The following is a 72,089-nucleotide window of genomic DNA, read 5'->3' on the forward strand; positions in this document are numbered from 1 at the left end:
GGGTACAGTAAAGCCTAGCTAGTGTCAAATTACAAAACAATTTAAGTTAATTTTGGTGGAAAATAATGTAAAGTGCAACATAAAAATAGTTTAGATTTCAAATCATAAAATGTGTAAGTATTTTTTAGAAGAAAGAAACTTTTAGTAATAATATTAAATAAAATAGCAATAAAATAACTTGTACTTGCGACTATCATTCAAAGGGTTTGACCAATAAATGTACTATTGAACCACAATTTGATAGTGAATTTATTTAACAGTGCATTCACTACAATCGAGTCTCCACTGTTGCGAGTGAGCCTGTCCATGTCCATGTCCATTTCCATGTCCGAGTGCGTGCCCCGTTTTGCAACGCCTGCAGATGTGGATATATGCGGCTATATGTATGTGGCCATCTGTGGATATATGTGGCTATATGTGGCGAGCACGAAATTCGTCATGGCCAAAGTTTCTTGTTGTTGTTGCTGCTGTTGTTGTTGCTGTTGTTGTTGTTGCTGCTGTTGTTGTTGCTGCTGCTGCTGCCGTTGCATGCCTCTCTGGCAGCAACAACAGTGTGGCATTGTTTTGCATTAAATGCTATCTACGTTGCCGTGTCCACTCCCCCCTGAAAGAGCCCCTCTATCCCCTTTGTACCCCCTCTAGAACCCCCTTGAAATCCCCTGCAGGACGCCCCTTTCATTGTTCGTGGCCGTGTTTTCGGTCGTAGGTGTGAATGCGCGCACATGTGTCGAACAAAAGGCACTGACTTGCAACCAACCCCCCTTTTCTCCTTCTCTTCTCTTCTCTCTTTCCTATCCCCATCCCCCTGGGCACACCACCCATGTCCACGTCGCTGGGATGTTCATGTCCTGGGCATCAATAATGTGTTGTCCCGATATTAGCCACGCATATTAACTTGGCCGGACGGCGAGAGGCGATTAAAGACCCTGCCGCACAGATGAGCTCCCTGCTAATGGTCACGAAATCCCACAATCACATTAGGAATGCTTAAGAACAAAAAATAGGAAAGCAAATACACCATTTAAAGAAGGAAAGACCATTAGAACTTACCTTTTAATCTTAAAGTTTATTTCAATTTACAAATAAATTGTTTGAACAGCTTATCCCATTCGATTCAAATCTGAGATTCTTTTGTATCTGCAAGGTTTAGTACGAACTTTTGTTTTTGCAATAGTCTTAACATTCCTGACGTTCAAAGGAACTACCCGAGGGCTGTGAGTTTACATCTTTAATATACTTTGGGCAGTTATTTTACTATCCTAATTTGATTATAGAAAGCGACAATCTCAGCGACATTAGCTAAGGATAGATAATTTTTTTTTTATTGATTTAAGCTTCCCTAAAATTAACAGTTGCAACTTGCTATATTTCCTGCTTGCCTGGTATCCCCAATCTAGAAATTTAAACATTTTTCCTGAAAAGCAAAATTAGGTGTATATTGTTTTTAGTTTACTTAAATTTACAATTCCAACATGTTATTAGTTCTGCTTGCCTGGTATCCCAAATTGTGAACATCATAAAAATGACAAAAAATGTGAAGAACAATATCTTATCTCCGTGTACAAATACTTACAACTCTCTTTCCCTGTAAATGAGCGAAGAAAACTCACCGATTTGTTTTGTCCAGTTTTAAAGTCAAAGACATGATTTTGTTTAATTTTTTTATTTTATATATATTTTTTCTCATCAAATGTTTCTTTCATTTCCGTTTTTGTTTGTTGCTCTTCATCGTCTTGCTTTTTATTTAGGGTTTGTTAACAATTTGTGTTTATTTATTATTGATTTTCCCGCTTTTTTCTGCGTTCATTCCTCTGCGAATTTCTCTGCTACACTTTATCGCTTTCCCACATTATTTTAGCCATTATCATAATTCGCCTTTGTTGCTGTTTCTTTTGCACATTTTATTTTTAATCGCTTGATGAATATAAGGATTTAGTTGTCTGTGTTGTGGTTGTTGTTTCGGTTCTTTAATAAACTTACGCATTATGCTAACACTAAATACTTTTTACAATAATAATAATAATTCGCATCGTCATAATAATAATCAAAATTGTTAGCTGGGGGATTTTTCTCTCGCTTTTTTCGCTGCTATATCATTATAATTGGAAATTCATATATTTATGCTCATATATTTTTATATATATGTGTAATTTTGTTTAGGTGTCATCCTTTTCTAGGTTTACATTTAGTTATAGCATTTCCGCTGCCTCCTTCTCTCTGTTTTTTTTATCCATTTGTTTATAATAAATTACGTTCGCTTAAGTTCTAAGACCACAAAAAAAAAAAAAATAGTTTAGTTTAGTTTGCTATGTGTTGTTTTTCTCTTGCCGTGTACGTGTGTGCTGCCGTATATAGCTCTGTATATATAATATCTGGTTTATGTAGACTTAGGACCTAGTACATGCCTAGTTACGTTTATGTTGTTAGACAACGATTATAATATATCCATATGTTACGTGTAATAATATTAAAAAAAGTTTTTCTTCAAAAAATGCAGGCAAAAATAAACGATTTTAGAGTTACGAATAAAATGTGCTAATTTACAAAAAAATTCTTTATATGCAGATCTTTCTTTTTCTTTAGACTACAGATTTTTGCATTTTGTTTTTATACACTGATACACATAAATAGTATTCTTTTTTTTTTTTTAATTACAGACAAGACGTTTAGTGTTTGCATTTAATTAATTTTTTTTAGAGTTTTTCTTATGATTTTTTTATTAAAAAAAAAGGTTTACTATGTGCAGCGCCCATTATTTGTTTGTTTTTTATACATTTAAGAGAGATTTTCTTTGTCTATTTTGTTGTTTTTTGTTTAGTTTTAGTTTTATAATTTACAAATATTTTGGCGCCGAATTGAAATACAAAAAAAAATAGCACAGTTATAATAATAATAATAATAATAAAAGTATAACAAAAACAAAACGCAGCAGAGGGGGTGGGGCTTAGCCTTTGGCCAGAACGAGACGGCGTTAGAGCGAGAGAGTGAATTTTCAACGGTATACGAACGAAAAAATGCTCCCTCTCTCTCGCTCTCACTCGCGCTCTCGCTCGCTCGCCGCCGCTCTCTCTCGCACTCGCTCTCTGCCGAAGAGCAGCAGCCGCGTTGCCAACTGTTTCGTATATTACCAAACGAGCCCTTCATTTTGCATATTCTGCGGTTCGCTGAAATTCGCCGAGCTCATGAACTCCGGCGAATTGGTGCGGGGGCCATTTTGTTGCTGCTGCTGCTGCGTCTGATTCGCCGCTTGTTGCGCATTCTGCTGCTGTTGCTGTTGCTGCTGCTGCTGTTGCGCCGCCTGTTGCTGCGCCGCTGCTGCTGCGGCCGCCATCAAGTGCTCGGCGCTCGGTGGCGGCGGCGGGGGCGGCGGTCCAACGGCCGACTGCAGCTGCATCGGCGGACCGCCCGCCTGGCCGAGGAACGTCGCCTCCGGCGTCAGCCCGAACTCGTTCACCATCGGAATGGGGCCGCTGTGGTCCATGGGGCCACCTGAGGGTTAAAGCGGAGATCGGTTGTTAGTTTTCCACGTGCTTTTAGGTTTTAATTTAAAAGAATATTAAAAAAAAAGCATTATCTATCTCTCTTATAAATCCTTAACTAACAATTTCACAATATCATTGAAAAGTAGGTTTTTGTATTTTCAAATTCCTGCAATCTTAAAATTCTTACATTGTGGATTGGGAATAATATTTATGTGCACTTAGCTTTGTAGGAAATTGTATAAAATGTTTTTAAATCAATTTGCAGTCATCTTTTAATCAACCCTAGAGTGAAGGCTTTTCAAAATACATTTTACTTAATTAGTTACTATACTCTTGCATATAAAGAATGTATTCAACACACAAAGATCATTAAAACTTGATACTTCAAACGAAATACAATAATTTCAGATGGTTTTTCAGTAGTTGCATTGATAGCATATTGTAAAATATTTTGGCCTTTAGGAATTCCTGATTCCTAAATAAAGTGAAACGCACCTGGCGCATTGAACGGCATGGGTCCGCCGGGGTGTCCGGGGAAGTAGGGTCCGTCGTGCGGGTGGAAGGGTCCGCCGTAGCCGAACTCGAACTTGGCGTCCGCCGCGAAGTAGGGGAAGCCGGGTCCGTCGTCCAGTCCGCCGGGCGAGAGGTTCATGGGGAAGCCCCTCATTTTGCGGGCGCCGCCGAAGAACGGCGGACGTCCCATACTTGTGATTTGCTTCATGCGTCGCTCCTTCGATCGCTTGTTCTGGAACCACACCTGGAAAATAAACAAAATAGGAGAAAACATTTAAGTTAAATAGTCCATAAGTACATTTTAATATCTTGTATAAAATAACTTTAGTTTAGGAGATATTAAACCAATTGCAATAAAAACTGATTTATCGTTCATTTAAGAATTGTTGTTAATAGTAATTCTAATAAACATATAGTTGAGCAGCAAATATTTTCTTTTTGTAAAAATAATATATCATTTACAAGTAGGCAATTCTGGAAATTGCCAACAAATTTGGGGGCACTGGGATTGCCTTTCTTGTGTCCGGTGTCTCGTTGCATCGGTGTATGGAGGCGCATGTCTAATTGTTGCTGCCCGCCGATTCTTCTGGCTCTGCAGACTGCGATTCTTGTGGTGGCTGTGGCTTTTTTGCATTGATGCTACCGCCGCACCGGGCGGCCGTCGCAAAATTAGCCCCATTCCCCCCACTCCACAAGGGGATCCACCACCGACAGAAGATCCCAACGACCGGACACCGAACACCGAAGACAGAAGACAGAAGACGCGTCTCCGCAGCTTTCGATGCCATTTTTACGACGTTCTGGGTTGTGGGTTTTCGGTTCTACAGCTCTGCAGCTCTACAGTTCTTTGGGTCTTCGGTTCTTTTCGGTTCCAGAAGCACCGTGCCCAGCATGCAAAGTTATAAAATAAAAACATATTTCAAAAGTTTTAGTGGCACCTTTTGGGTCCGCTCTCCGCCGATCCTTTGTCCCTCGTTTGTTATTCCCATCCTTTTTATTTCCTCCTGCTCTTTATTTTTTGTCTTATTTTTTATTTTCGTATTTTTTTTTGGGCTGCCCTCTTTTAATATTCATATCTGGGACGCTCTTTTAATGATCTGCTGCAACTTTTTTGATTTTCTCCTGGTTTTATATATTTTTCTCAATGAAATTTTATGATTTATGTCTTTGCGCTTTTTTCTCTTCTGCCGTTTTTTTTTTTTGCTTGGTTTTTTATTTTGCGTATTTTTTGGCAAATAGTTTCCAATGAATTGGGCTTAGATTTCTGGTGTGCTTGTGTGTGTGTGTGTGTGTTTAGACCCAGTGCAGCTGTTGGCCGAGAACCTTTGCTTGGTACCTTTGGCAATTTGAGCGTGAATTTTAATGACGAGCGCCGTTCTGCAGTTCATTTGAATTTATGAACTCGTCCGGCGACTAGACATGCATACAAGTCGGGGGGCCCTTCACATTTCACATTTATAAACTGACACATTCGGCGGCGCAGCGAATTTCGCTAGAAAATCCTTTTTTTCGGGCCCTGAGAAATCCAGAGCCGCAAAAATCAAGAGAAGACCGAGCTTTTTCATTTTTTTTTTTCGTATTTTATTTAATTTGTTTTTCTTTTCTCGATTTTTTTTTGTTCGGTTGTTTTTGTATTTTTCTGTCGGCAAACAGGATGCACACAAAAGGAAGTAACATGCTGTGCATAGTTGGATCCCAGACATATAGCGCATATATACACCATACACCGTACACCATGCCGAATCCCGATCCTAAACTCGAGTTCTCTGTGGAGCGTGTGACTTTATGACAGCCGCGAAGATAATCCCTCGGGGGAACCAGAAAGAGGAGTTTCTCAGATGTAGGAACACACAAATCTAATGGGAACGCGACAGAAGCCCGATGGTTAGGCAAATTGGAAAAGCAAAAGCAAAGGAGCTGAGGAGCTCTGGTTAATTCAGGTAATTTCCTTGGCAAAAGGCGATGGTTAAAGCCCCGATTTAGCTATTCTAGATTGTAAATCGTTAAAAACACAACAGTTTGTATGCAGAATGGGCTCAAAGTAACGCGGGCCATGGCGTAATCACCTCGATAACGTCGTAAATGTGGCAAAACTCAATCCGGCAGCAAGCCAAGGCGGGCGTTAAATAAAAGGGGCACAAAGGGAAACCCACAAAGGGTACAGAATCCGCAGAAACACGCGGCTAAGCTGCCACCGCATTTCAATTACACGTAGCACACAGCAGCGCCATAAATAAAAGGTGCACCACCACCAGCACCACCACCACCACAATGCCACCTGAATGCCACCCGAGAATCGGGAATTCAAAAAACCGAGAATGCAGAAACCAAGAACCTATAACCGAGAACCTATAACTGAACCACCCACAAAACCACATCGAATCCACTGGAGTGCTCACCATATTTTTCCATATGCGATATTTGCCTCTGTGGGCCCTGCGGTCACATAATTTTTCATTTTCATATGCACACCAAACAAAAGAAACAACAATAGTGCAACAGAAACAAAACAAAAAAAAAAAAAAACGAGGAGAAGAAAACTGAACGTAAACTGAAATATGCATTTACAATAGTTTTGCATTTGTTTTCCCTGTTTTTTTTTCCCCCATTTTCATTTTTTTTCCTGTTTTGTGGCTCCTTTTGCTCCTTTCAACTCCGGAATGGTTTAGTTTTCCCATTTCTTTGTGTTTTTTACTCTGCGGCACATTTTCCCCATTGTTTTGTTACGTCCACAAAGAAAAACAGCAACAAATGGCAAATGGCAAATGGAGTGCGGCAAAAAGTGCAACAGAAAGAAAATAGCAGAGAAAAAATAAAACGCAGAAGTAAACAAAAAATGCCAATTGCATGTGGGCGTCACACTGCGCGAAAAGGGGGTGAAAATAATGGGGGACTGTGGTTTTTACGTAGCTTCAGTCCATTATGTAAGTTTCAAGATTTAAATGGAAAACCAAAAGAATGGAGTGACAAGCGAATTTACAAGTTTTGAATCTTAATAACTGATGGAAGGATATTAAACAAAAATCCATTTATAATAATAAGTTGTTCAAATATCAACCTTTTCTTTGGATTTGTGCGGTAATAAAAGTTGTTTATTACCCTAGATTTTTATTTCAAATCCCCAGTTTCATAAATATCCATTAAATATGCAACAAAATCAAAACTCCCTCTATATTTTCATAGAGTTTCTCCGATTTCTTGTGCACTTCACTGTTTTTGCACTCCAATTAAAATACCAGTTTGCTCAACGCGAAAATTTGTTAGCCCACAGCAAATGGGCGTGAAAAGCTTTTCCCGCAATAAATTTGAGAAAAATATTTTCCATTGCCTTTGATTTGGTTTCCATATGTTTTCACGTATTGTATATATTTCTTTACTCTGCCAATGCGCTCTTGTGTATTTTAATTTTAGTTCTGCAACTCGTTTCGCTTTTCGAGTGTTTTTCTTTTATTTTGTATTTTGTATTTTTTTTTGCTGGTTTTTTCGTGGTTTTGCCCTCGGGCTTATTATACGGATAAAAGATATTACGATATATCAAAATCGCATCATTTACGGTTATCATCATAACATATTTTCCTTGTTCTTGCTGTGGCGGCAAATTGTTGGCAATTTTGAAAAATGTGCGGCTAATATTTTATTTCCGCACTTGGGCACCGAAATTTGTTTCCAATTTGGAGCTTTCAACAAATTTCCGACTTAAATAAATGGGGAGAGGGGCAGTTGAACGGTTGCGAAGGGAAGAGGGGGCGAGAGGGGGGAGTTAAACTGAACTAAGTTGAACACGCGGCCAGCAACATTTGAACATTTAGTTAAATTATAGGTTAGACTCTGACATAAAAGGGCAAACAACGTAGCATAATGGCCCATGGTAGCAATCACAAGGGGTCGGCCTCCGAGAACCGAATCCCTCACATAACAAAATGATTATTGCAGTGAGTGGAGCCGGGCACTGAGAGAAAAAGTAGGGGGGCGTGTGATACCCTGGAGTTGGTTAAATAGCGGAATTGTTGTAACCTTGGGTGGGAAAATAACTTAAGAGTCTCCAAAGTTACAGAAACGTATAAAACCTAATTTAAAATAATAAAAATCCTTTCCAATTTTTGGGAATCTATGTAATATATAAGCTAGGCTATATTTTTCAGATAATTTAACTCATTTAATTTACAATTCAAACAAATGTTCTTTTTGAAACGAGATTTGAAGTAACAGGAGACCTACAAAAAATGTTATTTTTGCTGGGTACAAAATCTCTAGAAATCATTATTTTTAAACAGGGGGAGTTTTTTCACAGTGTGCAACAGGGAGCTGGTCGGTCTCAGAGGGTTAACCGAGGTGTGCTCTCCTGCCTTCGACCGCTTCCATCTGCATTGTGTTGGAAATTATAGCAAATTATGTTAAACGGCAGCGCGTTTGGCCTCCCACCTGCCCCTCCCCCTTTTTTTTCCTTGCTCATTTCGCCGATTGAATGATGAGGGGGTGGGGCAGGGGTCAGATATAATATATATATATACACACCACCACCTGAACGCGATCCTCCTGCGACGAGCAGAACTCAAATGTGTGTCACGTTTCTGGTTGCCTTTGATTGATATAATATGATTGGATGTGGTGCGTTTTGCGATTTGAGATTTGAGATTTGAGATTTGCGATTTGCCATTCAGTATCCGATTCCGATTGAGATCGGACTTTTAAAACCAGACCCCATTTCGATATTAGTCCATTGTTTTGCGGCTACCATTTTGTGGAGCCCTTTTCTTTGGCTATTTTGTTAAATTAGTTTGCTATGATGCGGCAAGATTTGTTTGTTATTCTGTTTGGATTGCCTTTTCATGTTGTTTTATTGTTTGTTGTTGCTGCTACTCCCCGCTTAATTGCCAAAAACAATGGGGCAACTCCGGTTGGCTTTTTACCAATGCCACAATGGTAGCAAACGAAGTCGGCAATAACAATTTTTAAGGCTAATCAACGGCGGCATTCAAGTCAAGAAAAGTTAAAGCCCAAGAAACCAAAAATAAACTAAACTGATTTGGGTTCGAAGGGGGATTTCCTAGAATTTCGGGGTAATCTTAGGCAGAAATTAACCATCAGTTGCTTATAAACATTTTACTTGCACTCAATCATTTCTAAACACTGTTTTATGAACTATCAAATGCGAATGGGGAACAGTAATTCTTTATGATCTGCAATCATTCCCAGGCCATAAAAATACATTTTATTTACAACCAAGACATCGTATTTCTCCTACTTTTTGACCAATTCATTATTCCCCTTTGAAGTGCGGCCCTAAAAAATGATATATGGCTTATTAGCCATTAGCAAATACCATGTAATGGATACCGCAATCGTGGGATCGGAGTAAGAAGAAGAAGATCTGAGACCTCCGATGGCGATTACGATGATTGCGATGACCTCAAGCACTCGCCGATGATTTGCATTTATCGAGGGGCTGTCGTCACGCCCTCGAGTCAACATATCGATGACTACCGCTTGTTTTCCCTTCGGTTTCCTTTGGCCAACCCGGTGAGGCGTGAATTGGCCTCGAGTAAGAGTTAACAGATAATTAACTTCTTCTTTTTTTTCCTACCCATCTGTATCTGTGTCTCAGGTGGATCGTTTCTCGTTCTTTTTTTTTTTTTTTGTTCCCATAGTTTAGTAGGTGTTACTGAGGAGGAGAGCTCCTTGCATGAAACAGCACTTTTTTTCTTCGAGGGTTTCGATTTCGGGTTGTATTTCTTTTTCGGTCATTTTCCCTCTGTTGTTTTGTTTTTTTTTTTTTTTGGTAGCTCCGGCGCCTCAATCGGAATTAATAGCAACTTGATGAGTTGTTGAAATTATAATTTCGCCCCCTTTCCCTTCCCAAAAACCATTTGCCGAGTCATGGGCAAGAGGGCGCCCCCGAGTTGAACTACTATAGCAATCCATGTTGGAATAAATGCGTTAAATTAGCCCCTCGTGAATGGTTCAATCTTGGCTTCTTTGGCTTCTTTTCAAGTCGCTGCGGTTGCCGCACAACTTGCAGTTGGCCCTAAAGAAATCAAAACAATTTCCGCTCAATTAATAAAAGCCCAGCTCCGATCTTTGACTAATTAGTTGGCCATAAAACAAAAACCCGAAAAAGCCGAAAAACCAAAAACCGAAAACGAAAACTCTACACAAATGGCAGCCCCCTAAAATTTGTCAACTTCCGACGGCACACGGAGATAACAAATAAAATATATAAAAAGCATAAATCTTGGGGGCTCAAAACTAAAAAAAAAGAATCCAACAAGGGAGAAAAAAATAAAGCGAGGCAGACAAATGCAAATCACGGCTGGAAATGCTCTCGAATATGTTTTCTGTTGACAAATAAACGCCTCTGCAAAACGGCGAGACAGCACTTGACAAATGTCCGGTTCGCATCCGCATCTGAGTGTTCAGATACGCAAACATATATACTCGTACAAACATATATACACATTCGAGTATCTGCGTATCTGAGTATCTCTGTATCCGCGTATCTTTGTATCTTCGAGTCACTGGCGCCAAGCTCAGCGCATGCCACATTAAAAATTTGTTTAGCTGCCGCTCGCGCTCCGTCGACTGTGTGATTTCCTCCCCCCGCCTTCCCCTCATTTACCCACAACTCTTTTATTTGTTTATAATTTTTCAAAGCTTAAATGGAGCGAAAGAGACCCGAAAAAGAACCGACTTTGACCCCCGAATGGAATGGTTTCCCCTTTCTCCCGAGAAACAGGTTGACTTCCCAGGCGACATCCGCGGCCATAACTCTTCGAGAAACGCATTTGGTTTTATGCCCGGCTTTGGTAGTTATGCCGCTTAGATATGCCCAAATATCCACCTATCTATCAGTTATACAAATGTTTTATGGCCTTTCTCATGGGAATGATTTGCAGCGGGTTTCTCAGCTGTCAAGTCGACAGCCTTTTAAGTTTCGCTTGGAATTTAGTCGCATTTATCTTGAGGGGAGTTTAAATGTAAAGTTAAAAATGATATACTTAAAAACAAAAAAAAAAACAACTAGATATGAATTTACATTCGATTAGGAAAATCTTAGTAAATCATTTCAAAAACTGTATGCAATTAATTTAAGTTTTAAAAGATTAAAAATCCGGAAAATATATATTGTTAACAATTTACATTTTTAATTGTTAAAAGATTTAAAAATAAATACACAATATAAACTTCACTGAATTACAATTATCTCTAATGAAACCTTACTAATTTTTAAACCATTTAAATGAAGAGAAATCTTTTAAAATATTATAAATGGCTTACGAGACTCTCTATAAAATCGTTTATCATTAAATAGGTTCTTCTAGCTGGCTTATAAGATGTTCCTAAGTTTGGCCTGGTCAAGTTCTGATCTATTTCGATCTGGATACGCTTTGCTTCTGCCCCGAGTTCACTGCTTTCATGTCAAAGTTCAAGACACGCCAAAGTTGCGGGGGAAATGCGGCGGGCAAACTGTTTGTGTTGGCGCCCAACGTGGGGCCCAACTTCTGTCCCGTGGCGAGGCTCTTTCCCCACTCCGCCCCTCCCCCTCCCCCTCGGTGAAGCCCCCCTGGATGCCCACCGTTTCTGTGTCGGCAAAAGTTCTTAAGAAGTTTTTGTGTCATGCCCTCAGGTTGCTGCTGCCGCTGTTGTTGTAAAATTTATTATAAAACTCACAGCGGGCGGGCGCCCAAGAGAGAAAGATGGTCGCCGAGAGTTGTACAAATTTTCTCGTTGACATCTGTGGAGAGTTCCCATTCCCCTTGCCGTTTCCCCTCCCGCCCTGAAAACCCCCACACTGCCATTTGGAGACCCATCCCGCTGCTTTTGATGAGCTGACGAACTCCCGAAGTCAACGCTTTGATGGGGATCGAGTTACTCAAAGCTGTTTCCCCAGAAATCAGCTGGAAGCTGACTATATCTATGTTTATATTCTGTTTGCCGCCGACATTCGATACGCTTGATATTGGTGGAAAGCAAAAAAAAAAAAAAACACACACAAAACTGAGAGAGTGCAGTCTTAATGAAGATGCAAATGTATCTCCGAGTGCCGCTGACAGGCCACAGATGTCCAACCAAAAAGAAACCCCTTTCGCCCTCCGATTTCTTTCTTTCTTTCTTTTTTTTTTTGGACTCGAGCAGATTAAGATTTGTTTGGTGCCTCCTCTTCAACTCGCTGGCATTTGTCACTTTCGTTTAGTTGTGAAGAGGGATCCCGAAGAGGTGTTGATTGTGTCACACTTGTCGCCTCCAAAAAACGAAAAAAAAATGCGAACAGTTTTGAGCTCGAGAAATTCAGAGGAGCGGACAAGAAACGAATGCCGCCTAAATATCCTTTAACTGTAACCAATGACACATCAAAGACCGGCGACCGAAGCCCAGAAAACCAGAACTCTGAACTCAGAACTCACAACCCAGAAAACAGAACCCAAAACCCGAATCGAATCGAATTGAACTCAACCAAAAAAAAAGACGAGCCCGTGCCCATCTTTAAGTACTCATGGGATTGGAATTCGGGCATTTCGAGTGCCTCCGATGATCGCGTGGTGATCGGGAAAACAATGGGAAAACCAGCTGCAGGAGGCCACGGAAAATTCGTAGCCGCCGCAACCTGTTGAAAATTCGAGCAAGGTGCCCCACCGAGGCGAAAGAAAAGCCGGCATAATGATGTTGTTGCGGTCAGATCGAATACATTCGAATACTGGGGAACATATGCTGCGGATATCCTTGACAGGTCAGATGGAACAGCTGGCTAACGATGGGAAAAGTATTCGAAAAAGAACGATCCCCGCCCGATTATTTGAAAAACACTGGGAGGGTCCTCAACTTAGCGATCTGTCAGCAGCAAATGATTTTGAAATGAAAAGGTGAGAGGTGATGGCATAGTTAAGTACTCACTTAAGTTGTACAGAAAGTGTTGTGAAAAATAAAAACAGAACATTTAGGAAAACTAAAACTGTTGTGAAAAATAATTAGATTTTCTAGCTTAACTAAAGTAATTTTGTTTATAAACAAACCTTCAATAAAACATTTATTTTTGTATTCAAAAGCAGCTAATTAAAAATGCATTTGTATTCACCAGGAAACTCTTTAAAAAAAACTACTTTATGTTCCATTTTATACTCGACAACTAGTTAAAATTCTAAAACTCAAGATCGGTTAACTTCAAAAGGTTGCAATTAAGTTTCTGGCTTAGCAGCACTTCCTCAATTAATCCAAGAACCCAGAATCGTTTTAAGCTGCCTATATAATATGCTCAATTTGCTAAGCACCTTTTCTAATCCCATTACATAAGCTTCAAGCCCTGATTTTCCAGCAATTTTCTTGTAATCGCAGCATTGCATGTTACTCAACATTTTTGAGAGAACTTCTCAGCGCTTCTTGTTCAATTTTCTGCAATTTTTGCGCATTTATTATTCAGTTTTCTTTACATTTTCTTTTTTTTTTTGGCAAATTACTCCGGCTTGCTATTTTCTTTTTTTTTGGCTTTGCTTTCTGGGCGCATTGAACTTCCGTTTTTAATGCGCTGCCACGCCCACATGGCGACTGCAACCGCCCTCGTTCCGACATTAATTTTATTTTTATTGTATTTGGTATTTGGTTTGTTGTTTTTAGTGGCCGAGCAATGAAGCGTTGCAAGGCGGCAACGGCAACGTTGAAAAATCGCGTCCGACTATTTTTTATGATTTTTTTTTTCATTTCTTCTTTTTTTCTTTATATTTTTTGTTGTTTTTTTTTTTTTGTAGGGGCAGGGGATTGAGGCGGTGACCGCGTTTGCTTTAGTTTAAACATTTGCCAGTCAAAGCGCGCTTAATTTATGCCTTTTTATGCTGATGAAACGCAGACGGGACCGCTCCACAAAAGCCAAAAGCCCAGAGACTTCTACTTCTACTACAAAACCACTTGGAGGTCGTCGGTGGAGGAACTACGATGCGATGCAAACAAAGTCGCCAGTTACACAGAGAAAAATTAGTAAGAAATATAGCAACTATTCAGAAGCTCAATTCAAAGTTTTGACACTATAAATTGCATTTTAAAGTCATTTCTTCCTCGCTTTTACATTTGTAAACCTACTAAGTTGATTTATATAAAATCAGTTAATAGTTTCCTTTGCTGTGTATGGAAATGGAATCGTTAAAGCAAAGCTTGGGCCAAACATCTCGGTCTCTTCCGCTTCGGGTTGCACTTGCCCTCTTCAGTGGAAATCGCCGGGTTCACCAATTAAAACTCATTTCTCGCTGGTTTTAATGGGTTCAAAAGTGGAGTTTGTATGCGGAGTTTGAGGAGGATTGTGCCGGATATTTTAGGGATGCAGAAACCTTTGCTTAAGCATTTCGTTAAAATATTGTATTTTAGTAATCATATTTTGGTTGTTATTTAAAGGAGTTCTTATTGCATCATTTTATAGCTTAACTAAAGGATTTAATTTGATTCATAAGATTTTATAAGATTTATAAGAAATTGTATTGTTTAAAAGCATCTCAATACCAGAAGTAACTGTTTCACATTAGACACTCAACTTTCATCTATGATCCCCATTCGAGATGGTACTATCCAGGCACTCGAGTCCCATGAAAACTGAACCCATGAACAACTCACCTGTATAACGCGCATGGGCAGGCCGGTCTCCTTGGCCAGTTGCTCCCTGATGTGGCGTGTCGGCTTCGGCGTCTGATTGAAGGCCGTCTTGAGCACCTCCAGCTGCTTGGCCTTGATGGTGGTGCGCGGACCGCGTCGCTTCGATCCGTTGGCATCGTCGGGACTTTTGTTCTCCGCCTGGGAATCGCCGCGTCCATCCGGATCCCCGTCCAAGGAGCCCTGCAATCGATTCAGAAAAAAAGAAAACGGAGATGGGTTATACACATACATAATATATCTCGTTCATACATCGCACTACAGTGCACACAATGGCGGAGCCTCATAATCGTTTGCCAATCATTAATCAAAGCGAGTGTCGAGTGCCGCCGGAGTGGGAGACCCCGACAATGCCACCTAACCGAAACGATGATCATCAAAGACCGAATCGATGGAATTATCATGGCGATTAGTCAAGTACCCATTGAACTTGGGAATTTAAAGGGAGTTAATAGTGTAATTTGTACTCAAGTTATCACCAAGAAAATGTAGTTTAACAGATGGAAGTCTAAGTGAGCCTGTAAACTAATATAATAATGGTATAATTAAGAAACATATTTTAAGTTATTTATCTAATGAAAATTTCTAGTTTCATGATTTTTAAGATTTTCTATTTAAATAGTGGAATATGGAAATGAGCTTTCTGATTCTTTGCAATTTAAATCAAGTTAATTTGAGTTCCCTTTAGGATTTAAAATAAACCTAGAACTATCAGGCTCTGTTGATTTCCCCCACTTTTACTGGGTAGCACTCCCATTCATTACTCGAAGTGGGGAAATCGCGGGGAAAACAAGCTAATGATGCTGCTGCACAGCGATCGAATGCGATCTGCAGCATTTGGTTTGGTTGGTTTGGCTGGTTTGGTTTGGCTTTACCTGATCGGAGTCGTCATGGGTATTTTTGCTATCGGTGCTCATGCTTTGTACTGATATATCCGATGTGCCCAGAGGTCCGCCCGCTGAGTCCGGTCCATTGGGCCCCAGAACGCCCAGTCCAAGTGCCGTGGCCCGCAAATGCGGCGGATCATCGTCGTCATCGTCTTCGCTCGCCGAGCCCATTAATGAATCTGTAAAAATTCCAAAAAAAAAAAAGGAAAAAAAACAGAGGGGGGAATAAGTAATATGTTAGGGGAAACGCTTGAACAAATTGCTGGGATACTACTCCACTTAAAATACAATTGCAATAAATAATATTTGCGCTGAGTTAAGCTCGAAACGAGGTTGGAATCGGTTTGGTTTGGGTTTTTGGGTTTGGAATTGGGAGTGGGTTTTCGGTTTCTGGTTCGGGATTGGGTTTATTTAACCGACGGGGTCACGTGTCACCATTTCATGGTCTAAGTAGCCGCTCCCCCTGCTGGTGTTCTGCCATCGAATTCCCTCGACTGGTGTTCGGGTCACGTGTCAACTGCAGTTGTTCCTCGCTGATTTCTCTATGAGTTGATTAGGCCGGGGGCCTTATCTCCCATGCCAAGTTCTGCTCTCGGCAGCCAGGCGGCCAAAACCGGGCGACTTTTAAGCCCTCGTCCATGCAAAATGCTGACACGCGTTCGACTTTCGAGCTGAGCTGAGCTGAGTTTTCTGGCTCGTTCCTCGCTCGACAGATAAGAGGAAAACGAGCCTCGAAACGTGTCACTCAAATAGAGCATTGTTTTCGCCTTAGGAAGGGAAATCTCTGCTGCCAGTGGAAAAACCCTCGGGGAGCACCTGAAAACGCTCCCCGAGGGACGCTTGCCAGAAATAAATTACACTTTATTATGCATAATCTAATCCGCACCAGATGCAGCCAAATAAAAATAAAATAGAGATAGAAATGGAAACGGGGGTTGTGGGTTCAGATCTGAAAGAAGCTGCGTTTCTGGGTTTCTGCTGTTGTGGGATTCATGGACTCAGCGATTCTGTGATTCTGAATTCTGGTTTGCAGTCTCATCTGGCACCTGTCACATCGACTGACTCCGCGGAGAAGAAGAGCTTAGCGCATTGGGAGACGAGTTGATGGGATGAGTGGAGATGATGATGAGATTCCAGCGATCCAAGTGCGGAATCATCGCCAGACGGGGCGATTCGGTCGATGGGGGGTAGCTTTCGCATTAGATATCCTCAGAGGTACGGAAAGCAAAGCGAGCTGACAAGCTGCAGCTTTAGTCTACGGTTGAAGAAATACTACTTCCATTCGGATGCCAATGTGGCTTTGGTTTACAATGTATTGCAGCTCTAACTACTGCCTCATTTTGGTATTGATTAGTTTTAATATGCTTTCTGATAATGAGAGAAGCTGATCAATGGACCAATGGATCTTTGAGATCAGCAAGTATTTCAATTTAATTTAGGATATTTTTTATTATAAAAGCTGCTTAATCATCTGTTTATCAATCTAATAGGTTGTTCTAATAATATACAATATATGTACATTTACTAAGATTCCCTAGCACTAAGTTTAAGCTCACTATTCTCTACTAAATAGCTGAGTGAAAATGCAAAACCCCTTTGATCCGAGAAGCTTCCCAGCATCTGGGTTCCCAAGCTCAAACCCATCGAGGAAACCCGGAACGGGAGAAGGGAAACCCGCGAGATCTTAATCAGTTTGGAGGAGTGTTCCGAGCGTTTGGTCGAGTGTCGCAGGATGCCGCAGAGGTCCTTCAACAATTGACCCGCAGACAGAGCCAACGGAACGGAAACTTCAAGTGTTTGCCAGCATCGCTTGCTTCAGAATGCTTTAAATGGTTCAGATGCCTCGAATAGCTGAACCGCTTCGCTTGGGTGGCTCAAGTGGGTGGTGGTTTAGAGCCCGCCAAGGAAACAGCAGAAAAAAGTGAAAGATCCCTGGTCAGAATCGAATGGCAACTCGATTCCATATGGGCGCTTTAAGTTGTTGTAAACACATGTTAATAAACACAACGCGGCGAGCGAGGGTTGTCAGTACCAGTAGCAAACAACTGGCTCGAGCATCACTCAAATTAACTTTGAAAACCATTCAGGAACACTTCATTTGATTGCCGCCGGAAAAGCGGGGGAGATTGGGAGAGGGGGTGGTGGTTTTCCACCCCCTGGTTTTTTCGGCGACCCTGCGGCAGTTGTTGTTTGTAATTGTTGTTGTAGCAATAGCAATTATACCATTGAAGCAACCCTCGGCAGCCATAAAAGTTCAAACACTCATTTCGCGCTTAGAAAAATATTTCCTCGTAACCTCGTGGCCTTCTGAATTTTCTGCCCCCTCCGCCTCCGCCGCCGCTTGCTCTTCTTGTTTTTCTTTGGCAAACATCCGCATCAGCATCCGCATTCGCATCCGCATCCGCAATCGACATCCGACATCCATCGAGGAGGATGCCGAACAAGTGCCGAGATCCTTGAGAGCTGAATCATTGGGCAAACAAGCAGGACAGCAGCAGGCACATAAATAAACAACAGGCGCCGCCCGTTGGCATGAATCCATCATTGTGCGATTTCCCTTCCCCCTTCCCCCTTCCCCCTACCCCCTTTTCTACCTTCCCCCTTTTCCCTTGGATTTTCCACTTGCCCTGTTTGCATAGTCAAGTGCAACAGTTTCCAGCTTCGGCCTCCAAAGTCCTGAATAGATTTTCCCTTCTTTGTCGAAGATCTCGAAAAGGTTGAGTACTTGTTGTTGTTGGTGGTGGGGGAAAAACTGAGAGGGAGGGGGAGGTTAGAGGGGGGTATCACCTGTTTTTCGACGGGGATGGTTGCCACTTGCCACAACAGATCGCCGCTTGAAGGCGAAATGTGAAAGGGAAAGCCGAATGGGAAGCTTTACAAATTTACTTTACACAAATGCCATTCTCTATTTTTAGAATTTGTTTAGCAAACTAAAAGATTTTCAGTAGTAGTTTTTCACTTATAAAATATTTTGTGGAAAACAAATTCTATTTAATATATATTTTACTACACAATTCAAATGCGCATCTGCAATATATTCTTACATTTCAACTTTAATTATTAGGCCATCATATATGGTATTTTAAAGCACAATATAAAAGCCCAAAACATGTTAAAAGAAGCCCAAATATTTACTTTCCTTTCCTTTTTCCTTTTTTTATTGCTTTAAACAATAAAATGCTAAGAGACACCTGGTTTAGCTTGAGTTTTCACTCTTTGCAAATCATTCTTGGCTCGCTCTAAAAATCCTTTCAATTCAGGTCATGTCCAGGCACCTTAAACGAATTTTCCCTCCGCAAAGAGAGGTAAAGGTAGAAAAAAATGGAAATGGAAAACCACCTTTGGAAATAACCCATATCATGTTCGGTGAAAATCGAAATTCCCCGTTGAACTTTTCGCCACCCCGAAAACTTTATTGCGCCACGTAAATAGTTTTGTCAGGACATCGAATCTACCTGTCATTGCCTCATCCGTGAAGGGGAGAAGGGGGAGCGGGGGATGTCCACTGGAGGGTGGTAGTGGGTGGCGGGTGGCGGGTGACTGGGTGGTTGGGCCACCCCAAGGACCAAAAATAAACGGAGAGCGATAGAGGAAGGAAGGAAGGCAGCAGCCACCACCAATCGACGTAGACAAAGCGCACACACATTAATTTCGAATTAGTTTTGCATCATGTGGTTCACGATGCAGAAAAATCGAGGGGGGTTTTTCCTCCGCCTCCCCCTCCTCCTCCTCTACTTTCCCCTCCTTTTTCTCATCTCTAGTGCTCCCCAGCATTTTCAGCTGGTTTTCCTATGCTCGTTCGCTTTTCTCCACCTCGCCTCGTGTTTATGGGCAACTATTAAGTGCACAACGTAGTGCGGCATGAAAAATGCGGCATGGACGTGGAACAGATCGCTGGATTTTCTACATGAGCGCGTTCTGAAAGTCGTTCGCCCCACCAACACATATATACACATACATATATATATATATATATATATATGTACTGTATCGCATATAGTCATTCCGGGTTCTTCCCATACTCCATTCATCGGACCAAATCCGAGGGGAGTCTCGAGTTTGCCGGCTGTAAAATTAGGTTAATTCCTGTCAGTGCGTTGCTGATTTGAATTGTCACAGAAGAGGATATCTACACTGCGCGGTTGTAATAAATGCGCAGCATTATCCACCTGCTAATAAAGTGTTCCTTTTTCGATGAGGTCTGGTCCTTCGGGGAGTTGTTTGAAGGGAAGTTCTTAGGGAGGAAGTGAGGCAACCCCTATCATCAGTTTCTATTCGGAAGTTAAGTAAGAAGTTGATTGAATTTGAAGAACTACTCAATTGTTTCTGACTTTTTGGTTATGTGAAAAGTTAACAACAATTAAATGGCAATCAGAACTATCTTGACAATTCATTAGGATTGTGAAAGGGAATTTTTAAATTATATATTTATAATAATGAATATGAGAAGTTGTTATGCATGGGTATTCATATTGAGTTAAATAGAGGTTATACCAGTTAAGTACCAGTTATTCTACGTTATATATTTTGTTTTTTTTTTATACCTTTCCAACACTTTTTATCACAGTGCATACACTTATGCACCTGGTTCTCGGTTTCGTACTCTTTGGCATGGGATTTACCCGCACTTTGAGTGCCATTCGCATTGACGTTCGCTGACGTCTCCTGCTCTTAACCCCCCAGCAGCCCCCCTTAACCCCCCTGTGGGCCCCGGTGAGCCCCTCTTAACCCCCGATTCGCCGCACCCCGATCGCGGCTTAGTGACGACGACTCTAATCCCTGACTGCCTGTCTCTCATCCTCATCCTACATCCACATCCCCAACCTACAAACTCGAACACGTACCATATATATATATATATATATTCGCAGATTCGCAGATTCGCATACAGTGAGTCGTGTATGTTTCTGCTCTTTCGCTTTTTTTCTCGGGGTTTATATTTTCCTTTTCGTCTTCTACTTTTTTGCACATGACAGTTACGCAAGAAAAGTGTCAAATCGAGTGAGTTGGCAAATGTTATGCAATCCCAGCTGGGATCCGATGCCCGATGCCCGATAAAAGCTGCCAACTGATTTTAAGAATTTTTCGTTCGCTTTAAGGCTAGAGAATTCTAGTTTTTATAGGATTTTTAAATTAATATTAAAGGTTTAAAAACTGTTACTGTTCTTTTGATTAAATTGTTCGATTAGACTAAAAAGTAAATATGAAAAAGGTATTTTTATTAAAAAAAAGTACTATTATACTTTAAATTAAATATGGTTACTTTGGAGAAGTAGAAATCAGTTCTTTGTGACCCAAATTAGTATAATTTTTAAGGCCAGTTTTCAACTATTCTTCAAGGGCTTCCCGCTTAATTTAATATTCTCCGCTTAGCCTTTAAATCCGAAATTGGATTTACCAGGAACTAGACTAATTTCCCAATTTTCCTTCCATTCGTTTTCGCGTGTCACTGACAGAGTGATTTTTTACTTTGAGCCCTGCACTTTGATTTCGTTTCGGGGAAACTTTCCGTTTTTTCCCCATTTCAAAGTCATCAATTTGCTGCGGCGTCGTCGTCTGTTGGCATTTAGTGCCACTTGAGCGACAAACTGGCCAACGTCATGTCAAGGTCACACAACCGCACGAATATATATATATATATGTATATATATAAACAAGTACATGTATATGTAGAGAGAAGCCTTGGGTCATTGGTAATGAGTGTCCAAAGTTGTCCAAGTTGGGGAAATTGTTCAAGTTGCTGCCCGGCAGTTTGCACTTAATTTCTGTTTGTGTGTTGCGTGCACAAACATTTAAAATTTATAGACAAACAGGCGGGTCGTCTGCCACCCAGTTCACCGCCCCCTTTTTTGTGGGGGGGGGAAACTCCACAGCCACAACCGCCCCGCTTTTCCGATTTAGCCACTTGGCATGCTCAGTCAAGTGGAAAGTGTAGTGCCACCCCCTCGGCTGCCAAATGAAGTCGCTGTGCCCCATCCACTGGCGGTGGGAAACCCCCTTTTCCCCTTTTCCACTTTTCCCCTCGGCGGAAAAGCCCCTTCCCCCAAACACCGACCACATCGATGGAAATTGCTCCTTCTGTTGACTGGTTCACGTTCTTCACGCTTTGATGCGGCATTACAAATCGTTGTGGTATTTGTTGTTGCCGCTGCACCCTCGCAAATAGTTGCACACACATGCAAACACACACACAAGCACGCACACTCAGACACGAGCAAACACACACGCAGTTTCACTGAGAAAAAATAAGGTTTAATACTGAAAAAACAAATGGAACTAGCTAAACTATATAACAGATATTTTCAAGTTTCCTATAATTTATTTTTAGGTATTTTCGTATTATAAATTATTATTTTATTATTATAAATCGATTAAAAATCTTTTAATTTTAATAAGAATTTTGATTTGTTTTTTTATTTTTGTGAACTACAATTTTAACCTATAAAAAACATGAAAACATTTCTTTAAAAAATTAGGAAATGTAAGCTCCCAGTTCATAGGTAAACCATAAAAATCTCTTAAAAAGCACCCCCTTTTCGCTCAGTGTGTGGCATTTGTTTAATTCATTTGTCGTTGCCTTGGCTTTGGCTTTCTGTTCAAAGTTTTGCAGCCATATCTGTCTCGAAATTCGTGGCCGCCGCTCAAAGTGTCAGGAACAGTTTTTGAGCCTTTGTGACTTTGACTTTTGATGATGTTTTGAGCGCCCCAACTTTAGGAGAAAGGGGAGGGGAAAGCGAGGGAAAGCGTTGGGGGGGAAATCAGACAAGTTGGCTCAGTTCGAACTTCGTTTTGTTTGACACTTTGCTGCAAACAATAAACTTGAAGTTCTTCCTGGCGAGAAAAAGGGGAACGAAAATGGGGTAACACGAAAAGCAGGGCAACAGGCAAACTGTCAAGTATGGAATCCTTACGAATCCTTTAGGAATAGGAGAATTTCACTCCAACAGAAAAGCAAGTGGAAATTGCAGACCGAGCAATGGAAAATTATTATGTAGGAATCAAAGATATGAAAACGAAATAAATAATTTATCTGCCTTGAAAACAAAGTATTTATTACTTCAGGAAATAAGTTATGATCTTAGAAGTGTCTGATGGATTTTCTAATGCTTTCTTCAAAGCCATTTTTTGTACATTTGCCAAGCCAATAGAAACTTTTGCTTCTCACCGAACGTCTCAGCCCTTAAACCCCATTTTGCCAACTGAAAATCTTTATTTTGATTGGCATTACGAGCACAATAACTTGGGTATATATGGTGCATAGGTGTGTGTGCGTCTTATGAATGGTTTAAGGAACGAAAAGGGAAAAGGGGTTGATGATGGGCCGGGAAAACGGCACTCAGAAAGGCGAGTACGCTCTGTTACCTTTTTGGGCAACAATCGCCTTCGGGTTGTTGTTGTGCCAAATGTGGCCTGTCCGCCTGTTTGTTGCTTTTATTATTTCAAGCAGTTTGCGGCAGTGCCACAAGCGACAATCTACAACAACAACAACAACAGCAACAACAAGAACAAGAAGCAGGAAAACAAAAACAAAAACCGGCCGCATTTTGTGGGCATTTGTAAAGTGATCCCTTTTTTGCCATGCTGTTGGTTTTACAGCCAGACAAACAGGCACCGAAAAAGGACCAAAGGACCTTCTCCCTTTTGTTTTCCGCGCCTGTTGAAATCGCTGTGGCTGCACTCAGAAAAATATTAATAAGTTTTAAATGCCTAACATTAAATACAAAATATTCTTTCATGAAACAGGTTTCCAAAAATTTCTATTTATCGATATTTTATTAAAGAAAAAAGAAAGTCCCCCAAAAGAATTATTATAACCAAAGTAATTGAGAAATGGTACAATTCTCAAGTTAAAGGTACATAAATATTTTACAATCCTTCAGATATCTTTTCTATTTTTTATTTTTTCAAGTGTTTGATGTTGCTGCTGCTTTTGTTGTGCTGCTGTCATGATGTTACTGATGCGCCTAAAGCAACAGGATTTCGAGGCTCGCGTTTTTCCCCTGGAACGCGTTGAGCTGTGCCAAAAAGGATTTGCCTCCCCCCGCCCCCCTTGGATTCCCTCACTTCCTGCCCGTTCCGTTGGCATTTAACATTTTCTATATACATTTCTATATATATCTCGCGCTTTCTCTCTCTGAAATTGATACCAATGATGTTCTGGCCCTACTCCTTTGCAAAAAAAAAAAGTAAAAAAGAAAAAAACAGAGAAAAGGGAAACCGTTTTGTTTTTATTGTTATTGCGTATGTTGTTGTGTTATTCTTTCATTTCAACGCGCCTGCCGTTCGGGAAAAACGAGACGAAAGGCGAAAATTGAAGGAGGAGAAGGAAGGCCAAGCAAAGGTGAACTCCTTTTTGGCGAGCGACGAACCGACTGACAGGAACAACAATAACAACAGCAACAACAATGAAAACAACAACAGCAGGAGCAACACAAGGAGCATTGCCAAAAACAAAATGGCGTCGTTCTGAGCCACGGAAAAAGGAGCAGAAGGCGGGGAAGTTTAAGGACTTCTTCCCCTCAATATTTTCTTGGTAAATGATAAAGGCGGTTTCCTGAAGATTATCTAAGATACATTATTATAAGTATTAAACAGCAATTTAAAAATGAAAATAAATATTCGGAAAAAATATTCATAATTTTCTATAAAATATTGATAGAGAATTGAAGAAGTTTTCTTCTCAGTAATGTTTAAAATATTATATCTTCAAAATATAATATTAGGATAATAAATATTACAAACGAACAAAAATTATAAATATTTAAATATTATACAAATATTTGACTGCTACCACCAGGTATTCCTCAAAGATTGCATACATTCCGCTTATAAACCCTAAAGTAAATCTCAATCCCATCGGTTTACGAGCAGAAACCGCATCCGAGAAGGGAAGTTGAGCAAACAAAGACGGCAGCTAGCTGATCCCGAGATCAGCAGATCGGCAGACCCTACGGATGCTATAGACCAGGCCCACACGGCTGACAAATATGTTGACAACGCAACATGAGCGAGGAGCCAAAAGGACCACACAGATGCAAAATAAATAATAAAGAATAAAGAAAACCGAATACCGAATACAGAATACCGAATACAGAATGGGATTGCAAATGAATTGATGCGCTTTGTTGACTTTTGTCAATTGGGATTATGCCCCGGGACTCATTGGGTTCCTCTTTTCGGGCCGAAAGCAAAAGAAACGCAGCCATTGCGATTAACAATTGGCTTAAAACCGTGCCAAACAAAGTGTCGAAAAGCGAGCCTAAGCCGCAGGTTCAGATACCGATTCGGGTTCGGGCTCGGGCTCGGGTTCAGATACAGATACAGATACAAATACAAATTCAGATTCAGATTCAGTGAGGCTCTGGCCCAAAAACCAACGAAAAACGATCCACAGATCGCGTTCTGCTGTCGGATCATTGACGAATGGGACAATAACAACTTTGTCTACCTGCCCACGCGATCGAATATATATATATGTGTGTGGTGTATATATAGGAGGCAGGGAGAGGCAGAGGGGCAAAAACGAGGCAGATCAGAGATCAGCGCGCCTAGATTATTATGCCAGTCAGCCATCCGTCGGGGGATTTGTAAAACAGATCTTTTTACGGATTAAAGGCGAAACCACAGCAGCGGTGGCGGTGGCGGTGGCGGTGGATTCTGCGGTTATGACAAAAGACCCGCAGCCACACAGAGAGAAAAACGGGGGTACAGTAGTTAGAAAGAGTTTAAAACGATTTAAGAAATAAATGAACAGTTTATGGATACAACACTCAACATATTTCCTAGTTATATGTTAAGCAAAAGGTTTTACAAATGTTGAATGATTTTTCAATGAAGTCCCTATTTCCCACAGTGCACATGTTTATGGCCTGATTATTGAGCTTAAAGGCACGAGCAATAAAACCAATCCACATCAGAGTCTCCAATCTTTCGAGAGAACTTCCGCAAAACGATTTAGTTTTGGATACCATTAAGTTATTTTGGAGGCGGGGTCAATGGCATAAAACCGCAGAAAGTGAAAGTAAATGAGTCTCTTGTGGGCCAACACAATATTTGTCTAAATTGGAGCAATTTGGGTGATTTCTTTCCAGCTAATAACAAGAAGTTGATGAATAGTTGGGCGGCAAAATGGGATAAATTAATGGAAAATTGTAAGCTAGATTGAAGTAATTATGGACATGGCTAAGCAGTAAGTATAAATAACTGGTAAAACAACAGAATTTATTAAGCTATAGGCTTATTCAAAACTGAGCTATCAATTTTCCCCTCAGCTTACTTTATTTTATTTAAAAATTCATTGAAAATGAAATGTATTTGCAAAACGAAAGCCCAAATTAGTTCGCATAACATTGAGACTATCCCAAAATTTGCAAATTTCCCCCGGTCACCGACTTTCCCTTTCGCTGCTCCCAGATTTCGGTGTTGTTATAGTTGGATTTCCCTTTCTGTTTGTTTTCCCAGCCGTATTTTGTTATTACTATTTCAGTTTCGGCCCCGCGCTGTCAAACATATCAATTTCAAAGCGAATTTTCCTCTGGACCGGCTATTGCCATCTCCCTCATTCTGGCAGAGGGCATCTCTTTCTATTTGTCCCTGTGTTGTTTTATTTGTTTGTCCATAAATTGTCTGTCAGCATTTCTGCTTTTGTTTTCCTTACTAGATTTCTGACATGTTTTTCTTGCTCCGCCAGCCAACGTACTCGTATCTCGATTTTTTTCAGGGTTTTGTTATAACTTTTGATGGATTGCATGCAGAAAATGCCATAACTGAAAACTGAAAACGGAAAGCCGAAAAACGAAAAACGAAAAACGCGCAAAGTTCAAAATTATAAATCACACTCAAATTTGTTGGCAGAGGCAACCAAAATACAGAAAAAATACAAGAAAAAATAAGAAAAGTGAGCTGCAAAATTTATGATTTGTCGTAAACAAGAGTAACAACAAATCGATTAACACATAAAACGAAAACAAGAATTAACTCCAACGATTTGTGACACTAATAAATAAGGCGGCAACAAAGGGAGCAGCATTATCTTGCCCCTTTTCTCCCTTTTAACTTTAAACTCACTTCATCTTCCTCGGGGATACTTTATGGGATATGCGAAACTTTTATTTATTTATGCTTATTGCGTTTATCATTTGTGACATTTGCATAGCGCCGGCGTGGGCCAAAATGGAGAAATCCGGGGAATCAGTGGAATCTGGGGATCCAGGGGAAAATAAAGGGGAGCCCGAGAAATTGTCACAGCTTGCCCGTTTTTATTGCCCCAACCAACTCGCTGGCTGCAGCTGTAAAAATCTGCGCAAATTTATGCGCAAATGAATTGTGCATTTGATGTCGGCTTACAGGAAAAAAACGAGGAGTGGGCGCCGACTTAAAAAATTGCCACAAAAAAGGTGGAAACCCAAGCAGCAGGTGATGAGATATAGCTTCGAACTGCTGCAACTTAAAACTGAACTAGGAAATAAACCAATTATGGTAGTTTTGCCAGAAACTCAAGGGGGGCCACCACAAAATCTTCGAAAAATGTATTTTCCGATATAAGAAAAAGATGGTATGCAACTTTGTTATAGGCCTAGAAACATGAAAGAAAATGCAATTCCCGTTAAGATAAACCAATTTTTAGCTGTTTTATGAAGGTTTTACCAATAAAAAACTGCAAAAATCGAGCAAAATATATGGTAAGGGGTACCCCTTACAAAATTTTCAAGAAATTAAAAAATTTTTATTTTCCTTATTTCGAAAAACCTGGTACACATTAGTTTAAAAATGCTTCAAAAACGAAAGAAAATACAACCCTTGTTAAAATAAAATGAGTTTTGTCCATTTTATACGGGTTTTACCAAAATAAAATGTCTAAAAATTCAAAAAATCAATTTTGCCAAAATATTTAAGAATTTTAATTCAAAATTAAATAAATTTTAATTACTACCGGAGATCGTTAACACTAGTATTCATAACTAAGCTTCCTTGAATTGTTTTCAACACCTGAAGTTATTTCTGAGGTAATTCAGTCGTAAGGTCACTGCCTAATAAATCACGAAAACAAACCCAAATCCAACGACCTAAAAGTCATATTTCAAATGATTCATTAGTTCCACTGCTCGGTTCATTCATCTTTTTAGCACCTACATCCAGACGCAATCTTCACTTGATCTCGCATTTCAGCAATACAAAAAATAAAAAAAAAACATTAAAAAAAGTAAAGGAAAAAATACGAGAAACGCTGTCACAGTTTTTCGTTTTCTCTAGGCGTAAAATGCATTTAGGCCTGACCCACATTTTGTGGTCTACTGCCCCGCCCTCGTCACCTTGCCAATAATCGCGTACGTATGTTTTCCTTAGCTCTTATTTTTTTCTATATATATATATGTTTTCGCGTGCCATTTTCCAGGGGAAACTGAACTGAGTCAGAGATTCAAAAGATCGGATGGTTGAGATCGTCGTCGCCGCTTGAAAAACTGACTCATTTCCATTGGCAATCGTGAGTCAGGCGTGGAAAACGTGGAAAAGCTTGCCGGTTGTGTTGGGTCCTGAGCTGTAAACCGTTTTGTTATGTCATTTATTGCCGCCTATTTAACGTTTTTTCAAGCGAAAAACTTTATTTTCACGCGCATTACGCAAAAACGCGGAGAATCGCGGAGCGCAACAACTGTGACTCCAAAGTCAGGCTCCAAAAAGTGCTTCGGCAGTAAAAGGCCATTAAAACTAGCTCCGAAGTGGCCGTTAAAAAATAAAGCCAAACTAAAAATAAAATAAACATTAACTGCTCCCCAAGTGCGGGCTTTGCGAGATAGAAAAAAGACAGAAACCGAAACCGAAACTGAAACAGAAACAGAAACTCACTTCGAATGGGGAGTACTCGTAAAAAATACTGGAGACTGGAACAGGTTCGAATTTTAAAGGGCCAAAAAAGGGAAGGGGGAGGTGACCCCGACAAGTGGGTTTGGGTCTTAAAATTTATCTATGCTGCAATGGTTTCGCTTCAGCGGTTACAGGTGGGAAGTATTTGGGTTACCCAAGATCGGGTTCAGTTCTCATTGAGGTGTTCTCATTTTTATCGATCTTCGGGTGACTAATTGCAGTCCCTAAAAAGATTAAGTTGGTTGGAAAGACTTTTGATATAGTAGAAGTCTCATTTAACTCACTATTAAATATATACAATCTGGTTGCAATTATTAAAAGGGTTTTACCATTTTAATTACAACCTTTAAAAGCTAATAAAAAGAACTGCAAACAAAACAGAAATTGTCTTCCCTCAAATGCCATCGAAAAGCCATTCAAAACATCCTTGAAACCATATAATACCCTCGACTCCTCGGGTTATCTCCCCCAAACATATGGCCAGCCATATATCATACATATTTATACAAATATGAATTATGAGTGTGCAAAATAAGAGGAAGCTCAAAAGGGAAAAACGCAGCCAATGGCAAAGATCTCGAAGGCGCGATAAGAAAAAACCACCCCGAAAATCGGAAAAACGCCGGGGAGGCGGGAAAACTTTAAGCTTAAAGAGCCAGCCATTTTCAGTGTTTGTATTGTGTTTTATTTGCGAGGCGCAAGGAGTAGGGGGAGGGGGGGAAATAAAATAAACGAGGGAATCGAAATCGATTTCGTGTATTTCGAGTGCTTGGAGTCTTCTTCTTCTTCTTCTTCTTTTCCTTCTGCCTTTCTAAGCTTTTCCAAGGGGCCTTAAGCCAGTGGTGGAGCCACCCGCCCCCCCTCCGCTTCCCTTTCCCCTCCCCATCCCCCTTTCGCCCTTCCCTTCATTTTCTTTTGCCTCCTTTGGCAGACATCATTTTGCACACAAAGCTCTGCACATTTCCGTTTCCGTTTTGTATACATAACCTCAATTCACATTTTGGCATGGCCACCCTTAGATGCCAACCCCCAGTGGCGTTCCCTCTCTTTCTCGCACCCCCTCGAATAGCATGCCCCCCCTTTGAATCCCCCCGCACATTTTGCGGCTGTCTCTTTCTTTGGCAAATGCCACCTGCAGCAGTTTTTGTGAAGCTTTGCGTGCTTTTGGTTTCGACAGTTGGATTTGTGCTGTGCGACCTCAGAATAAAGTCCTTCCAAAGCACCCCCACCCCATTCCCCACCCCGCCTTCCACTCCTCCACTTTTCCCTTGCAGCTTCCTCTCGCCTTTTGTTTCGTTTTTCTTCGCTTTTTGCGGCTGCTGTTTTCTTTAGTCAGCCGCCAACGCCAAATCCGCCAAAGCAAGCCACCCCCAAAAGCGCCACCCGCTTTGCCACTCATCGCCACACACCACTGCCCCCCCTTGCGCCAGCACTCCCCTCTATCTTTGGCTTTCTCTCAGTGTATCGTGCCATCTCGCTTTTTGGGCCATTTCGTTTGTTGCCATCTCTTTTGGTTTTTGGCCCGAGGCCCGCCTTTCTTTTTCCCCCCTTCGTTTTTTGTGTGCAGTGTGTGTTGTGTGTGCTGCCAACGTCGCAGTCGACGCTTATCTGTGCCGCCCCGCCACCCACTCTGTAACCCCCTTTTTTGGAGGGGGAGAGGGGGATGGAGAAGGGGGTTCCCGAAAGGTTTTCCCTTATTTCTTTGTATTTTCAACTTTATTTTTCGGCTGGTGAAAATGTTTGGCCAAGCTTGAAATATGACACGATTACAAGTGGTGCTATAAACACAAAGAAATATATAATACTATATATGTATATTGGAATCCTTTATAAGTATGATATGGTATTTAAAATAATTTTAGGTTCATACAACAAATAGTTTGTTTTACTGAGTTTTTAATTGAAGTTTTCCAACTTATTTGTTTTCTTTTCTTTCTATTTAGCTTATATTTTCTAAGCAGAATTTTCCCTGTGTATTAACTCTTTGGGTCGTAAATCTTCGTTGCTTTTGGGGCTCGAATCTGGGAAAAATAGCTCCTTAAAGTGCTGCACTTAAAGCACTTTTATGGGGATCCACCAAAGGCCGAAAACCGAATAAAACAAATCAGAGACAAAAGCCAAGTGGAAACTGAACACTGAACACTGGAAACTGAAACTCGCTCATTGTCATTATCGGGGGACTTGATTTTGTTTGCTCATCAAGTTAACCCCCTAAAAAGCCAAGAGACACTCAATTTTTGATTGGAGATTTATGGGAGAAGTTACGAGTCCGCTTTCGGCACTAAAGTTCACTCGAGTCAGGAAGACTTTGCTCTAGTTTTAACGCCTCTCGTAATTTGCCCCAACACATCATCAAATGTCTGCCCCTTAACCCCCTAAAGCCTCCCTGAACCCCCGAAATGCCCCCCCAAAGTTCGTTTTAGTTAGACATTAAAATGCTGAAAATGCTGAGAGAGAGAAGACCCTTTTTTATTTGGCTGTTTTTCCTTTTTGGTGTTTTTTTTTTTTTTTTGTATCGTCTGGGCCTCGTTTTCATTTTATTTCGGGGCCTTACGAGTTTTGTCATTAAGGCGCGCAAGTCGTTCAACAAATGCCCCATAAACAATAAACAATAACAAGTGGGCAAGTGTGTGTGTGTGGGTAAGAGTTATTACCCGAAATAAAAGTGGGAGTTGGGGGGAGGTTTACAAGCCCTGCGACAGGTTGAATCGAAATCGATTAAGGACCATAGAAATATCCGTGATCTAAACACATTTTAACTAGCAAAAAGGGATGCTTAATACTTTGTATTATAATAATTAAAGTAGCATTAAAGGGCAGGCGGTTATGGCCCTCTGAATTATTATGGTCTTGATTTATGGACTTCCCCCATTTATATTTCTCCCCCCGAATATTTCCTGCTAAAATGGCGACATTTCCGGCACAGTCAGTGCCAAAAGTCTACTGGCCTTTCCACCTTCGGGCGTTATAAATTTTTATTTTTATTTCGTTCCCTCTGGTCGCCACAAATCAAAGCGGCGTTTTATGGAAAATAGTTGGCAACAAACACACTCGCACACACGCACTTGGCCAAATGATTTACGAAGGCGTTGAAAAGGCGTTAGAAGAGGAAGGTACCAGTTTTTTGGTTCGCTTCGGCTTCGGCTTTTTACTCGCTTTTTTTGTTTTTATCGCACATCGGTAAAGTATTAAATTCGTGGCCCCAAAATAGCCGCAAATTTATTATCCCAACGAGCGTACAGTGAGAAAAAAAGCATTAAAACGAGCAGGGAAAGTCCATTGGAGGGGAAAGGGGGGATGTTGTGGTCAGTCTCGTGTATAACAAAGAGTAAAAACCCAGAGAGTCATAAAAATAAAAAATAGCCCAAGTAAATGTCAAATAAACTTTAACGGTTTTACTTTTTTCCTTCGGTTCTTCGCTTTTTTATTTTATTTTTTTCTCTACGGCTAACAGATTGGACCACAGGCAGCCGCAGCAGCCAGAGCCATAAACTTTTCGGGCTGCAAGGCCCGAGGAAAAAAATATAGTAGGGGAGAGTGGGGCATTGTCGTCACTTTTTTTTCAATTGCGAAATTTGTTGATAAAATAACTTATTTTTATCATGTATTATACATGGTTGGATTCGGAAAAGATCTGGCTATAAAATGCAGTAAGTATTTCGGACATCCTCTCATTTGTTTATTAATACGAAACTGTTATCTGAAAGAAGGCAAAATTGGAAAATTGAAAAATCGTGGGGCAAAGTCGTCACCCCCCTGGGGCAAAGTCGTCACATAGAATAATGAATGCAAATATAGGTACCCATGTGCACAAAACTATTTTAACTTGTCAAACACACATTTATTGATATTCATACATATAAAAAAGTGGAACACTATACCTATTTTTTGCAAAAATTTGACACATTCAGATCTAAGTGAAGGATAGAAAGCAAAAATCAGAATTTCTTAAAGATTTTTCTTTGGGCGACCTCTTTTTTAGAATTTTATTTTTGTTTGAAGAACATTTTGGAGAAATTATATTTTATATTTAATACTTTACATAAACAATCACAAAACAATAATAAATTGATACGAGTTTGTATTTCAGACTGAGATAATACAGTGACGACTTTGCCCCACCCGTTGAGTGACGACAATGCCCCACGCGACATTTTTTGATAAAAACATGAATAACAAATCGAAACTCGAATCAGCTGTTACACAACCTACCATATCGTGTTCGACAAACATTTCTCAACAATAATAACTCACCTTTATACTTCTTTGATCGAAAATGTACTTGGAAGAAAAAAAGTTCTGCGCCGGAGAAAAATTACTTTTGAGGCTCCGAAACACTTTCTGATGAATAAATAATTATGCATAACCTATAATTCTACCAAACTCCGTCGGTAATGTAGGAATAGTGCAATACACTTACGCTAAAAAAATTGGGTTGGTAGCCCTTTTATTTTTTAAAATAATAGCGAGTGACGACTTTGCCCCACTGACGACATTACCCCACTCTCCCCTACATATAAATACCTATATAGCTGCGGATAAATATATATACACGCAAAGAAACAACCAAATTGCAACAGAAAATCCATTTAAAATGGTTTGCCATTAAATAATTTGAATGTCTCACAAGTAAATGTATCATAAAACATAAACTGCAAAAGCAACGAATGAAGTTCAACTTTTCAATGATTCATTTTATATTCCAGCTATATAAACATGTTTTTATTTCTGTGCATAAATACATATAGAAGCCATGTAACCAAACTGACTGAACAAAAACTGCCACCGCTGCAAAAGCTGAAACTGCAAATAAAACAAAAATAAAAACTCCTAGAGAAAAGAAGAAGTAGCAACCGCAAGGCGAATCAAAGGGGAGGCGGCAGAAGAAGGAGGCGATGGCAAGGGGGGGGGTTGGGGGGCGTGGCAGAGGGCCAAGGGCGTAGCTGAAGCCAGCGATTTAACCGGGGTCCCATCGAGAATAAGAGTACTATATTACGTGACCAGCCGGCAAAATGACAACCGTAAATCTGCGGTATATTTAATGTGGTTGAACGGACTTAAAGAGTGGAAGGCGAATGGTTGAGTTTACCAGAGGATATACGACAAGGAGCTACCCATCAATTTGATTTATTTACTTCAACTTGCCAATGAAGTTACTTTGAATACAATTAAGTGCTGTATTCTCTTCGAAGAACAGATAGTTGAAAGGGTTTAAATGAATAAAATAGTAAACTTTTTAGTTTAGGTACAAAAAATGTAAGAATTAACATAGGGAAAGGCAAATCTATACTTTTTTACAATAAAATTAATAATACGCCACGTTGCCACCCGCAAAAAAAAAAACAGCTTTTAGCACAACAAAATGACTTTAAAGTAAAATTGACTTTAAAGAAAGAACCAACAACAACAGCTGCTTATCGCTGGGAAAAGATAAAAGTAAGGAGATGAACTTTCGGGACTTTTGGCCATATGCGTTTGACCCTTTTGGCCGGCAAAACAAAACCAGAAAAAAGTAGGCGTAAGAAAGCAACAAAAGCGGCAACAACCACAAAAGCAAACAGGACAATAAAGCAGGAGGCATCAAAGGCGAAGAAGGAGAACGTGTGTTTCTGTGTGGGTTCATAAAAATGTTGTTTTCGGCCGTCATAAAATAACAACAGAATCCCTCAAAAACAACCGGCCAAGTCTGAGCTAAGGTCGTTTAAGGGTCATTAAGTACGCACATACAATATATATATATATATATATATATCCTTCTATATGGACAAGGACTCCCACATGTTTACGCCTAAGTGCCGTAAGTCATTTGAAGTGTTGATGATAACTCACAAAGTTTAAGGCTTAAAGAGAACGGGAAAAAACCGAAAAGTTGGCTAATTCAATTGCGAAAGGGTCGCGTTTTACATCTTAAAAAGTTAATCCCAAAACGCAAAAGCCATTAAAATTGTAGAAATTGTAGAAGAATATAAACTTTAGCTTCTAAGCATGAGAAATTTTAAAAAACATTTACATTCGCTTTTTGCGCTTCGTTTAACTGATATTTTATTATCACAAATATTTGTACTTATTTCCTGCTTTTATAATTAAAATGGATCGAAAAAATCTTGGAATAGTTAACCTTGTATCGTTGAAAAGGATTATAAATTTAAAAACATTATGAACGGGGAAGTTAAAAACACTTGGCAATTAGTTTTATCTGCCCCTTTTTTCAGCACTTTATGAAACCCATTCCGTTCTTTGACTACCGAGTTTTATCTCAAAAGTTTTGCTCCATTGCACTTTGTGTTCCCTGCTTTCTTGGCTCTTTTCATTTTTTATTTGTAGTTTGATTTATTACCTCAGTTACGCCGTCGCTGGCCGGCCATTCATTGTTGTTGTTTATCACACAGCAAACAGTTTAATTTATATGACAAGCAATAAATTGACGCGTCGAGAGCGGTGACAAAAAAAAAACAACATCACAAAAAAGTCACACGTTTCCGCTTAAAAATGTTGCTCTTTTTTGAATGGTTTTTTCCTTATGATTTTTAGAGTTGCCATTGCTTTCTTTGTCAAAGAGGCGTATACTTGATGTGTTGACACTTTTGCGGCAAAAAAATAGTTGCATAAATTGTGTGGGGCTCGTGTTGTGGCTAAGTGAAAAATCCGTTGCACGTAATTAACGCAATTAAAATCAAAACATTAATGACCTGCGCTCCTTTTCGCCTGACGCCGCTGTCGACTGCGACGCAGCTGCGCAGTCAGCGTCGCTGCAGCGATAAAAGCGGCAGACGAGCTGCGTTTGCAGTTTTGCTCCGAATTTTTGGTAATTTTTCACTAAGTTTTTTCGCTCATAAAAATGTTGAAAAATTGTAGAGGAAATAAATAATAATTATTGTTGAATTATTGGCTGGGAACTTCGGAGGCATCGAATTATTAATGGATGAAAAAAGAGAGAGAGTCGGAGAACCGGGTGTAAATTTTTGCCTACTTTTTGGGGCTCGCAGCCATTTTGTTCTGCCTGCGTCGACTTCAGCAGCAACGTCGCCTTAACATCTTGCATCTCGCTCTCTCTTGTAGTCGGCGAATGCGCAGCTGCGAAGAGCAGACTCTCTCTCATTCGCCGGCTCTCTCACCCTCGTTCTCTCGCTCGCACTGCTCTCTTTCTCCATGAAAAGTGAGAGAAAATGGCAGCGTTGAAATATTTAACACCGCTAAGTATGCTACGAAAATGTTTTTGCCAGAAAGCGAAACAACTTTGGAGTATTTGTTGTGAATTTTGCTATTCAAAAGGAATGTATAGAAATTATACTTCCTAAAAAATAAATGAAAGCACATAAATTAAAGGTAGAAATTTAAGCCATTAAAAATGTCATTTCATGGGCAGAAACAAAATAATTTATTATTTTAAATAAAGGGCTTGGTTCTGTTGCAAGAGATAAAATGCAATGTTCCCAAAATTGTGGCAACCTCAATAAAAATCACACTTTTTATAGGCGTGTCTTTAAACCTTTAATTGCTGCTTTGGCCAGTGAAAACTTGGCAAACGTCAAATAATTATCCGGCCAACTTTAAAGCTTAACCCATGCTCGCACACACTCACACATACAAGCACATCCTTTAAAACTTCGCCGTCGAGTGAAAAGGGTAAACAAAGGAGAGGAGGGAGGGGCTCGTTTTGCAGCTGCTTTTGGCTTTAATGCGTTTTCAGTTTTTCCCAGCTGCCTTTCCATTTTGCCCGCCTTTTTGTTGAATTTTTCGGCACGAAAGGAATGCGAAAATTATGGCAAAAAAAAAAAAACTCTTTAATGGAGATGTTTTTCAAAAACGGTATTTTTAAATTAGCGTGGAATGCAAGTATGTTTGAAAACAAAATTAGGAAAAAATATTTATTAGGTAACTTGGCTTGTAATTTTAATTAAAAACTATTCTTATCATTTTACATACAGAAAAGACATGAAAACACTCTACGATAAAGAAAATAGGATAATTCCTGATGAATGCTTTTCCAATTTAAATTTTCTAATGCAAATTCCTCTCTCCAATTTTAATAAGTTATCTTGCTATGTGTACTTGCGTCGCTTTACTCGAACTTTGTTTTATTTATGCGATTTGTGTAAATATTTGCCAAGCATTTAGCCCCTGACTTTTGCACGGCCTTCTTGGCACCGCAAAAATGCAGAAAATATATTTTACGGGATTACCAAAGACAACAGCATTCGCAGAGGCCCCCTCTGCAGAAAAAAGAAGAAAAACTCGGCGCCCTGAAAAATCAACAATCAGCAACAACAACATCCAACATCAACAGAAGGCAAAACAATGGCAACATTTTCTTTTATTCCCACGGTAATTTGAATGCCAAATATTTCTATGGCAAACGATAAACAATTAGTGCAAACAAATAGACAAACTGCGTCAGAAATTAAAATATTTTTGGGCAGAAAAGCGTGGCACAAATTGCGCCTAAATATACCCAAAAGCGTTCCACGTGTCGTATGCGTAATTTTGTATTTATTGCTGATGGAATTGCAGATACGTGAGGGGCTTTACGATCCAAAGAGGGACAGAAGGGGGATGCAAAAGGGAGGGGAGGGGAAGGCCAACTCTCATTAGCAAAGATGAGCCCCAATTGGGATGTCCGGAAAATTTATGGTGGCCTGATTAGGCCTCTCCAATAAATAGAGAGCAAAATGTTGGCCCTAAAAATCTAGATACGTACATCTACGTGGATTTTCCAGTAATTATTAAAGAGAAAGTTGAGGACATAGGGTTGGTTTTACTTTATAAGTTAATGTGTAAATGAGAGCCCTAAAATATATTATTAAATGGACTATATATTTCCACTTCCTTTTCAATATTTCTTTTTTGAAATGTATTTTAAGGACTTACCGCTCAGCGAATTGTGGCCGCAGGATGGCGCCTTGCCCAGCAGATAGTCGTCCTTGCAGATGAACTTATTGTCGTCCAGCACGTAGAGCTGCTCACCTGTGCTCAGTTGCTTGCGGCAGATGCAGCAGGTGAAGCAGTTCAGGTGGAAGACCTTGTCCCTGGGCTTTCGCACCAGATCCGACGGCGCGATACCCTGGCCACACCCACTGCACTTGGTGCCGTAACGCCTGCGGATGGAAAAAGCAAACAACAACATACTTAAGAAAGAAATACAAAGATGCGAGAAATATATGAGGAGTTTTTCAAGAGATTTAAAAGGTTTAATTTAACAAGAATGCATTTTTATTGAAATTATGTATTAACTTTCAATGAGAGAATCCACAGCACTCAAGATATATATTTTTTTCTTTACTTTCCTAAATATAAATATTCTATAATATCCCTTTAAGTTTATGATCCCATTCCATTAAGAGAATCGCTTCCTAAAACGTCTAATTGTTCTTCCTGATTGAAGTTTCATCACCAGCTTATATTTTGCAATAATGCCAACTCTTCAGAAGCCTTTCAATCCCGATTCAGGATTCCATTTTCCCCACTTCGAACCTTTCTCCCTGCTAAATGGCTTTTGTCTGTCGCCGTCACTTGTTAACCTTTTCCAACTGGCCCTGATTGATAGGATATCTCGGCTGCCGTCCCTTGACTTTTCCCCTTTTTTTTTTTTTTTTTTTTCTCCATTCAGCAAGCCAAGGAACTGCAGGATTTGATTTCATTTTGATTTGCTCAGGTATTTTGCATGTTAATTGCTTTCGCCAGCCATTCTCGAGATTTTTCCTCTATTCCCACGGATTTTTTCAATTAGCCAACATCGTCGATGGAGTGAATTCAAACGGAACACAAAAGTCGCGATTGCCAACTTGACTTAATTGCTTTGGTTTTGATTTTGATTTCTGCCCGCCTTTGTTTCTATTTCTATTTATATTTCTACTTCTGTTTTTGGCGCTTTGAGCCTTTGAGTCGCAGAACTATTTTAAATCAAGAATGTCAGCGATTGCCGAATGACTTAAGGGGTTTTTTAAATGCGTTTATAAATCAATTCTAAAAGAAAAAAAATGTATATAACTACTTTCAAACTACGTAGTCTTTAAATATAGAGAAAAGACTAAAGCTTGTTGATAAGCTTATAATAATTTTATTAATAAATAATATTTGAGCTTGGCAAAAACTCACCTGAAGAAATCGTTGCGACAGTAGAGCTTCGATTCGCGGCTGAAGCATTTGTCGGTGAGCGGTTGGAGGCATTCACAGCAGCGGACGCAGGATGCGTGCCAGGCGCGTTCCAGGACATTCAGCAGGAACTTGTCCAGGATGGGTTTGTTGCATCCGGCGCAAGGATCACCAACACCAACGGGCGGTTCACTGCGACCTAAAGAAGAAGGAAAATAAAGATTATTATTAAAGATATATTTATGTGTATTATATTTATTTCAACAAATCAATAAACATTCATTAAACTGTTTTGGAATTCAAATATAGTTTCCTTTGGCTTATTATTATGCTTAAGCAATTAGCTGCATGACCTCCAGTGACCTTTTAATAATAATGGCCAGTCAAAGGAAAAGCGGCGGTCAGTTCAAGTGGAAAACGGGAAAGCGGGAGAGCGGGAAAGCGAGAGCACTCAACTGTGCGTCGGAAAATCCTTCGAGGCGCAAATTAGCACCTCGCTCTGCTTGCCTCATTAAGTTTGCACATGTGTGAGGGGCATACACACACACACACACGTAACCCCTCCTCCCCCTTTCCCCGGGTGTTTCCCCAACTAAAAGGTAGAACACCTGTAAATGAGCAATTCCCAGGTGCGTGGCCTTGGACGGATGCAAACATTTGAGGATTTACAATTTGCACTTTGCATTCTGCACTTAGATAAATTTGACAACTGGCCGCAGGGGGCGGCAAAAGCACCCGGTTTTTCCAGCTACTCTGCTTTTTTGACCATCACTTTTCATCACTTCCCGGTCGGTTCACCCATTTCCCCCCAAGCCATTCACCTTTTTCACCGATGTCCGAGTGCGACTCTAAGTAACTTTTAGGAATCCTGTTTGTGGGAACACTAAAAATAATTTCTGAATTCCTAGCTTAAATACATCCAAATGGTTCTCTATTAATATTTAAAACTAATTGAGGAAAATGTTATTTACTTTGTAGTGATCGTTTTACTTTCAGCATAATTTTTTAGTAATACTTATATTATTATATCTTCTTAAAAAAAAGAAAAAAAGCATTTATTTGCTGTGCAGAAATCTCGTTTGGTATCTTCCACCTTGTTAGTTCTGCCAGAAAGGGCGGCATTGGGGGCGTGGCACATGCGTATAGATTTATATATATCTATACCTATATAATATATATGATATATACAAATTTGTGTGTGAATCGAGCGAAGTGCAACCGAATAATGATAGAGGCCAGGCTAAAATGGAGCCCCGAGGCCTGAGAAACTCGAGTTCCCAAAGAAGGAGGGAGAATCTGCAGAAGGAGTGGAGAAGGAGGAGAAGAGGAGGATGAGGAGGAGAAGGAGGAGCACTGGACAAAGGAGGAGAAGCTGGCGAACAAGGAGCAACAAATGCTGCCTCCTTTCGCAGTCAATCAGTCAATGGAGTTGCAAGAGGCGAAAATATTTTTGAAAAAAATAATAATAATTCCCCAAAGATGAGCAAACGTTTGTCTTCGTTTGTGGAACACTTGCAGGTGGGGCCTTTTGGGGGCGTGACCAGGTACAAAATATATATAAACACAACAAAAAGAAACCCAAAAACAAAAAAAATAACAGAACCAAGGAGTCAAAAAAAAGCAAACTTGTGTGTGAAAATTTTGTTTTCATTCAAAAAGTTTTCGAAGAACGCGGCAAGGGGAGGAGGTGATAAAAAGAGGAAGAAGGGAAGGAAGGAAGAAAGGAAGGCTGGCAACGTGAATGGCGAAAGGAAGTGGGAGGGATATCGGCTAAAACCAAAAAAAGAGGAGATGGCTAAATATGATAACTAAAAACAGGAGAAGTCAAATATAAAATACATTTTGAAAATTTAAAAAGGATTCGTTTAAACATCAAAACATTTGTGACTATTGAAATTTTAATATTGTAATATTATCAGCATAAAAAAATAAACAAAATAAATATTGAGATAACTAAGAAGTACCCAAAACTATAACATTTATTAAATTAGTAATTACAAAGACCAAAGAAAATCCAAAGCAATCAATAATGCGGCACTGGAGAAATGGAGCCCCGCCTGGGAGCCTCAAAAACAAATGTATAAATATTTCGGGAATTTCGCTAAGGAGCACGAAAAGAAGACAAATTGAGGTGGATGACGAGCAGGATTTTCTGCGTGGATCTGCTGCCACTGAAATATATCATATTCCGCAGTCTTCCCCTCCCCCTCCCAAAAAAAAAAAGTTCCCCATCTCCTCCCACAATGACCCACATTAATAAAGCTTAGGGAGCTGCTCTGCCATCCCATTCCCATGTTGTATTTCTTTTTTTTTTTTGGGTATACCGCCTGTTACTCATACGCCCCGTGCAACCGACAGTAGCCACTGCCTCGAGCGAACTGATAAAACCGAGGCGAAATGAATGAATACGAAGGAGGGGAACTTTTCGGGACGACGAGAAGCAACGACAGCAATGCTTGGCCATTATAAATGAGCAACTGACACACTGATTGATTGACGAATTGACTCATTTTCGCTAACAGAAAGCCCAAAAAGAACAGCAACAGAAGAGGAAGCCCGAAGAACAGCGAAGAATTATAACGAACATCCTACCCAACAACAACAGCAACAACAACAACAGCAACAACAACGAAAGCAGAAGCAACATCATCGCAAGTGGCAAGTTGCAAGTTTCAAGTCCAGACCTTGCCGCATATGTCAAAATTGACGGATGTTATCAATCATTTCATGCCGCTGCAGACAATTTTTAATGAAGGTTATAGACGCTTATAGACGGAACGAAATGGGCGGGACGAAGGCGGGGAGGCGACTCCAGAAAGAAGAAGAAAAATAAGAAGAAGAAGAGGAGCAGCAGCACCGTGGAGCGATTGTCTTCAGTTTGGAGTTCGAGTTCGAGGCTCAATGAACTAACGTACACGAAAAAGCGTTGCGAAACTTGGCTTAAATGTTGTTCGTGCTGCCGGTTGTGCATGTTGTTCAGATTCGGGTGTCGTTGTTGTTCTTTCCCCAGATTACTGATCACTGATGATGTCGTCTTTAACGGAGTTATTTTACTAATTGTTAACTGGATCTGTGGATAACGTTATTATTCTTTTTGCTGAAGTTATATGTTGGTTTTTGGTGCTTGTTTCGTATTTATTGTTCAGGATTAATGGTTTAATTATTCTGTTTGAAATGCTTCTACCAAATGTTCTTTCTGGTTTTAAGATTTCTCATATTTTTATATAAAATGTTTTTTGTGGAGCAGTTCTTTGTAATATTGGTTCATGGCTTAGTAATTGTTGAGCACTTGCTTTAATTCATTTAATTCACTGTCTTTGGGTTGTTAAGCCGCCTGAACCTATTAGCAATTTCTTCAGCCGCCTTCGTCTTCTTGCCACTTTTTCGGCGCTTTCATCCGGGCTCCTCTTCAATTTTTGTGTATTTTTTCATTTTGGCCCTCTGTCAGTTGGGTCCGGCACCTTGGCGGCTCTCTGGACTTCACTTTTCGTGCCTTCTGGCGCGTTTTTAAAAAGCGACAAATTGTTGTTTGCAGACGCCGACAACGTTGTTGCTGTTGGTGTTTGTGACGTTGTTGCTGCCGCTTAAGTGTCGCAATTTAAATATTGTTGAGTGCACTTTCGGCTACCGTTGGCCATTTATTTTGCGCTGAAATTTATGTAACGATGTGAAAAATTGCCCGCTACTGGAACGAAGCGAAATGTCTCGGCTCTAGGCGCTCTTCGACTCTCTTCTCGATGTATACTCCTTTTTCCTCCAGTTCCCAGGCAGAGAAACAAATGTATGTTTCCTGCGTGTACAAAAAAATTCAAGGGAAACCTTCACATTTAAAAAAAATATTATTTCTACTTATTTATTTAGTTTTAAGGAGCTTACAAAACAAAAGAAAATGCATTTCCCGTTAAGATAAATACATTTTTGGCCTTTTTATGCAGGTTTCACCAAAAGAACAATAGAAAAATTTGGATAAATGGTATATATATTTTTCCAAAGTATATTTATCCCATTTTCCGCATAATAGTTTGTGTTGAATATTTCAGCATAATGTCAAATTTTTTTCCCTGTACCGATCCGTATGGCAGCCATTGACCGCAGCGCAAAACTGAGAGAAAAGTGCAAAGTTGCTGCCGAAGCACGTACAAAGCATTTTGCACAACATTTTCCGCGCTCGCACACACACACACATATACACACCAATACAGAGGGAGCCGGGCTGTGGCTATATAATTGTGTTCCAGCTTCTCCGCAATCCAGAGACTAACTGCATTTATAATGCAGCAGCTTCTTCATGGCTCGCTGGGTTGTTCCCGGCAACACCCAAAAGACCAGCCCCGAAAAAATAAAGGAAAGAAATATAAGGATGAGGCTGGAGAAAAATAACAAATGAACTGAACTCGGTTCCCCAGCTGCTGCTGCTGCTGCTGCTGTTGATGTTGCAGCTCGACCACAGAAAGTACAGTGAAGCTGCGCACAGCTAGACATAGTTTGCCATTTAATTTTCATAGATTTGCATTTGTTAAGTATTTGAAAAAATAATAGCGAAGCTGTTCCAAAAATATTCTTTTACTAAAGCTGCTTAATATTTCTGCACTAATTTGTGAAAGAAAACAAGGAAAATACGTAAAACCCTCAAACTTTATTCTTTATTAAAAGTTTTAAACAGGCATCGCAAGTTCGCTCAATTATTTACCCCACTGTGCACAATGGCCACAGAAGGAACCACAACAAACTTTTGACCATTGTCGTCTGCGCCACAAACTGTGAAAAATTCGTTCGACATCAACGCAGAGCTTAAAAAATAAAATAAAAAAAGAAAAACGAACGAGAAAAAAAAACACAGCGGCAGGGGAGCAAAAAAAAAATGGGAAATAATAAAAATCAGCTTCAACTTTTTGCCAAAGCACTTGCTGCGCCATGTTGGTTACGCCCCCTGTACCGCCCCGCCCCACGCCCCCCGCCCCCTCCTCACCCCTCCTCCTCCTCCTCCCCATCCTTCTCCTCTTTGCGAACTGAAAACGTGACTAAAATGTTAAAGCCACGGGAAAGAAAAGAAAATCCAAACCGGCAGCAACCGTCGCTCAATCGCAATCATTTTTTTCCAGCTGCCGTTTCTTCTTCAAGCCATGTTTTTCAGCTTCTTCGCTTTTTTTCTCTGCTGGCAAATCTTATGCAAAAATCCAAATGGAAATGCAGCAGCCAAAGAAAATGAAAAAGCCAAACAAATGGCTATAGTGAAATGGAAATAGGAAAATTCGCAGATAAGCGGAGTTGAAGAATATTTGCAGAACTTGAAAAAGTTGAAAAAACAGCCGATATTCCATGAATAACGAAGTATATGTGTTTAATTCCAAACTTATGTCAGCCTATCTTTCATATTTTCTCTAAAAAATTATATTTTAATTTGCCCAAAGTTCCCCTATTTAAAGCTTTGAAAATATTTTAGTAATTCACTAGCGTGAAATCTTCCCACTACGCTTTTTCAAGTTTCCTTTACACCCAACTCATTTTTTATTCGCCATAAAAACTCATTAATATTCAGTTTTTTGTGTTGTCTTATTTATTTTAATTTTTTGCTTTTTCTTCACCGCGTTGATGTTTTTTTTCCTGTTTTAATTTGCTAATATCGCAACTAATTATGTAATTAAAATGTTAACAAGTTTAACGCGAGCAATTTGTGTGAGCGAAGCGATGACAACAACAACAACTACAACGACAAGAACAACAACCACTAAAATAGGTGTTAAGCTTTATATTAATATTTCAAGCATATCAACAAAAAGAAAAAGCCACAACGAAGCCGCTGAACTTTAGCCTCGAAGCGAACGCAACATTAAATATTCTTTATGGATTTTTATATTTCCGAAAAATTTACATATATCCAAAGTTGAAGGGGGCGAAAGACCGATGGCAGACATGGGTTAACCGCGCTACCGAAGGGAACGAGTGGAAAATGCAATCAAAATTGTCAAATCAGCCGCAACGAATTGCATTAAAAATAGCCTAATGGTTCTGGGGAAGGTGGAAAAATGGGGATAGCAACTCCCAAGATATAGAAACTTATATAAAAGTAGCATTAAAATAGAAAAAGCTGATGAACAAGACATTACACAAGTATAAGAGTATATTCTAGATCACAAAAATATTAAAAAAAAATAGTGCAAGAGATTAACCCCTTAAACTCAGTTTCAATTGCTTTTCCGATAAAAGGATGTGGCACTTAAATACCCACCGATACTCGCCTCATCCCCATTTATTTTCCCCACCAGCCTCTGAATTTTAATACCAAGAAAAGCAGAAACAAAGTCGATGGACACAAGCAGATATGAAGGAGGCCAGCATACAGAAAAAATAAATTCGAAAAAGTAAAAGAGGAAAAGGCACACAAAATGAAGTTAAGAGGGGGAGCAAAAAACAAAAAAAAAAAAAAAAAACAAAAAGCTGGAAAAAAATAAAGAGGAGTAGCTACGATATTGGCCAGGATTCGATGAATAACGAGGATTGGGGAGGCGAAAAGTGGGGACTCTTTCAGCCGCCTCTGGTTTTTGTTTTTCCTTTTGGCCCCCTTTATTTTTTTCGGTTTCTGTGGGGGAAAAAGGGGAGGAGATGGGCGGTTGGGGGGAGTGGGGATTGGGGAGGGGGTGTGGAATATAATGGCAAAGTAAACAATTTCATGATGCGAGACGATGGCTTCTGGGCTGCCGCCTATCTACATCCGAAAGCCTCACCTCAGACCCCCAAAAGACCCGTCGCAAAAACCCATCGATTCGCTCGCTTCACGTCTGTGTATCTAGCAGATACTTTATATGCATGAGTTACAGAAAAGGAGGCGTATTCCTCCGGCTGGCCCTCTCTCTCTTTCCCTCCTCCTCCTCCTCCTCCTCCTTTCCTGTGTTGCAAAAACATAAATACGAGGCACAAAAAAAACATGAGCTCAAATTTACATGACAAAAATGGCCGAGAAGAGCTGACAAATGAACGAGGGGATTGAGAGGAGGGGAATTGCCATTAAGGTCTAAACAAATTGGCCAATACTAGTGAGCGTACCCCGAAAACTTGCGAGCACTTTTTGCTGTATGGTTTTTGAAAATGGAAAATGGAAAAGGTTTAAACTGCATTTTCGGTACCCTTTGAATATCAAATATAATTGTTTATTACAACTTTAAATGTATATAGTATTTATAAAGAATTATTTTCTTTAAGTTCAATAAAGCAAAGCAATGAATTTATAGGTAGTAAACACAATATTTTATAGATCATCGTGCAATACCAACCAAAATCATTAACTCCTGCCAATTAGACCGTCTTTTATGGTTCGGTCTTCAAGCGGAGCTCTTAACTTAAACTCTCTTCTGGTTTTCTCGGTTGCCACTCGAGATACCCAATCTCAATTTCAATCTCATCAACCATTTTCATAGTCATCGCCATCTCCATCTTCATCTTCATCTCCATTTTCATAGTCGTCATCATCAACATTGTCGTCAGTTGCAGAGATTTTTATAGGGCCCCCAAGGGGAGCTCCACCACTTCCCCACCTCTCCCCTTCTTCATTTCCTCACCTCTCTCCTTTTTTCGCTTTATATATATATATATATTCTTTCGCTTCTCTGTTATTTTTTTTCTGTTGATTTTTTTTCCTCCTTTTGTCGCCCCATAAAAATCACACTTCTTGTCCAAAAGGACAGAGAGAGATGGGGAGTTCGCAAGGAGACAGAGATGGCAACAGTTTGGGGTGGCTCGTAAGTTCAGGTTCTTCTTCTTCTTTATCTTCCTCTTCTTCTTCTTCTTTTTATAACCACCCACCAACCACCCCCTCGTAGGTTGTTGTTGTTGTTGATGTTGTTCGTTGTCAGCAGACAGATAGCCAATGATAAGCCTTAGCGTATGAGTGATGTGCCATGGACACAAACACGAGCCAACGGGACAACAACCTCCCCCAGACAGACCCCCACTCCTCTTCTCCACTCCCCCCGAAAACCACCCCCACTCTCCCCCTTGGGTTCTACGAATTTTTTATTCCATATTTTGCGGAGGTTTCCTATTTGATATGCTGGCTGCACTGCACACAACAACCCCCAAGAGTCGTTTCTAAGTCAAGCCCTGCGAATGCTGATGGCATTTCAACACAAAAAAGGAGGGGGGAAATACGAAAAAAATATGTATCGAATGGGGGAATGGGGGGCTTTGGGTGGTTGGTTGGAGCCACAGGAACAGGAATATATGGCCACAGAAGTTCACGAGCATCAGGAATTGCAGCGTTTGCATTGAATACCAAAAAAACGTCAATGGGAATTTTATACAGAACCAAAATATCTCAATGAAATTATATATATTATGGCATTTACATTAACATTGTATTAAATTTTTAAGAAATTTTTTGGAATTGAATTTTTATAAAACAATTTATAGATTTATCCTTAAATGTTTCTGCTTTACTGTAGTTTTTGTAATATTCTCTTTCAACTTTATAAAACTACAATCCCTTACTGTTTATTTTTAACAAATCAAATAAATAGGTACATGATAATATTCTTCTTTAAAAGAATATATGGTGAATACAGTAATTTCCACGTTTAAAATGTTAATACAATCCAAATGCAAAGTTCCTGCAGCGATATAATGTGCCTAAGCCCTTTCTGTTTCGAAATTTTCCTCCGTCCGACTGAAATTAATTTTTGTTTAAAGACCAGGCCCTGTGACCGCCCAACTGCCCATCCTGCCAGCCTGGCATCCCTGGCATCCCTGGCTTCCCTGGCTTTCCTGGCATCCCTGGCATCCTGGCATCCTGGCACTCAGGTCCTGGCCGCAAGGACGTGAAGTGCATCACATTGCGGTCTGTTGTTGGGGGATTTTCGTTCGGTTTCAGTTCGGGGTTTTGCTCTCTGTTTATTTTGTTAATATTGCGACACTCCCCCCACTGGTTCCCCCCAGCTTTCCCCATGTTTTCCCTTTATTCCGCCCACCTGCTAAGTTCATTTGATGTGGCATTTTACCACCACCAATCCCCCTCCCAAAAAGGTGGCCACCTGAAAATTCCGTTGGGCGGCGGCCTTTGTTTTTTTTTTTTTTTTTTTTTTGGCGCTGCTGGTCATTGATTGATTTTAAATGCTTTTGGGTGTTGGCGATTCATTGAAAATTGATGTATTTGTAAATTTGCATTTTTCAATATTTAATGCGGGCGTGGCTCATAAATGTGCGAATGTTTCTTTGTCGGCTGTGCGCTATCTATAAATTTTCCTTTTTCACTCCCTTTCCCCGGTTTTCTACCCCGATTGACTTTAGTCGGTTCGCTTAATGCGATTAAAGGTTTAAAGTTTTGTGCCAAATAAAGCGTATGCAATTTTCCGTAACCCATTTTCCCCCAGCCATCTCCCCCTCTCTTTGCTCCCCTCTTCACTCTCCACTCTCCACTTGCCACTTGCCGGAAAACCAGGCAGCTGCCCACAAATTGTTACCATTCCACTGGCTGGAAAATTTCTGCTTTGATTGGCAAAATTTAGCTCGAAGCCTGGCCAAAGTTGGCAACTTTTTAGCCAGCCCCCATTTTGTGGGCCAAGACAAGCATAATATTATGCATATTATAATGATCAGCAGCAAGGACATTCGGTTCGGTTCGGGCCGTAGCTGCTTTGCCACATGGCACAAATTGTCCTTTAATTGGTTTTGCGCATTAATTTTGCAGAATTTATTGCGCTTTGTGCGTTGCGTTGCGTTGCATTTGCGTTCCGTTGAGCGTTTTCGCATTGCGAGTGAAGCTTCCATTTGCATTTGCATTCGCATTTGCCAGCCAGCCAAACAGCCAGCCCGAAATGCAATTAATAATAAACAATCTTGGCACCGAACTCGGTAGCAATAACAATTTAGACAGAGCCACATTAAGGCAGCAGCTGAAAGTCGTATCAATACATATCGATGAGATATTGTTTTAGGTGGTTAAGACTTTTGCGCAAACTTAAAGCGCCTCGAAATTAAATTATGCTGCTTCAACAAGCCAAAGCAGAGATTTGAGTGAAAGGGGGGAAATGTATAATTTATTCATAATTCATGACATTAAAGTGTCATTAACTAAGAGGATATTGGAGGCAGCTTCTCGGGTATTGAGCTATTCAAATATTAATGGGAGTTATAAATAAGTAGTTATTTATTTTAAGCATTGCTTCATTCGAAATTTCAAAAGTACTTCTAGATTAAATCAAATGCGTTTTGCTAAAATATCAAATATCGCTCTTACGTTTATGATCGATATACTAAAATATCAAGTATCACTTCACTGATTTCACTGATTTGAGTATCGATAAATATAAATATACTTTTTTTTTTTAGAGCATCGGGGGTGTCCAGGGTTTTGCGGTTTCCTTCGAGGGGGAAGTTTATCTGAGGCTGCCATGCGATAAGCTCTAAATTTATGCCCTTCTCCCAGAACTTCGCGCCGTCGAAACATAAACATGAAATTCTTTTATCGTTTTATCGCAATCTTTTCCCAGTTTAACCTTGAATGCGAGTGCACGTAGCCGTTTTCCCTCTTTCCCTCTTGGGTTTGCTTTTTTTTTTTTCTGCACCATTATCATCCCCCTGGTGGAAGTCAACTTTTGACAAGGCTTATCAGTGGACCAGCATCAGGAGCAGCTGAGGACACGCACCCAAAAAAGGGGGCGGGGGGCTTGGGTGTTGGGTGGTTTGATGGGCTGATGGGTGGCAAAGGGACGAAGGGCGAAGGACACAGGCGACAGGGGTGAACGTGCCAGCGAAAAGCGGACGGAAAAGAACGACTGGGGGGACGTCTGTTCCAGCGATAAGGAAAAGCCAAGCCAACCCAACCCGAGGTGGGTGGACACTTTTCAGTTTTTCCTCTTTGGCCCGGTTTCGATTTTCCGGCAAGTGGTGTTTTATATGTTAAGCGATTTAATTTTTTGCCCCAGCGCTTAAAAACCACTGCGACAATATTTAATGACGGTATACATTCAGCTTGTTAAAGCAGTTTGTAAGGAAGCCTATTAAACTGTTTTTATTGTTGGTGAATAAAAAACAATTGGTTGGAATTATCGGCAAGTAGTACAAATAGCTATTATATGGGGATTGTTTTATAAAATTTTAACAGTTAATTAATTAATAACGAGACAAGTACTATTTAAAATTTCCACAAGGTAGTTAATAATTTCAAGATCGAAAGAAAAAGCATAATTATTTGTGTAAAAATGTAAGCATTGTTTTTCTAAAGGAAACTCTACCGCGAAAATATTTTTGCTGATAAAAAACCACTCCTGATAGCCAATAATTTCAGAAAATGTTTACAATATATTTCTATATTCAAAATAATTCTGTTGTTAACAAACTGAAGTACTGATTTTATCCACAAAAATATTTAGCGGCCTTCTACCGATACTTAACCGCTTCGACTCGTAACCGTTTCGATTGGTTCCGGTTGGGCCGCGTTGCTCGGTTCGTTTGCTGCCCCATTGATAAGACTTAGCCGCTCCTGCTGCGTTTTGATGTTTGCCGCAAATGATTTGCCAAACACCGGCCACAACGAAAACACAAAAAGTACAACAACAAAAATACAAAAAAAAAAAAAAAATCGAGAAAACGATCTGAAAAATAAGAGAAAATAACTGAAGGGGGGTAAAAAAAAGGAGACCAACAAAGGCCATAAAGAAGACACTGGCAAGTGTGTGCGGAGCGTCGGATTTTGATTAATTAATTTGCATACGAGCAATAAAAAGTAAGAGCTGCGTTAATTTCTTGGCGCCCGCGACGTCGACGGCGGCAGAGGCGGCAGCAGCGACGTCGGCAGAGGGTTTTATAATGCAGCCGTATAATCAAATTAATAAACGAACAATAAAAATGCATAACAAATTGATGCGAGGCGATGGCGATGATGATAATGATAATAACAATAATAATGATGTTGATGGTGAGTGGAGAAGTTGGGGACACACCGCGTAGAACGAGATGGAAATAGGGATAGAGAACGAGATGGCTAGATTGGGATGAAGAAGAAGAAGAAGAAGCAGCATTACACGGATCATTAGGCCGATCTTTCTTTATATTTCTCTTCTGGATTATGGGGATAATGTGGGGACACAGCTTATACGCACCCACGCTTAAAATACAAAAAAAAAACTACATATTTAACAAAAACTTTACTAATATCTCTTCAAAAACTACTTGTAAATATTAAAAAAAAAAAAAAATTTGGTCAAAAAATGGTTTACAAATTCCATAGCCAAAAAGTACTTTACTTTTACCCAAACATTCAACCATAAATTAAGCTGGCGTATTATTTGTTTTTGGTGTCTAAAAACTGTGTAAAAATGTTTGAAAAAATGTTTTCCCATAGCCGTAAAGGCGATTTTGAAAAGCTGGTGTGCCGTGCGACGGCTGCTGCTGTAACCTCTGCCCATTGTGGCCATTTGGCCCATTCTGTCCATTCTGGCCACTCTGCTCTTTGCTGGCTCTTTGCTGCTGGAGCACTCGGAACGAATCGACGTTCGCTGCGGTCATCTGCTCCGCGATCGTTTTCCTTTGGTTCCAGCCGAACGAACTCGACCCGCCGAGGCAGTCTCTTTCGCTCCTTTGCTTCGGCTGGCGGGTTCAGCCTGCGAGTCGCGGCTCAGTGGGTTAAAGGTCAGCATCAGCACTACTCCACCTCTGGCTGCCTCTACGCCTCCGACGGCGGCCCCGCCTCCTTTACAGCGGCTCCCACATCCCCATCCTCCGCTCCGCCTCCCCTTTCCCTTCTGGCCCGAAACTGCGTGAGAGCATCAAGTGGCTCAATTGCTAACTCAGCTGAAACAGCCACAACTTGTGGTCCACTTTGCAAAAATGCAGGAAAAGTATTTACAAGTAAGCCTATTCGATATTTTAAATATTTTACAACTGCCAAAACATGATGTCTGAATATTGTTTTACTTGGAAACTATGTAAAATATATCTTATGAAGAATAATATCATTAAAATATCATAAAAATATTAGTAATAAAACCATTCTTAGGCTTCCCTAAAACTGGGTTGCCTTGAAATAGTAGTATTAATAAATTATGCAGCGACATTTCGGGTTATTCCTAAGTTGCCATGTAAGAAATAAATTCAATTCCCCCTTTAAAACCCATAATTTATTTCCTGTGTACTCCTGCTGCTCAATTTTATTTTTCCACGGCTGCTGCTTCGCATCATCTCGGCTGCTCCATCATCTTCTCCTCCATTTGCGCTGGGCTTTTCGCAATCTCTCGGTTATAAATCAATCCCCGAGGCTTTGGCTACCGTTTTCTTCTTGTTTTTCGCCTTCGAGGAGTACGAAAACGAAAACTCCGCCAAGAATTTCGGTGTAATAGTAAATTATAATTAGAAAGAGAAAGAGTGGCTTTTAGGGTTAGGCGGCTTAACCTGTTGAGTGCCGGGCTGTAAATCAAAGCCCCAAGAAGGCGATAAGCCACCGAAACAACAGCAGAAAAAAGCTAGAAAAAAATTAAGAAAGCAACCAAAAAAAAAGAAAAAGCAACGAAAAAAAAAATAGGGAAACGGAAAAAAAGGGTGGCGGGCGGAGGAGTTGGCCGCAGAAGTTTGCCAAATGAAATTTATGGCATATAAATTATCTCACACGTTGCCGGACTATTGACAGCTCTAAAATAATCGTAAAATGGCCCAAGAATCCATAAAAAACGGCAGAAACAAAAAAAAATATCAGGAGAGGAGCGGGGTGGAGCAGAGGGGAAGGGGCTAAAGTGAAGCGAGTCCGAGGCAGAACCAGAAAGCCCAGAAAACCATGGCCCAGACACACACAGTCCATGAATGTGAATTACTATTTCAGTTTTCGACCCAAAAGCGCTGCAAAATGTGTTTTTTTTTTGGGGGGAGGGCGGCACAGGGGGTTTGCCAGTGGTGGCGCTGCAAGGGGAAAAGGAGAGGGGGGCGGGGGGTGGTGGATGGGGGAAACAGCAAAAGGGGACAGGCGACGACGTTGCCTTACCCTCAGCCAAGTTTTCAGTTTCTGGTTCGGGCCAAGCCCCGGATTGCAGAAATTGAAAAGTTCCCAACAGTTGGGGGGCCCCTCATAACTTTCATAGCACGGGACAGAAGACAGGGACAGAAGACAGGGATAGAAGACAGGAACAGAGACAGGAGACAGAGACGGCGACAGCCGTCAGAAAGAGATGGTGTTACTGGGGAGCGAGAGAGAGAGAGAGGGGGCGAACACGACTAAGGCAAAGGATTTCGTGTTATCCGTATTCAAATAAAGGGTTTTTTAATTGATACACTGCTTCAACAATTTGCAAAAACCAATACTTTTTAGGAAAAAAAATATATACATTCTGAAGGAAAAATATAGGAAATACTTGTTACTTTATTTAGATAAATTATTGTGTATTTTTTGAATACTCCTAATAAATTTTTGATCATCCATGTACTTATACTTTGTTTAAATTAATCTCTCAAAATATTTAGCTTATCCTTGAACAAGTTAGGGTTTTCATAAAAAGGTATATCATTGCAATTCTTGTATATTATATATTATATATTTTATTTTATATTTATATTAGAAGGTTTCTTAAGAAACCTTTTAAGAAATACGCTGGTCTTACTTTTGATCGCTTTTTTTCTGAACCAAGTTCTAACACCAAGTTCTAAAACACAATCAGAGTTTTATTAGGCTACCGTCAATCTGGAACTGGGATCGAGCGACTTTATCGTAATGACTTTTAATTTGAAAGTGGCGGCGATCGAGGAACGGGTTTCGCGATTTCTTTCTCTGTTCGGCATTCAGTGGATAGTTTGGCGCGTTGACCACCAAGGAAGGTAGTGAAAATCGTACAATATATTGACAAGAAGAGAGGGACTCAACGCCTCATTATGCATGGCAATTTATGGGCCGCACCACGCCCAAGAACTAGACCTTAACCCCTCACTGCCGACTTGCTAAATGCGGCAGCAGCTGCCGTGTCTACGCTTCTTGCTTCTTTGCTTCTTGAGCTGCTAGCTGCTGGCTGCTTGCCCCATAAATCAAGGAAAGGATCCATAGAGCCGTTGATGGACAAGTTGAAGTTGCCGTTGAAGTTGAGCTCTCGTCGTAAATGTCCAACAGAAAAGGCTTAAAATGGCTAGAAAACTCACATTTCCTTGGAGGTAGCGGACAAAAGCTTCCACGGAAATATTGTTGCACTCAAGGAAAAATAAAAAAAATACAACAAAAGAAAAGAACATGAAAAAACAGGAGACCCCACGATCCCCATCGCCATAATCGTAATCTTCGGGATCGTAATGATCTTCCTTTGTGGCCAGTCATAAATGTTGATGAACAGCAGCGCAAACTTTTGTCGAAGGCGTTGCCGGTCTGAGCTTTTGTTGCCGCTGCCGTTGCCGTTGCCGTTGCAGTTGCAGTTGCAGTTGATGTTGCTGCCGTGTTCGCTAGCAGCAACATAAAAATTGAAAAGATGCAGCCAGCAAGATATATGCGGAGAAAAATGAACAGTCGGCCAGGGAAATGGCTGAGGATGTTGTGAATGGAACAACTTGGGGTTACCCTCGATGGGAAGGAAATGGAAAGCAAATATGGAAGTGCTTTCCATCTACGATTCCAGTTGTGGATTCCGAATAAACAGTTTGTAAGTTTTTATTAAAATAAGATATAGTTCTTTGAATTCTTGAACTCGTTTACATTGAAACAGAAAATAGTTAACTAAATAACAATGAAAATTATTCTTATTCTCATGGGGACTTAAAAATATTAAAAGAATTCGATTTAAAAACACAACAAATATTTTATTCCTTCTAGAAATACAACAATAAATAATCCTACTCTATTTGAAAACAAGTTCTTTAAAAACCATTGGAACTACACAATACCACAGCATAGCAGTGTTATATTCCGAACTGAAGTAAGGCGCAGTTCACTACTTCTAAGGCCCAGTCATTAACTAATGGGTAAGGCATAAAGTGAGGAAAAAAACCAAGCGAGAAACAGTAGAAGCAGGAAGAAGAAAGCTTGGCAGCTTTATGACTCGACTTGGCATCAGTCTGCCGTTGTAAAGAGCCCCACTGTACGGGTCTACGGCTTCCTGAACATCCATTTTCCAGTCAAATGTCGACAGCTTTTGACTTGAACCGCCCCCGAGTCCCAAGTCACAGGCCCCCATCCCCTTGCCCCAAGCCCCAAACCCCGAACACCAAAGAGTTCTGTAGCCAATTTATGAGGGAGGAAGGTGTCTGCCGCTGCATGTCCAATGTCAACAAGTTTACGGTAGAATTTTCAGATGCAATTACAGTCGAACTCTTTAGCTTCGATTTATGGACCTCCACTAAAGAGGAAAATCGAGAGAATGTTTACGTTTACGTCTATGCTATCGACAGAGTTTAGTAAAGGTGATTATCCTTACAAGAAACTATTTACTTTGATTTAAAAACGCGATGGGGAATTGTTTTTTTCTAACAAATTCATTAGGTATAGAATTTATGTAACTCTGAAATCCCAAAACGGGGCTTAAATGAAGTTAAATTTAGGCATAATTTCGTTGTTTTATATTCTAGTACCCAAAATCCATTCACTAAAAATAGATTTAAGTATAAAATTTTACAAAGCGAAGCAAAAGTGTGTTTATTCTCCATACTGAACAGAAAATACAAAACTAAGAAAGCCTAAATTTTTCCAACTTTTTTCGTTTTTTGTATAATTTTTTTTTTGTTTTATTCTGACATTAAACAGTCAGCAAAAGTGAAAATTTGACAGGAGAGCAAATGAAATAAAACAAAAGCCGAAAAGATGGGGAAGAGGAAAAACGGCAGAAGAAGAGGAAGAAGCTGAAAAACTTTGACAACTGCGCAAAAGTTTTTCCGTCCGAAAACGAACGGGAAAACAACGGGAGGAAAAACAAAACCGAAACAAAAACAGAGGAACAAGAACTTCAAAAGCATACAAAATGGTAATGCGGAAAAGAGATGGCAAATGGCCAAGGGGGTTGGGGGTCGAGGCATTAGACCCCTCCCCCCGCCGCAGATCCCTAAAAAGGGAAACAAGTTCAAAAGTGCAAAAACTTTTTTCCTGCCCAGCCGTCGCCATTAAAAACCTCCTTGGCCATCTTAACCCATTGTTGGCAAACGGTGTCGTTAACCGAACATCTGGGATCGCATTTCGAGTCCTTGAAGGGGTTGACTCCTGTACAAGGACTTTTGATCCCAACAGCGATCCCAACTTTTCTTGACTTCTCTAAGAGTTAATATGAAAATCTACAACGAAATCCCGTCGGCACCAAGCACAGCAATATTTATTTTGTAAAAAAATTGTAATACATTTGCATTTTGAGGATACTAGTTGTATGTTTAAAATACATAGTTTTCGAATAATTTTTTTGAAAGATAAGACTCTTATTTTTTTTAACAGCTGCAACCAATTTTTAATGTTAAACATTTCTATGATCTAAGATTTGATTCAGGTCATCCGAACATAAATCCAAAGTTATGTTCTACTCAATATTTGCATAAACAGATCAAGTTAAGAGGTTTTATTTGAGAAAAATTTAAAACGATTTTTCTATGAATATGCATCATAAAATAATTGCTATAACACCAATGTAATTTTTAGCTGCTCAGGATAGCCTATGATCTTATGACTTTTCTTTTTCTCGGTAAGACTCCTTAGCCTCGAAACTGAATAGGGTTATATTATAGGACTTTCTGGGGGAGCCTTAAACTTTTATGACCCAACCCCTTGGCGATCACTTACCGATATTGTGCTGGCTGGTGTGCAGTACCGCCCCGAACGCCATCAGATGGTCCTTGGGCGGGGGGGCGCGGCTACCGAGGGCGGCGAACCCGTCGCCCAGAAATGACGCCAGTGCGACGGCCCTCAGGGGCGCTTTGGAGGCCTCGGTGAGAATTTTGTTGTCGAATATCTTGATGCCGGGGGGATGGAGTTCTGGTTTCGGGGGGGTTTAAGTTGCTTTTTTTGGGGGCCTCAGTGGGTTAAGTCTCGCGCGTGTGTGTGTGTACGAGAGCCTTATTATGCCAGCGTGTGTGAGTGTATGTGGGTGGGTGTGCGTGTGTGGGGAAGTGGGAGCGAGAGAGAGAAAGAGGAGCGGGTTAAAACCCCACCTGCACACTTAACGGTTAACGCACATCAAGGCTTGGGGTAGAGTGCGAGCAAGAGGGGGATAGCACGTGTGTGCCGGCGGCAAATTTGGCAAAACAAAAACAAAGCGCGAAATTCCGCTCCTCTACGAATACAATTCTCTTCTTATCTTTCTTCCAGTATTCCAGTATTTAGTTGTGTATATTTTTCTTATTCTTTTTTTGCACTTTGCACTTTTTCTTCTTCGGGCAATTTCTTGGTTTTCTTGATGCTTGATATATTTGTATGCTTCTTCTTGTTGTTCAAGACTCTCACTTGCAAAAAAATTTGAACAACGCAAAATTTTCGATTTACGATTTCGCGGCGGAACGGAAACAGCTGACTAACGGTAAACGGTTGCGTTCTTCCCTTTGGCGAGCGCTATTCGAGCGTTTTGCGTTTTGCGGGCGCTTCACGCGAACGTCAAACAAAAACTGAAAACGGGAACCGGAAAACGCGACGGCAAAGTGGACGGCCGATAGCTCACTGCCGAGTGCACACGCACACACGCGAGTGGTGAGCCGAAGCGGCGACGAATAGCGCGCCGGTCGAGCGAGCGAGATGGCCGTTGGTGCACCGCTCACTCACGTGCAACCAAATGGGGCAAGTGGTTGTGGATTGAATGTCACGCGTTGAAACGAGACGCAGCGAGTGTCGCTTTGGGGCTGCTGCGACGCCGACTGCGCTGCTGGCGGCTCTGCAATGGAGTCGCAGGCTCTCTCGCTCTCTCGCCTTTGGATTTCGTTGCTCGTGCAGCTTCTTTGGCTCTCTTGAATGGCATAAACTAAATATCATTTTATTTAACAAAATTTTTTTTGGTTAAAAAAATTTTAAGAAAGGTATTAATGTTTTATGCAACATAGATTTTTTTTAAATTAAATTAAAGTTTTTAAACAAAGAAGAACTATTTCAAAATTATTAAAGATAATAGTTTTTAAATAAGTAGTTTTTTAACTTTCAAAGTAATCAATAAAACGTGCAAAAAATCTGTTTAGATTGAAACCAAATTTTGGTTTAACTTCAAAAAAATTTAAAGAGTTTTTAAAAAAAAATTAAAAAAAATTATTTTGCAACTTTTTGATATGCCAAAAGTAATACAAAAATGTTGACATTTCTCTAAACTTATATTTTGTTTTTAGTTGTTGATCCTATATTTAAGGATTGTTGCTAGCTCTGTTGTTGTAAGGATATTTACCGTTGTTTTTGGAGCTGCACACCGTGTGTTTGTTGCTGCTGTCCGTCCCCCCATTCTGCGCGTTGTTGTTACTGCTCTGGCTCCCTCTCTCCAGCTCTCTTTTTGCGGTTAGAGGGGGCGTTGCTAAGCAACTGGTTTTTTTTGTTGCTCTGCCTTTCGCTTCATTGAGAGATGCGCAAAATGGCGCTCTCTCGCTCGCGCCCTCTCCGTCCGTTGCTCCCTCTCGCTCACACTCGCTGGCCGAGCCAATGGCATTTTTCAAAGTGACATTTGCCCGCGTTTTGTCCCTTTCGCACTTGGCCGTGTTTGTGTGCGTGCCAAGGTAAAATGTCAAATGCTTTTCGACTGTCAACTGTTGGTCGCAAAAACTTTTTTCTTGCCTCTCCTCTACTTTTTTTGTTGTTGTTTTTGTTGCAGCTGCTTCTTCTTCAACTTGTGTTTGTCACTTGTCGTTAGCAGTGCGAAAGGGAGAGCACTAGTGGCGGGGGATGGGGGCATGAACTGGAGAGGGACGCCCCTTTGGCGTTTTAACGCACTGGGGACCGAAAAAAATTTAAAAAAAAAAACCCAAAATATTTAAAAAAAACTAGCAACAAAAAACCGAAAAAGAATTACATTTTTTTAAGTTTTTACAAATAAAAAAAAATAACAAAAACCCTAGATAAACAAACAATTTAAAAACTGTGCAAGAAATTGTATATAAATAAATCTTTAAATAAATATTATAATATTATGCTAAGTAAATACAAACTTTTAGCATTCTCATTCTATTTGAAAAAATTTAGAAAGAATAGCAAATTAAGAAATAGTATTTAGTTTACAAATACAATCCCATTAAGTTCGAAGAAATTAACACAGCAAAACAAAGACCAAAAAAAGAACGACATGCAAATAAGCCAAAGATCAACTGTAATAAAAACAAAAAAAAAAATATGTACAAAAAAAGATAACAAGAATAAAAGTTGATGTATCAAAAACTGTAAGAGCGAAGGAGAACAAGATATAAAGAGGGTGTTAGTGGGTGGCGCCTTCTCTCATTCACTCTCCCCCTTTTCCCCATCCACTCGCACTTCGATAAGGGGAAGAAGAAGATGTTTGACAGAAAATGAGGGGGCTGCGGTGGGTTAAAGTGTACGGTTTGTGTGTGTATGGGAAGGGGGAGTCGAAAATATTGCACATTAGGGTGTTAAGCTGTGAAGTGCTTGCTTTTTGTTTGTGTGTGTGTGACTTTCCGTTTGTTCTGAGCTATCGAAAAGTTATCGAAATCGGTTGATCTTTGACGGCCTTGAAAAATGCGATGCCCCATATTTAACAAGAGATTAAACCTTTTATTTTCTGCTGATTTTCCCCGAAACAAATACTGAGAATAATACGTCCATTTGAATTATTAGCTGCTACAATCAAGGAAATAGGATAAATATTTCTTGAAGTACATAATTAAAGAAACTCCTGTTAAAAAATATTATGAAATGAGACATTTTCGCGAGCAACAAGTTATCCACATTTAAGAACCCAAAAAGTGTACAAAAAGCTGAAAGAATAAGCGAAAAAGGGAGGGAATATGAAAAGCAGGATAAAAGACAAGCTGGGGATCCACCTACAGCACATTGTGATCCCTAATCTGTCATCTCATTCAGCAGCGCTCGTTACCTTTAGCTTTACTTTACCTTTACCTTTGGCTTCTGTAGCTCCGGTCCCAATTCCTCCTTGTTTCCTCTCCAGTTCCCCCAATCCCCACTCTCTTCCCGTTTTAGCCACCTTCTTTCACCTTTTCCAACAAATGTCAGTTATCAAAAATCGCAGTAGCAACGAAAAACAAGGAGAAACGGAAAAGTTTTAAAATCAGCGGATTTTGAATACCCTCTCTATTCTTAATAAATAAACATCTATAAAAATAATACAATTATAAGACATAACAACTAAAAGCACATTACTAAATTGTTAAATCTTTTTTCTATAAACAGAAATAATATTTAAGTTGTATAATACATATTTTATATACATTAAGTATTAAACATATAACATAAAGTCCTTTAGTTAGGGAATATAAAAAAAACGACATCTCGACCGAAAACAAACAAGTAGCGGTAAGAAAATGTTGGCCAGGCCGTGATAAGGCGCAGCTAACTGCCACGCCCACCCAGCAGCAACAGCACCGCCCACAAAAAAGGGGGCGGCAGTTGGGGTGGCAGGTCGATGGCCACAACAAAATCAACAATAAAAGCAAGAAAATCAAGAAAAGCAAGAAAAGCGCGACGAACTTCGCGACGCGCCATAAACTTTTGGCAGGCGGTATTTCTTTGGGGGGTGAGGACATACAACTGCAGTCAAAATAATAGTGGTTCATAATTTTTTAATATTTTTTAAATATAGTTTTTTTTTATAATATTTATAACAAAGAGTACTGCTTTACAAAATTTACAAAAAATCATTGAAACCATTTTATTTGATATTAGAAAGCTATTATTTTTATCACTAGTTTCAGAATAAAATCTGGGAAAGGACCCTAAGCGGGCTGACAACCAAAAAAGGATGTGGCCCCCGAATTTTGGGAGTCAAGTGGTTGCCCCGCCACGCCCACTGCCCACTTGCCCCTCCCACTTCCCCTTTCTAAATGCGACCAGTCACGAACTGAACAAACAGCAATCGGACGTCGCCATGTCACAATGAAAAAGGACTCAAAAGGAGGAAAGGATTCACAAAGGAGAAAGCAAGAATAAAATGTTAAGATATTAAAAAATAAAAATTTTTAAATAAAAAAATGTTAATGAAAACTTTATTCTCTCTTTAGAATATAGTTGTTTTCAGAAAATTAAGTACATTGTTTGATATAAGAAGATACATTTTCATATTCCGTGTTTCAGAAAAAATATTTTCCACATTAAGAATACATAGTTTGTTTTTGGAATGTACCTTAGGTCTCATTTTTACACTGTCTTTTTTAAGGCTAAGTAGAGGGTATTCCTTAGGAAAAAGAGGTCGATCGCAATGCTTTGATATGCAAGCACACGCTTTCGAAACCAACTAAAATCTCCCCACACCCACAATTCCCACAAATCACCAACAAGAAAACAAAGAAAAATCGCAGAGCAAAAAAAATGATATAAAATGTATAAAACCTAAAACCAAATCCGAAGGCAAAGCTGAAAGTAAAGCGCCATTCCATGTGGGCGGTCGCTGGGTGCCACGCCCTAATGCATTTTATGCGGGTGTGTGTGTGTGCACCACTGATAAAAAAAAAATAAAGTGAAAAATAAACGAAAAAAGCACGAACAAGTCGAAATCTGCTGTTCGGTGTCACTTTTGCTTGTTTGTTGCGGAAAAATACTTTTTGCCAGCAGTATGTGTCGGTCCTTCAAGAAAACAGGGTAGCAAAGTGGGGTAGATCCACTCAAAAGAAAACATAAAGTGGAGCAGCAAAATGCAATATAAAATACACAAGTGTAAGTAATTTTTTAAAAATATTTCATATCAGTTTACAGTGTTGGCTTAACCGTTTTAGTAACACATATAAAGATTCAGAATCAATTAAGTTTCTAGTCAACTTTTAATCCATTTGTACATTTTTCATTATAAAAGGTAATAATTTGTAATCCAGAAATTGTAAAGAATCACTAGTCTATATCCCCTCACCTTTCATGTCCTAATAAAGCAAATAAAAAGCATTTCCCCCGTTGCATTGTTGAAGAAAGTTTCTGATTTTCTTTTCTTATTTGTTTTGCCGTTGTGCAGGGGGTTTTAAGAAGGGGTTTTTGGGGGCTTGGGCGACCCCCAATGTGGGTGTCTGGTCTTCTGTCTCGTTTTCACCTTTCCTTAGATGGAGACAGGTTTGTGGAATATTTTATCCACCATATTTGGCTTTATCTTAGCTTGCATTTTTTACAACTTTTTTGTTTGCATTTCCTCTCTTGTACTTTATTCAAATATTATGGGGTTTCTGATTTGGAAAAGGGCATTGTAGTTGGTACCTACATGTCCTCCCTTATTTCACCCCCTCCCCCCATTCCTCTGCAGACCCCTTTCTTCAGGGTTTTCTACCCCAACAGTTTTTTCTTTTTCACTTGCTGTTTGTTTGCGTTGGCAACATGAATGTTGTCACTTGGTTTTTGCCAAGTTCTTGTAGTTTTTCACCCCAACCTTCCCCACCACCTTCCCTGCTGGCTTTCACGCCCCCTTCTTTTGGGGATATCTTTTCTCGTTTTTTGACATGTTGTCAACTTCACGTAATGTCAGACAAGTTTCAAGATTTTCTCTTTGCTCTTTGTGACATGCATGTGAACCGTTTTCCCATCCCTTTTTTATTATTTTAACGCCAGCCCCTAAAACCTGAACTCTGCCTTTTGTTTTTGTTTTAAAAAATTTCATAAAGCATGCAAATATGATCTACTTAATTTATTTGTATAGCAGAAATCACAAAACAAATCTTTAGCTACCAAAAACTACTTTTATAGGTTTTAAATATGTTACAAAATAATGAAAAATTCGTAATTGTTTTTTCATATATTATCTTATATTTTGGCATTGGTACTTACTCAGTTGGATCCTTGATCTGCACGGCAACCTCTCGTCTTCTTGAAGTAAGATAATAACTGCAACCACTTTATCCGCAACATTTACACTCTACACTTTACCCTGAAATTAAATAAAAAACAAAAAATAAAATAAATAATTTGTTACAAAAAGTAATAGTTACAATTAAATTGTTAGAAAAAATGTATTTACCTCTTTGGGTTATTGATTCACTGCATCTTGAAGTACACTCCAATTAGAAAGGCATAGTAATCACCTGCAACGTAAAGAAGGATTTCAAAATATTAGTTAAATTATTTTACATAAATAATAATTTCAAAAATACATACCCCAATGAGTTGACGCACTGCATCCTGGAGTGAAGTTCAATAGATGATCTCGCCATTAATCCTTGATTTTGCAGCCTGTTCTCCAGTTCATTTTGGTGGTGTCAGCGTACTATATATCTCCGGTAACCGCATTCTTACAACTATTCTAACTATATTTATATATATTTATATAATCTCTACTTGTTTAAAGTTATTAATTGTGATGGATTTCAAGTTCATTATTTGATAAAATTATCCTTTCGAATTTCTTTACTGTTGCTCTTGATTTCTTTTTCTTAAGTCGTATTTTTGATCTTAAATATATAACTTAATTATTTACTGTCTAATTGATGTACTCACTGCGTAATAATCCTGATGTCTATCTCCAAGTTGCCAATTGTTTTCTGCAAACAGCCATATACACATCCAAAAACCTGAAAAAAATAAAAAAAAATATTTAATAACATTATTTTACTAAATTTGCAAACGGCCACGTCATCACGTAATTTAAAAACAAAAGGATGTACTCACTGCTTTTGGTTTTGATGCACTGCATCCTGGAATCCACTCCGAGCAAGAAGGGATCGGGCACCTTTAAGTTCAGGGCAAGTGCCAAGTCATGGGATGATGCACTGCATCCTCCACTCCAAGCAGGAGTGCCAAGACAAGGGATGATGCACTGCATCCTGATCCACACACCAAGCAAGGAGGCATCTGGCATCCAAAACCTCATTCCAAGTCAAGGTCATGATGCACTGCATCCGGGAGTGGCCTCCAGTAGGAGAGTACCACCAGGAACTTTCTCCGGCACTCTGGAACCACACAGGCACACACACACACTTCCACAGACCGGAAAGAGTTTCTCGGAGAAACTGCCGGTCATCCCGGAGAACTGGCCAATTTGACCAAAATCCACTGGTATCCCACCACAAATGAACCAGAACCACTTGGGAATTATAGGTGCAATAAAACGAAAAAAAAATTTAATTATCATGGTCGCTGACGTGGCCATATTAATTAAGTTAACATTAAGTTAACATTAAGTTAACATTAAGTTAACATTAATTTTCATTTTATTAAATTAACATTATGTTAACATTAAATTAACATTATATTAACATTTCACATTTAAAATACTTAATTTTTGCCTTTTGCATTTTGATTGATGCTTAAATTGTTGGTGTTGTTTTTTTAATTAAAAAATTTGAAAAAAACTATGTTGACATCTATTTCATCTGCTTATTTGAACATTCGCATTGCCTTTAATCTACTTTTGCACTTAAAAGGCTAAAAGTAATCTGTTTCACTGTGCACCATAATATTTAAATATTCCTAATTACTTGCTGGCCTGCAACTACAATTTATTTGGTTGCCGTAACAATTTTCTTGTGCTGCAGACCACGAATTTTCCAAAAACTCGGAAAGGGCTTGTTCTCAGATCTTCCGCTTGCCATTTTGAGATATTTTTGGCACACAAATATGTGGCTGTGTGTTGTGTATATTATATCATATTGCAGTTTCGGTTGTTTTCGGTATCTCTCGCATCTTTCATATCATTTACATACCCCCATCCAGCCCCATTTACTAACCCCACACACTTACCCCACGAAGTATCTTTTGTGTATCTTCGTATCTTTGTATCTTTGCATCTGCTGGCTGCTTTGTTAATTTAAACTGTGCACACAAGTGTGCGTGCCCTTGTATCTGTGTGTGATTTGTGACTCGTCTTGAGTCTAGGAATTTTTGCGGACTTCTACGGCTGACTGCACAAAATTTGATTCGGAAATATAAATTGTTGTGAATAATTTGCAACTGGGTTTTCTGACGGACATGTTCAACATATTTCAGGTTGACTCAATCTGATCTTGCTTAAATTTATTGTTTTACTTTTAGTTAAACTAGAAGATAGCTAATCACTTTCAACCTTAAAAGGAAAAATAACTAAAATTAGTAATAATAAAAGGATAAAAACATCGAGGCAATATTAATTTAATAAATCGAAAAACAATTTTAAGCAAAACATGAGCTTCTAAAATACTACTGCCTTTTTGAGCTTCTATATCTTATTAAGCCTAAAGTTAATAAAATAATTTACCAGTTTAATAAAAGGAATTTCAACTTAGTTCAAAAGTTTAGCAACTATTTTCATAATTTTGCATCTATTTTGCGGCAAACTTCTGTTCGGTTAAAAATTTCTCCCTCTTTTAAGCTTCTCACCTTTCGGCCAACAAAAATAAACAATAAAGTAAAAAATATTTCGTGGCTTAGCGCCCTCCATTTCACATAATTTCTTTTTATTTCCACCTCTTATTTTATTTTATTTTTCTCCTGTTTTTTTTTTTTTTTGGGTGTTGAGGATTTTCTTCCTTTTTTTTTTGTTGTTGCTGCTGTTGTTTCTCGGTTGTTCCAACTTTCGGCGATGGCCACAAAAAATAATGTAAAAAGTTTAATATGCATAAAGTTTCATTGGGTTTTTGCCGGCCATCGCTGGGGAGCCAGGACCGGAAAAAGTTCCTCTCGGATTTTCGGGGGGGCAAAAAATGGGCTTGGCATTGTGGAAGGTTGGAAGGTGTTGCAGCCACATAAATGTGGCCAAGATTTATGTTTTCTGGTTTTGTCTGCTTGTTAGCCTAAAAGTTGACGTCCGGTAGGTGTCCAAAAAACGTGAAACGGACCAAAGAAACTAAAACCGAATGTAAATAACTGAAATATTTTGTCAAATACATGTCCTGCACAGCTCCCCTCATTTCAGTGAATTTTTCAGCATTTTGCGAGGTTTTTAAGCTCTTGACGAGTCTAATTGATTTTGGGGGGAAAAAGCACTTTAATGGTCTTTAAAATTGCAAAAAAAAGGGGGTGTCGCTCACGCTAATTGGCAAATTTAAAGTAGCTTCAAATTCATTAAATTGTTAGCAGAATAATAAATTAAGCTTGAAACTAAGTGAGTATTTGTAAATATATACTTTGAAAAAATTATATATATTTCAAGATTTTCTCCATATATAGTTAAACATTGTTTTAGTTACAAAAAAAAACCCGTTAAAGGGTATTTTAAAGTTCCTTTCGTAAAGTAAAACCACCTCTCTCTGTTGTTTCATAAATTTCGGTTGTGCAAATAAAATGCAAATCCCTTGCAGACTTGACAACGTTCTCGAAGCATTGGGGAAATTGGGGTTTTCCCCTCAAGAACAGGAAAAAAAATTGGGCTTAACTATCACAAAACCTGAAACCGAAAAAGAAAAAAAAAAAGACGAAAAGTAAACGACTGAGGGACGCAACCACAAGTATCACAAAAAAAAAAATAATAAAAAAATAGAAAAGCAAACTATGCAATGGCACTCACAAAGGAGGTTGCTCAAAAAGTTGAAAAGGAAATGAAAACAATATTTTTGTGGAAATACAAAAGTAACTGTGGTGTGTTTTAAATCTTACTTAAACTTTAAAAATCATAAGAAATACCTGCTCAATGTATTATTAAAGGATTATTCAATACTTAATGTTCAATGTGCTTAAATCGCTGAGACTCCTTTAAAATCTGTTTACTTTTTTCGCTCAGCTTCAAAGTAAGTTTTCTCTATGACATTTTTGGCAACTTTTTGAACCGCTCTTGTTCATGATATAGAAAATCGCCGGACGTTATCTGCGCTTATCCCTGTGCCTTTCCCCTTCCTCCGATTTTGGGGATTGGTCCCTACTTTTCTCTTTGCCAAACAGGCGGCAACAAGAAAAATGCTGAAAATTTATGCTCTGCACTGACACAAAAAATAAGGAGAAAGGTGGATAGAGAAAAGTGGTGGGCAAATCGGGGGAAAGTGGGGAACAGGATGGCGGAGAAAAATGCTGAAAGTGGATACATTTATAGAGCGAGAGGCAAAGAGAGCCTAAAGTTTCGGCTGGCACTGGGAAATTGAAGTTGGAAGCTGCACTGTCAAAAAATTAAATTAAATTTAAAGCTTTAAAAAATATTATTTATGCCATTATGAAATCATGTATTTATCAAGAAATGTCTTTCATACAAGATAATATTATAAATGTATTACTAAATATATGTGAATGGATTTGAATTAAACACTTGACTCTGATAAAAACTTCGAACATATTGTAAATATATTGCAAGCATTTTTTTTAATTAAACGTATCAAACTTCTCTTCGTTTATTGGTTACCACATAAAAATTTTCTCTCAGTGCAAAAGCGTAGTGTACGTGGGAATTATTGTGGCAGGCGGAATGCTCGAAATGGATGAACGCAAAAGGATAACACACGTACCACAGGGACAGTCGGCGGAGAGGATCCCCAAGCGGGGGGCGGCGACAGGGGCGTGGCAGGGGGGCCTTAGGAGAAGGAGTAAGAGGGGGAAGAGGGGGTGAAGCCAACAACAACGTCACCGAGTAGCTGCATTCCATAAATAAAAACGGCAAAATGGCGCACAAAATGCCACAGAAAAGGGGGGAACTTGAATGAATGGCCAGTCGGCTGGTGGCCAAAAGAGGGGATTTCGGGGGGTCGGGGGAACCCACACACACACACAGACACAGAGGGAGAAGGATACCAACAAAACGAAAACGAGAACGAGAACGAAATCATCATGAATGGCGAACGTGACACAAATGACAAAATATCAAGCAGACCAAAGGCAATGGCAACTGTCGTCTGTCGCACAGAGAAGCCCCCCTGGAGCCCCGCCTCTAGCCTCGAACCCCCCTCAACCTCCGCCCCTTGACCACTCAGCCCCCCTCCACCCCCGAAGGCCCCCCTTTGGCATCCCCATTCGCTTCTGAGGGCACTTGGGGATTTGTGCGATTCACAGACACAAACGAAGGCCGGTGGACAAATGGCCAGAAAAAAGGGGTGGTGCACTGAGAAAAAACTAAAACCAATCCTAGAGTTCAGATTAAAAATAAGATGAAAATAAGAAAATACAATTTATTAAGAATAAAGAGTTCTCATCATTAATATTATTTAATGAATTATAATTAAATACATCCCTGTAATACAATTTTAAAAATAAACTGGTTATTGTTTAACTTTAGTTATTAAATTTTTAATTATAGAAAAAAACCTTGATCTTTTCTTGTGTAGCACAGAGGCGTTGGAATGGGCGACTGAAAGCAGGCGGTTCAAGGGGGTCAGTTTGGGGGGAGGGGGAACTTTTTTTTGGAAGGGGACTCGGACAGTGCGGATTGTCAGTCAGCTTTTGTCCCCTTCGTCCTCGTCACTGTCGCTCCTCTTCTTCTTCTCCTTTATTGCCGCCACCCCCTCCGCCCATTCGAATGCCACGCCCCCCGGGGTGTGTCGGTTTCGGTTTTAAGTGGCAACTGTGTGCAGTGTCAGCATTGTGGCCCCCACTTTTTCAGCCCACCGCCCATGTCCATGTCCTTGCCACGCCAAAGATAATATTCCCGATTTGCAAGCAGTCGAAATCGAAAAATCAACTTTAGATATTGCAAGTTCTGCAAGCGTAAAACCAAAAGAAAGTCGTGCTATGCAGAAATCATAGAAAGGAAGTCCTTGTTCTTTAGGTTTTTAAACTTACTGTTGGATCTGAATACCAACGAATGAATCGTTTAAATGTGAATATCTGAAAATCAAATTTAACTCGCAAGCTAAACGCTTGTTATCCGAATTTCCAAATATTATTCCTATTTTGCGGGCATCCTACATCCTCTTCAGGTTTTCTAGTTTCCCGCATTTAAATCTGTTCCATTGATAAGAAAAACCCCAAAAGGTTTTCCCATCTCATCATCGTGGTGCAATCGAAATCTTTGCTGCCATTTTTTCTCTTTCAGGTAAATGGCAAACATTGTTAAACCAACCGCAAAGTCAGAGGAATATATTTATGTATATAAATATATATATATATATATATATATATATATATATGTATGTATCCCGTTCACCTGTACAGAGTCGTTTCTGAATGTTTGTATGTATGTGAGTTTGTGTATGACAAAGCCACAGATAACCGGGCTGACTAACTATTTCTGTTTTCTGGTGGCCTCCGGCCCCAGCTTCCAAAATTGCGATCCAGTGCGAATTTGGAGCATTCAGAACTCTGCGAACCGTGGAAACAATTGCGATAACTCTGGATATAATTTCAAATAAGAACATATATATTTTTGATGACCAGCGCTTGTAGCCAAAGATTTTTACTTTATCCATTACGTATACGCCTAGTAAAACAAATAAAATAAACAGGGAAATATATAAAAGAATATGTAAAGTTTCATTAAAAATGGAATTATTACTTATAAATATCTATTACAAATATTTATTATTTATTCTATAAAATGTTTGGAAAAAGACAAGTGACTGAAAAATTTGATCTGCGTTTTCCTGTGCCCTTAAACGTTACCATCGAGTGCTTTGTGCTTTTCCCCCTCTCCCCGATTTTTCCCTCCATCCCCTTTTTTGTTTTCCCAGCTCAATTTTTGCCAGCCCCCCTCCGCTCACTGGTTTTCCGGCGCCTCTTGCTCTGGTGGCTCAGTGTGGCTTTTATGGGATTTGATTTCTAATAAGCGGCAAGCGAGGCACGTACCACACACACAGGGCGTATAGAAAAAGGGGGTGTGGCTGGGGGCGGGGGGGCAGGACATGCAGTCCGTTTCTAGTCAAAAGATTCTTCTCCCAGTTTTTGGGAGGCTCTTGTTTTCCTATTTTTTCCCCCTCTATTTTTGCTCAACATTTTTTTCCTTCTTATTTTACTTCAGGGGCGGGGGAAAAATGGGGGGCGAAAACGTTGACAGGGGAGCTCTATTGTTGTTGTTATTCTGAGTGTGTGTACGTGTGTGTGTGTGTGTGTGAGTGGATTTTTCTCGTTTGACATGAATAAAGTGGAGTGAGCGAGCAAGCGAGATAAAACGAATAAGAGCGAGATGGCGGCACAAAAAAATAGTAGAAAGAAAAGGAATTCATTTTTTTGTTCGCCTGCATCTTCCACTTTTCTCCCGGATTTTTCCCTTTTCTTCTGCAGCTACTCGCTATTCTTTTTTTTTTCTTATTTTTTCTGTAAAGGTTGCAAAAAGCTAAATTGAGTTTTCCCAACAACAACAACAAACGATCTTCCCATGTGTGTGTGTTATTTTTTTCTATATTTGCGAGTGTGTGTGTGGAAAAGCTGAAACTGCGATGGCAACGCGTACGTGTTTATGGCCACGAAAAGTTGCCAAACAAAACGGAGACCAGCGAAAAACTACGGCATCGAAAAGCACAGAAAACCCGAACAAGCTAAATATCGGAGCGGGAATAAAATCGAATCAACATAAAGGAAAAGTTGGAATTTGAAGGAAAATCTGGGGTCTATCAAGTGATTAATTAATAGCTGAAAATTAGAAAAAAAAAATGAAAGAATTATACAATATGTATATATAATAAACCTAGCAATATTATGTTGATCTTCAGAATATAATACATAAAATATATGTTTCTTATCAATAGGATATTTAACTTTATTTCAGGATCAAAATACTTGTAAATTTATAAAGACAAACTTTTTAAAAAGCTCTGCCTGAAATACAATACACACGTCTGAAAATAGCCACTTTCAAGTTGGTTTCTTAGGGGAATCTAGATTAAAGAAACCTCAAATATATCCATACACCCTGCCCCCGAAATGTGGGGTATTTAAATAACCAGGATGCAGGCACAGACCAGAGAATTTCGAGGCAGTGAGAGGAAGACACCAAAAAGTGTTTACTTTGTGCTCCGGGGCATAAAGTCGAATGCACGGACATATCTTTCTGCCCAATCCCGCCGATCCCCTGCCATATCCTCCCTGAACATATGGATATTGCCGGTGCTCTCCCTCTCCCTCTCTTCCCCATCCTCTTTCTCTGTCTTCCCCACTCCATTTATTTATTTACTTGTCTTGAACTTTAACAAGTTTTTATGGAAATTATTTATGGAAAAAATATGGCAAAGAAAAGAGCAAATCGCAAGTCGAGGGGTGAAGATACATCTGTATCTGTCGGATCTCTGGGTTTTTCGGGCTCGCTGCTCGCCGCTTGCCAATTTGTCTTTTGGCCATTATGGAGCGTATTCTTGCGTAAGCGATTAGCAGCCAGAGATTTTATGCCCGTCGGCTAACACACATGTTAATCATACGCCATGTTGTCCGCACGGATGTCACTAAGAGCGCAAAACTGTAAGTACTTTAGGCAGCTAAATATAATTAAATATTTAAGGCACAAACACTCATACACAAACACTCACATACAAACACACACACACACACATACACACACACAGGAGCGAGTGGCGAGGTGGCTCTTAATAATGTTTTAATGCGTTTGACAAAATTCGAGCTGCATACTTGCAGGCGAAAGCGGCGGACAGCGTTCATTAAATGCAGTAAAATCAACAACAAATAACAGCCAGCAAACAGCCAACAACACGAAAGTGGACAAGGGGTTTCATTTAAAGGGGGAATTTTAAATACCCTTTAAAACAAGACATTTTAGAACAATAAATTAAGCAAAAACTTATGCAAGAAATAATTTAAAAGAAAACATAATTAAATACTTTCCTTCATAATAAATAATAATATAAATTTAAAAATTTACCTAGCTATTTAAGAGTATAAATATCCTACCAATTGTTAAATTTTTTAGCAGCACATCCTTATCCTTACACCCTTTATACCCTTCCCTTAAGTTAGTGTATCTTGGCAGCAGCAACAAGGCGAGCTTTAAGTGGCCAAAAGTGCAATGTGATTGAAGTTGGCTAAGGCCAAAGGGGCGGCAGGATTGTCAGGAGTCAAAGGAAGCCAGTGTGTGTGTGTGAAGTCCTTGTGTGTGAGTGGAAAGTCCAGTGGAACAATGCACACACACACAAACACACTTGCAGCCGAAACATGACAGAAAATTACCTGGAGGAAATTTTATGAGTATCGTAGAACGCCACTTGAAAGTTAAACAGACGCTTCCACGGCCCAAAGGGATTTTCCCTTGTCAGAGTGTGTGTGTGCGTGTGTGTGTATCTCAATGTATGTGTGTGTGCTCCTGCATGGTGTATAATTGTGTGCGTGTGCTACTGTATCCTTGTGCTAATTGTGTATGCAACTTGTTGCATTCAACCGCTCTCATCGCCAGCGACTCTCGCCCTTCTTGCTTCAAGTTACATTGTAAATGTTAGTTTTGTAATTAGAAAATGTTGCTTACCACTGAAACCCCGGCGAGAGCGAGACGGCGAGATGGCCGTGGGAGGGAGACAGAGCATCTAGAGGACTGCGACTGGAAGGGCGCAAGTTTATGTTGACATTTATTGGCTGCAACTTTTTCTATAAATCAAGCGGCTAACCAGTACGCTCCAAAAATAAAGGGGAATACATTTAAGGACATTAACAGCTTTAAGGGCCATTTAAAATCTCAGCAAGTCCATAAATCATTATGAGCTAGTCCCGTTTACAGATATCAATATGCCTAAAACTATTGTACCTCATTTTGCAGCGGCAAAGAAAACGTTAAAATTGAATGATTTTTGCCTGATTTACAGCGCTTTT

The 72,089-nt window shown here is 39.7% G+C and overlaps 1 protein-coding gene and 1 long non-coding RNA gene across 3 annotated transcripts; one reads left to right on the top strand and one right to left on the bottom strand.

Annotated features, from left to right (window-relative positions):
- Positions 1–2,854: 2,854 nt before the first annotated feature.
- LOC108088669 (LIM/homeobox protein Lhx1) lies at positions 2,855–57,037 on the bottom strand. Of its 2 annotated transcripts, XM_017186602.2 has the most exons (7): positions 56,175–57,037; positions 38,468–38,663; positions 37,241–37,467; positions 15,497–15,687; positions 14,586–14,804; positions 3,978–4,239; positions 2,855–3,489 (listed from the first exon to the last, which is right to left on the bottom strand). In XM_017186602.2, the coding sequence occupies exons 1-7, from the start codon at positions 56,215–56,217 to the stop codon at positions 3,125–3,127; spliced, it is 1,503 nt and encodes a 500-aa protein (XP_017042091.1). In that variant the 5' UTR covers positions 56,218–57,037; the 3' UTR covers positions 2,855–3,124. The 2 variants fall into 2 exon arrangements, with proteins under 2 accessions (XP_017042091.1, XP_017042092.1); XM_017186603.2 differs by lacking the exons at positions 37,241–37,467; positions 38,468–38,663; positions 56,175–57,037 and adding an exon at positions 34,710–36,097.
- An 8,916-nt stretch (positions 57,038–65,953) lies between these two features.
- On the top strand, positions 65,954–66,655 carry LOC108088592. Its single transcript, XR_001771234.1, has 2 exons — positions 65,954–66,154; positions 66,214–66,655. It is a non-coding gene; the product is annotated as an uncharacterized LOC108088592 (long non-coding RNA).
- The last annotated feature ends 5,434 nt before the right edge of the window (positions 66,656–72,089 follow it).

Source organism: Drosophila ficusphila, unplaced genomic scaffold (genome assembly GCF_018152265.1).
Source record: "Drosophila ficusphila isolate 14025-0441.05 unplaced genomic scaffold, ASM1815226v1 contig_198, whole genome shotgun sequence".
Classification (NCBI taxonomy): domain Eukaryota; kingdom Metazoa; phylum Arthropoda; class Insecta; order Diptera; family Drosophilidae; genus Drosophila; species Drosophila ficusphila.

What these genes read in the sequence shown, in the direction of transcription:
- LOC108088669 (XM_017186602.2), bottom strand. Translation starts at nt 56,217, where the DNA reads ATGGCGTTCGGGGCGGTACTGCACACCAGCCAGCACAATATCG. An exon ending in CACCAGCCAGCACAATATCG is followed by an intron (nt 38,664 to 56,174) that starts GTAAGTGATCGC and finishes CTTCTTCTTTAG; the next exon opens with GTCGCAGTGAACCGCCCGTT. An exon ending in CGGCCACAATTCGCTGAGCG is followed by an intron (nt 15,688 to 37,240) that starts GTAAGTCCTTAA and finishes GAATTTTTACAG; the next exon opens with ATTCATTAATGGGCTCGGCG.